The following is a 72,089-nucleotide window of genomic DNA, read 5'->3' on the forward strand; positions in this document are numbered from 1 at the left end:
CCTGATATTTGTTGGAAATATGTTGGATTTGGTTAAGTGTTGTCATTGATATCAACACTGTATCTCAGTTGGAGGCTATCCTGGGTAGTCTTGGTGATCATCTTGGTTTTGGCTATGATTCTAATCCAGTATGATCAGATCTATGGAATTGGTTTTGGATGCTTTCTGTAGATGGTTATTTATTTTCCATATTCTATTGGTTCATGATTTGGTACTTTGGTTGTTATCGCTTTTGGTATTTACTGGTACCGACTAGCTTCTAGCTTTCCCAGTTAGTTTTACTGGTAGAGATATTTGGTGTTTTGGTCAAACAATTTTGGTCTAGCTTATGGAATCGGTTTCTATCATACTGAAGGTGCATCTTGATCATATTTCGAGTGTTTTGTGTCTCTAGATTGGTTGGTGTGCTATTATGGTGGTCCTATTTGGATCCGGTTAGACTTTCTGTGTTACTTCATTAAGGGTTTCTACCAATTGGTGAAGCGTGTTGGATTTTGGTCTTAGTGGAATTTTTGGTGGATGAAATTTTTTGGTTACTTCATTTAGGTCCATGATATGTAATGTAAATCATAATATTTATTTGGTGATACCCTGTAATGTAATTTTTGTTATTATAGGTTTATGGGTTTAGCTTTTAGCCGATCTTGTCAATAAGGTTGATGATCTGTAATTATAGGTGACTTATTCATGTAATTGGTATATGGATGGTTATGTCTACATTATCAAATGAAGGTTTATGTGTGAATAAGTGATATATCATTTGATGAAGGTGTGAATAAGTGCTTAACCAGAGTTGTATCAAGCATCAAGAGATGCTACTTTCACAGTTCATTCTTTCTGGATTGTAGTTTGATGTTTTTGTAAGTTAGTGAGACTTCTTTTTGTGATGAGTAGTGAAATCTAGGCAGTTGGCCTAATTGCAAGTGGAATCCCCATTGTAATTTCACATATTGTTGTAGAAGTATTATCTGATTATGGGTAGGGTTTCCTACCATGGTTTTTCTCTTTACCAGGTTTTCCACGTCAAAATATTGGTGTTGTGTGTATTGTGCTTTCATTTTCTATTCTTCATTTTTTTGGTTTCTTTGTGCTCCAATTTAATGGTTTTGATATGCATTTTTTAATTTTTGATGGTAAACTAATTCACCATGCCCCCTCCCAGTTTACTCTCAGTATCAAATCTGTCTAACAATTGGTATCAAAGAAAGGTTCTCTTTGTAGAATCTTAACCGCTTGAGGATATCTGATGGAAACTACATCTAGTTCTACATTCAATCCCTATCGAAAGAAGAGTCCCAGATTTGATGGTAGAAATTACAAAATATGAAAAGAGAAAATGAAGATTCATCTCATATGTCTTAGAGCTGAAGTTTGGGAGATAGTGGAGAAATGGTATATACCTCATGATCCTAATTGTGGAACACCAACACATGTTGATGAACAGAAGAACGCTGAAAATGATGTCAAAGAAAAAGAAGCATTGTTAAGTGCCCTATTTGACAAAAACATATAAAATGTCATAGAGCTGGAGAATGCAAAGCTGATCTGAACAAAGCTTGAAACTCTTTATGAAGATGACCAAGCTGTGAAAATTGAAGAACTTGAAGGTTTTCGGGTAAGATATGAAACTTTGAAGATGGAAGAAGATGAGAAGATAAGTTCTTTCATGGATAGAGTAAATGAGATTGTTATGGGAATCAAATGTTGTGCCACATCAGTTAGTGAGGATGAGATACTATCAAAGGTGTTACAGAGTTCTACCTTCGACTTATAAGATGAAGGCTACTGCAATCAATGAACTCCAGACAATGTCAAGTACCCTTGTTACCAGAGATACACTACTTGGGAAATTGACTACTTTTCAGCTTGAGGAACTTGGAGATCAGAGTGCTAATAAAACTTGTTGGCCATTTGGTGGAATTGATTATGTGTTGCTTTGATGTTTTGTCATTCATGCCAACACTAGCTATTTGGATGCTTTATTGGAACCTTTCTAGTCCCAATAGGTTGAGTGGTTTCTAGTTGATCTGGATCTATCCTGATCTAGTAGGCTTTAGTATAGTTTGGTGATAGAATTGGCTTGTTCATGATACTCATACTCATATTTGGTCAATTGGTTTTGGTCTAGTGATCAAATGCTATCTTGCTTGCTTGGAAGATTAGTTTCTGGTTTCGGTGAGAGTTTCACTGACAAAGCTTTTGATGAAGATCTTTGATGAATTGCATAAGTGGTGTTGGTGCAACTTATGGTGGAGTTTAAGGATGTTTTTGGTGATCATGTTCGAGACATGGTGGATGGAGATCATTGTTGTAGCATGTGGACCTATATTGGGTCCCGATTGATATAGGTTATGGACTGACTTTAATGAAATGTGTGGATTGGACCTATTGATGTATTTTAGAGATGTCTTATGTGTTCGATATTACTTGTTTGGTCTAAGGCCGACATGGTTTGTAATTATGTAATTGGTTTATTGTCTGGTGGTTGACCTAATCGCTTATGGTCGAGGGTTTGTATATATAGACGTAAGATCTCATTGTAGATCATCATGGTTATGTTAGAGGTCATGGTCAAGGAATGTAATGTGTGAATAATGTAACATCATTAATGCAGAGGAGTTGGTCAATCATTGGAGATAAAATTGGGTTTATGTAAGAGGATTTAGTCCTTTGGTATTGAGCTTAACCGGAATTGTACTCAGGCATAGGAGTGTTGGCATTCTACACTCTTATGAGAATAGTTGATGTTGTCATTGATGGCAACAATCTGGCAACCAACTACAAAGTCACCAACAATTGGTTTCTACATGCCCGACATCACAAACTTCATACGCCGGTAGACACCGACACCGATAGGCACTTCACCGACATTCAGATTACATCGACAACAAGGCATACCGACACTCCAGCCAACAAGGGAGAAAGTTTTGTTTATATGAATTATTTTGTAATATAATTATCTTTTGTAAGCCGACATGGTATATTGCAAGAGACTCATATATGTATGAGATCTTATAGGTCATTTTATGAGAAGTGTATGAGAGAGAGATATAATGTGTGATGAAGAAATTTTGTATAAGGTGATATAATTGACAGAGAATGTTTTGGTTATTGACTGAGCCTAAACTGGTACTAAACATGGCATGAGAGATGTTTTGAACAGTACATTGTATTGGATTTGATAATCCATTTTGTAGTTAGTGTGACTCTTTATTGAGTAGTGAGCTCTAGGCTGTTGCCCTACCTGCATGTGTAGGCCCCTCATTGTAAGTAGTATTTATTCATTGGCCAGTGAGTAAATATTGTGGATCACAAATCCCACTAAGGTTTTTCCCACACCGGGTTTCCTCATTAAATATCTTGTGTTATGGTGTGTTTCTATGTTGTCTCTATTATTTTTGTTTATTGCAATAATTATTATTTACCAGTATATTGTTTTGGGATACAAAGTTATAAATAAGTTTAAATATTCTTCCAACCAGTTAGACATTGATTCACCCCCCCCCCCTCTTAGTGTCTTTGGGACTGTCATTGAATATAACAATTGGTATCAGAGACTGGTCCTCTGTTTTCAAAATCCTAACAACTTGAGGAAGATTTTGACACCAGTATAGATGGAGAACTTAAGAAAATAGTTGGAAGGATCTCTTGAAGATTTTGATGCAGAAAAATTGAAGAATATCAAACTTGAAGATGATCTGAGGATTGCACAGGAATTCATTAAAGGAATTCAGGAGAACTTTGCTATAGCACAAAATAAAATAAAAGAACTTCATGAGAAGATGCAGAATGATGATGATGAAAAAGAAACTCTTAGAGTCATTGCAAAAAAGTTGAGACAAGAAAATAGTAATATGAAGAATGAAATACAAGATATGACTATGAGGTTATGTAAAGATATTGAAGATAGGAAAAAGAATTAAGAAGACTTGACTAGGAGAATTAATGATGCTGGAAATGAAAATTTGAGACTTGGTCATGAAAATGATATGTTAAAGATAGATTTGATTCACATGCAACATGATAAAGCTGAGCTTGTGAGACAAGTTGGAATTCTTGAAAATGAGCTGGCTACTGCAAATAAACACAAAGACAAATTCAAGAAAAGTTCAGAAGAACTTGATGACATGCTTAAGAGACAAAAACTTGATTGTAGTTTGATGTTTTTGTAAGTTAGTGAGACTTCTTTTTGTGATGAGTAGTGAACTCTAGGCGGTTGGCCTGATTGCAAGTGGAATCCCCATTGTAATTTCACATATTGTTGTAGATGTATTATCTGATTGTGGGTAGGGTTTCCTACCATGGTTTTTCTCTTTACCAGGTTTTCCACGTCAAAATATTGGTGTTTTGTGTATTGTGCTTTCATTTTCTATTCTTCATTTTTTTGGTTTCTTTGTGCTCCAATTTAATGGTTTTGATATGCATTTTTTAATTTTTGATGGTAAACTGATTCACCTTGCCCCCTTCCAGTTTACTCTTAGTATCAAATCTATCTAACAATTGGTATCAAAGAAAGGTTCTCTTTGTAGAATCTTAACCACTTGAGGATATCTGATGGAAACTACATATAGTTCTACATTCAATCCCTATCAAAAGGAGAGTCCCATATTTGATGGTACAAATTACAAAATATGAAAGGAGAAAATGAAGATTCATCTCAGATGTCTTGGAGCTGAAGTTTGGGAGATAGTGGAGAAATGGTATATACCTCATGATCCTAATCGTGGAACACCAACACATGTTGATGAACAAAAGAAGGCTGAAAATGATGTCAAAGAAAAAGAAGCATTGTTAAGCGCCCTATTTGAAAAAAACATATAGAATGTCATAGAGCTGGAGAATGCAAAGCTGATCTGAACAAAGCTTGAAACTCTTTATCAAGGTGACCAAGCTATGAAAATTGAAGAACTTGAAGGTTTTCAGGTAAGATATGAAACTTTGAAGATGGAAGAAGATGAGAAGATAAGTTCTTTCATGGATAGAGTAAATGAGATTGTTATGGGAATCAAATGTTGTGCCATATCAGTTAGTGAGGATGAGATAGTGTCAAAGGTTTTTCAGAGTTCTACCTTCGACTTATAAGATGAAGGCTACTGCAATCAATGAACTCCAGACAATGTCAAGTACCCTTGTTACTAGAGATACACTACTTGGGAAATTGACTACTTTTGAGCTTGAGGAACTTGGAGATCAGAGTGCTGCTAAAACTTGTTGGCCATTTGGTGGAATTGATTATGTGTTGCTTTGATGTTTTGTCATTCATGCCAACACTAGCTATTTGGATGCTTTATCGGAACCTTTCTAGTCCCAATAGGTTGAGTGGTTTCTAGTTGATCTGGATCTGGCCTGATCTAGTAGGCTTTAGTATAGTTTGGTGATAGAATTGGCTTGTTCATGATACTCATACTTATATTTGGTCAATTGGTTTTGGTCTGGTGATCGGATGCTATCCTGCTTGCTTGGAAGATTAGTTTCTGGTTTCGGTGAGAGTTTCACCAACAGAGCTTTTGATGAAGATCTTTGATGAATTTCATAAGTGGTGTTGGTGCAACTTATGGTGGACTTTCAAGATGTTTTTGGTGATCATGTTCGAGACTTGGTGGATGGAGATCATTGTTGTAGCATGTGGACCTATATTGGGTCCCGATTGATATAGGTTATGGACTGGCTTTAATGAAATGTGTGGATTGGACCTATCGATGTATTTCAGAGATGTCTTATGTGCTGGATATTATTTGTTTCGTCTAAGGCCGACATGGTTTGTAATTATGTAATTGGTTTATTGTCTAGTGGTTGACCTAATCGCTTATGGTCGAGGGTTTGTATATATAGATGTAAGATCTCATTGTAGATCATCATGGTTATATTAGAGGTCATGGTCAAGGAATGTAATGTGCGAATAATGTAACATCATTCATGCAGAGGAGTTGGTTGATCATTGGAGATCAAATTGGGTTTATGTAAGAGGATTTAGTCCTTCGGTATTGAGCTTAACCGGAATTGTACTTAGGCATAGGAGTGTTGGCATTCTACACTCTTATGAGAATAGTTGATGTTGTCATTGATGTCAACAATCTGGCAACCAACTACAAAGTCAGCAGCATTTGGTTTCTACATGCCCGACATCACAAACTTCATACGCCGGTAGACACCGACACCGACAGGCACTTCACCGACATTTAGATTACATTGACAACAATGCATACCGACACTCCAACCAACAAGGGATAAAGTTTTATTACATGAATTATTTTGTAATATAATTATCTTTTGTAAGCCGACATGGTATATTGTAAGAGACTTATATATGTATGAGATCTTATAGGTCATTTTATGAGAAGTGTATGAGAGAGAAATATAATGTGTGATGAAGAAATTTTGTATGAGGTGATATAGTTGACAGAGAAGGTTTTGGTTATTGACTAAGCCTAAATTGGTACTGAACTTGGCATGAAAGATGTTGTTTTGAACAGTACATTATATTGGATTTGATAATCCATTTTGTAGTTAGTGTGACTCTTTATTGAGTAGTGAGCTCTAGGCTATTGCCCTGCCTACATGTGCAGACCCCTCATTGTAAGTAGTATTTATTCATTGGCCAGTGAGTAAATATTGTGGATCACAAATCCCACTAAGGTTTTTCCCACACCGGGTTTCCTCGTTAAATATCTTGTGTTATGGTGTGTTTCTATTTTGTCTCTATTATTTTTGTTTATTGCAATAATTATTATTTACCAGTATATTGTTTTGGGATACAAAGTTATAAATAAGTTTAAATATTCTTCCAACCGGTTAGACACTGATTCACACCCCCCCCCTTCTTAGTGTCTTTGGGACTATCATTGAATATAACAATTGGTATCAGAGACTGGTCCTCTATTTTCAAAATCCTAACAACTTGAGGAAGATTTTGACACCGGTATAGATGGAGAACTTAAGAAAATAGTTGGAAGGATCTCTTGAAGATTTTGATGCAAAAAAATTGAAGAATATCAAACTTGAAGATGATCTGAGGATTGCATAGGAATTCATTAAAGGAATTCAGGAGAACTTTGCTATAGCACAAAATAAAATAAAAGAACTTCATGAGAAGATGCAGAATGATGATGATGAAAAAGAAACTCTTAGAGTCATTGCAAACAAGTTGAGACAAGAAAACAGTAATATGAAGAATGAAATGCAAGATATGACTATGAGGTTATGTAAAGATATTGAAGACAGGAAGAAGAATGAAGAAGACTTGACTAGGAGAATTAATGATGCTGGAAATGAAAATTTGAGACTTGGTCATGAAAATGATATGTTAAAGACAGATTTGATTCACATGCAACATGATAAAGCTGAGCTTGTGAGACAAGTTGGAATTCTAGAAAATGAGCTGGCTACTGCATATAAACACAAAGACAAATTCAAGAAAAGTTCAAAAGAACTTGGTGACATGCTTAAGAGACAAAAACCTGATGGAGATACTAATGGACTTGGATTTGAACATGGAGAAAGTTCCAATACTGCAAACAATCAAGATCAGAACAAACCGGTAAGACAACCTAATGCTTATAAATTTAATGGGAAATGTTTTAATTGCAACAAGTATGGTCACCGAGAAAATCAGTGTAGATTTAGAAATAATCAAAATACAAACTCTCCCATCAGTCAATGTTCCAAATGCAACAAAATTTATCATAATTTAAAAAATTGTAGAATGAATGTGAAATGCTATGTTTGTGGAAGATTTGGGAATTTATCTAATCAATACAGATCACAAAATGGTCAAGGATATGGAAAGGCTATTCAGAGAAATAGTATAACTTGTTATGCTTGTAACAAGATTGGACATATTGCTAAATTCTCTAGAAGCAAGAATGCACCGACAAACAACAAAGGATCTAGTTTGAAGGGAAAAGAATAGGTAGATGAAGTAAAACAAGAATTTTCAAAAAAATGGATTAAGAAGAGTGATCAGAGAACTGATGAAATTATATCTTCATCGGTAGAACAGAGTAATCCTCCACCGATAGGAGATTCTTCATCTAACTAAGGAACAATCCTCAAGGGGTATTGCAGCAAGTTGAAGATCATGCATTCTACCCTTGGTTGATGGTGAGAAGATACATTTCTTCTTTACCAGTGGATGTGTTAAGTTTTCCCTTAACCGTCAAGCATTTAATGTTGTTTTAAAGAAATTTTTGGCTATAAAGCACTAGGAAACCCTCATTTTGAACTCACCAAGCATTCAAACGATCAAAGAGCACAAAATTGAGCAAGGCATTCTAAGGTGAAGCTGCGAAGTGATTTTCAAGAATTCATAATTTTGATTTAGAGGTATTTATCTCTAAAATGGCTTCCTCATCTTCTGTTCCAAAGTTTATTTCGAACCCTACCATCGTGGAAAATGCTAAACACCCTAGACCCATATTCAAGATTATCCCCGAGATTGCGATACAAGATGATTTTGTAGGAGCTTTTTCAAAAATCCCTAAGGGTGTAGCATTTGCAGAAGACCCTAGAATTTACATACATTGCAACATAGAAAACCTAGGGACTGAGGAGTTGAAGAAAATGTTTAATGAGGTCATTTCTGATGAAAATGGAGTAATCAAACCCAAACATAAGATTGTGGAAAATTTAGATTTTGTAAAGATTCCAAACATTCCTGAATTTCCTAAGGAAGTTGTCAGACTTGTATTGATAAGAGTTCATGGAGAATTTATGTGGTTAGAATCAGTTTGCAAGATAACTAGGGAAGCAATTAAGGCAGTTATTGGTTTACCTTCAACTGGTAGTAGGTCAGATAAAACCAAGAAGATACCTAACATAGGAGTTATGGACTTAACCGAAGCAACATTTGATAATAGGTCACTTAGAGTAAATGATGTTAAGGACATAAATGTAAGATTTGTGAGTATGGTACTAGGTTACAAGGCTACTCATGCAAATAGACTAAATTTTGTTTCTAGCCTATGTATTCACAATGCATATGAAATGGTAAACAATAGTGCTAAGATTGATGTGTGTGAATGGATTAAAGATGAATTAATTGACAACCTAAAAAAGATTAAGGGAGACAAGAAAGGTACTTTCCATTTTGGAAACCTTCTGGTATGTCTAATGTTGTACTTTACCAAGGAGATACCCATCATAGGTCACAAGGATTTTGGTTATGACATCCCGGTAGGAAAATAAATACAATATGCTTTCACTAGTATGGGCACTGATAGTGTTAAGAACATTATAGACTATTTCAAAACATTCCAATCTAAAATGAGAGCAAGAGAGAGACTACCACAAAGCATAGTTGATAAATATGACAAGGAAATCTGCTTTGTTATTAAGAGAGATGAAACTTGGATGGAACCAACAAGTCCTAGAACTATTTGGGTTATGGAGATGGGATATGAGGTAGAACTACATATGCTAAAGCTCTACTTGATGCACCAAGCGAGCCGTCTGAGGAATTCTTTGGTAATGTAGAAACTATTGAAAGCAAAGTATCTATGCAGAAAATGACTAAGGGAAGAGAAAAATTCATTAGGGATGCCTCCAAGAAGGTAAAGGAAATCAAAGAAAATCTCATGAACATCAGTGGTATATCGGCAAGTGAACTTGAAGGACTACAACCTAAAGCACATGTTTCACCGGTTGTAACATCTTCCGACGCTGACATTGGTAAGGCTGTTGAGTTTAAAAGAGTAGAAAGGAAGAGAAAACCCTTACCAGTATCCTCTCCTTCACTTAAGAAAACCAAGACACTAAGAAAGAAACAATAGGTAGTTAGGGAATTGAAGAAGAAGCTTACACCTAAGAAGAAATAGACACTGGTTACCCTCACATTGAATGATTTACTAAATGGGATAATAGAGGAAGGTAATTTGTCTAATGTAAGAAAATTGTATAACACTTCAAATGATATTGATAGAAACACCATTGAGTAAAGCATTAGATTACACTTGGATATATACAAGAAAGTTTTGATAGAAGTGATTGATGAGCTACCAAATGATCTCTACATGAGATTAGAAGCAAAAAGGCTATCAGTGATGAAATTGGATAAGAAATTGAAAGTTGAAGCACTATTGGTTGTTCATCCAGTAAACTCCAAGGAAGAAATAGATGAAATTATCTCTGAAGCTAACCAATCTGTATTTTTTAGTGGACACCAGCAAGTAAGCCTGATGGTTGGAAGGGTAAAAGAGATTGCAGATGAGACTGCAGATAAATGGGATATATTCTTTGTAGAGAAGGAGAAGTAAGAGGAAAAGAGAAGACCTAAAAAGACATTCAAAGTATATCAGAAAGATAAGGACAAGGGTAAAGGAAAAGTTGGTGGTATTCCAAACATAAAGGTTACAGATAACCTTCCACTGCCTCCTTTGGATACACCACTGGTACACTCAAAAGATCCACCAGTTACTAATACTGAAGATATAACACATGATAATACTAACCCTGAGTCTGAGATACTCTTTATAATGAATGTGGATACTCAAGAGGTAAACATTGTTGTGGATAAAGATAATTCAGAGGTTAAGGTAGATAGTGTTGATAATAGCAAGATTTCAGAGAAACCGACACAAACTGTTGACTCTCAGGAAAATGAGATACCGACTCAAACAAAGCAGCTAACAATAGAACTTTCAAAGAAACAAACAGAGGCAGAGGTTCATGTTGAAACTGAAAAAATGACATTTACTAAGACACTGAAACAATCTGAGAAACCATTAAAGGTTGAGGTGCAAATATAGACAGATCCACCAGAGGAAAATTAAAGCAAAATGGATGCATCTGATGGAAATAAAGATGAGATACCAAAGGTGATTGGTCAGACATCTGTTGAGATGAAATCTACAGCTGAACCAAGTACATCTACAGCTGAACCAAGTACATCTACAGGTGAATTCAGACCTGCCAACATCACAGAGGTACTTTTGGATTATATAAAGAGGATAACTGATTGCAATGCATTGGCTTTTAAGGCAATTGGTTACACTTTACCTATTCTTAATATGATTGCACCAAATTGTAACATAGATCACATTAAGGATTCTTTAGGTAAATTGGACACATTGTCCAAATTCATTTCTGATAATGTTATAACTATAGACAAGGTGAATGAGGATATCATAAAGGAGAGAGTTGAAAAAGAGTAAAACACATTCTTTGAAAACACAATAAAGAAATGTACTGATCATGTGGATAAACTTCTACTGGTACTCAATTCTAAAATTTTGGAGTATAAGGAGCTATATAGGGAAGCATGTAAACCTCATTGTTTGACTGAGGATGTTGATAAGGAGATCAAGAAGACACAAAAAGAAATTGATGACATTGCAGATAATATTATAGGTTCATCCGAACTTATATCATTTTTTGAGAAGGAAATGGCAGTCTTTGAGGAGAAATTAGAAAAACTTGAGAAAGAGAAGGCAAGGATAAGATCTAATGTCAGGGAACTAAAAGATAAACTTGGTTTGAGGCTGCATAATCTGATTACTCAGAGAACTGAATTGTCTAAGGCAACAATACAAGGAGAACAATCACCGGAGCAACAGATGCACTATCTCACCGATATGATCCAGCAGATTGAGGCAACTTTAGATGACAACAACAAATTTATGCAGAGTTTGAATATGATTTTGGCGGACATCTTTCAGATTGTAACCAATCGGTTACAAACCTCAAGGTAGCATTTTTGTACTCTTTTGATGACATCCTTTATCATTGATGTCAAAGGGGGAGTAATGGAGAGAAAAATGCATGTATAGAGGAGATCACTTTCTCAGGGGGAGCACATCTCTTTTTGGATTTCAATTTTTGGATAACAGTTTTGATTCTCTCATGAGTGTTGCCATTAATGCCAAAGGGGGAGATTGTTGGCATTCTACACTCTTATGAGAATAGTTGATGTTGTCATTGATGGAAACCATCTGGCAACCAACTAGAAAGTCACTGACAATTGGTTTCTACATGCTCGACATCACAAACTTCATACACCAACAGACACCAGCACCGGTAGGCACTTCATCGACGTTTAGATTACATCGGCAACAATGCATACCAGCACTCTAGCCGCCATGGGATGAAGTTTTGTTTATATTGTAATATAATTATCTTTTGTAAGCCGACATAGTATATTGTAAAAGACTCATATATGTATGAGTTCTTATAGGTCATTTTATGAGAAGTAGACGAGAGAGAGATTTAATGTGTGATGAGGCAATTTTGTATAAGGTGACATAGTTGATAGTGAAGGTTTTGGTTATTGACTGACCTTAAACCAATATTGAACCTGGCATGAGAGATGTTGTTTTGAGTAGTACATTGTATTCGATTTGATAATCCATTTTATAGTCAGTGTGACTCATTATTGAGCAGTGAGCTCTAAGCTGTTGGCCTCCCTGCATGTGCAGGCCCCTCATTGTAAGTAGTATTTATTCATTAGCTAGTGAGTAAATATTGTGGGTCACAAATCGCACCAAGGTTTTTCCACCATCGGTTTTCCTTGTTAAATATCTTATGTTATGGTGTGTTTCTATGTTGTATCTATTATTTCTATTTATTACAATAATTCTTATTTACCAGTACACTGTTTTGGAATGTGAAGTTATAAATAAGTTTAATTATTCTGCAACCAGTTAGACACTAATTCACCCCCCCTCTCAATGTCTTTGGGACTGTCATTGAATCTCACAAGGAGATGCTATCTTTTGTAGTTCAACAATTCTCCAGATTGTAGTCTAGATTTATATGTAGTCAGTGAGGCTCCTTTTATGATGAACAGTGTGCTCTAGGTTGTTGGCCTTCCTGCAAGTGCGGGCCCCTTAATTGTAATTCACATACTTACTACATAAGTATTATCTAACTGTAGATCCACTTTAGTTCCTTCCTTCTACACACACACTATCCAGGTATCAATCCTCTCAACTGGTCTAGCAAGAATCACGCATCTCTGCACATAGATACACACACAACATTTGTCAACAACCTTAGTATTAAACACCACATCAACCTTATAGGAAACCGATAGGTTAGTAGCATAAACCCTAAACCCTAAACACTTAGGTTGAGAAATTTAGTCGGTTCAATCCTAACCATTGAACACTTTACAATTGAATACAACAATCTTGAACAAATCTCAAGACATTCTCCATCGTTCGTTCTTTGCCGCTTCTTGGAGGTGATAACCCATCACGCATTCTCCACCATTTGTAAAGACTTCACACATTCCCGAGGTAGATAGGATCAATCTCCTTCATGAAAGATCCTTCACATGCATGAGGTTGACGTGGCAACACAATCTGATCTCCATTACAATGCTAACTCATCACACAATGCCATCAGTTGAAACACACAAGCTCAAAACACTTCAACCAGAAACCCTAAAGCTGAGACTACCAACCGGTAGTTATGCCATATGAACCCTAGATGCAAAACATTCCATATACCGGTTCTCACTCCGACATACCGGTTCCGGTTCACAACATCATACCGGTTCACTTGGACAAGCATACCGCTTCACTTTTCACATATGTCAGTTCACAACATCATACTAGTTCTCTTTGTCAGTTGCTTAGCTTCAATAATCCTATTCATTCTTCATCATGTTACCGGTTCACTCTTCAAAATATTACCGGTTCTCTTTCAGTATATTGACATCAGTGATAACACAATATCATCATGTCAACATATTTTGCACATATGCCAACAATCTCCCCCTTTGACATTGATGGCAATATACAAAGATCTCTCTCTTTCTGCATCACATCTTATCCTTAATACTGCATATATCTTTTCACTTGACATCTTCTCCCCCTTTGACAACAATGCCAAAGTGGAGACACAAGCTTCCCTGTTCCACTATGCTGCTCCCCTTGAGGAGTAGCATCCTTCAACACATCAATCCTAAAAAGATATAGCAAAGTAAGATCGGACTGATGTGGAGCACAAACCTTTAGATTACCTCTTGAAGGGGCAACACCCCTAACTCACCTCTCAGATAGGTAAAAGTGGCCTTCAGTAGAGTCTTGGTGAATATGTCTGCTAACTATTCCTTACTGGAAACATGTTCCAATACCACCTCTTTGTTCTGAACCTTTTCCCTCAAGAAATGATACTTGAGTTCAAAGTGCTTGGTTCTAGTATGTAAAACCAGATTCTTGGATATGTTAATTGCACTTGTATTGTCACAGAATATACTTACCAATTCAGATGCAGGAACTTTGAAGCCATTCAATACATGCTTCATCCAAATAGTCTGGGTACAGTTCATAAAAGCTACAACATACTCTGCTTCTATTATAGACTGAGAGATACAACTCTACTTTTTACTCATCCATGAGACCAGTCTACCACTGAGAAAGAATGCGCCACCAATTGTGCTCTTCCGGCCATCTACATTACCAACCCAATCAGCATCTATGAGCACTTTCAGGTTGAACTCATTATTGTATGGATACCATAACCCATAGTCAATAGGTCCCTTCAGATATCTAATAATTCGCTTGACTGCTACCAAGTGGGATTCTCTTGGGCTTTGCTGAAACTGAGCGGTAATACCCACTGCATGTGCAATGTCTTGTCTTCTATGCACTACATAATGTAACTTACCAATCATTAATCGGTATTCCTTCACATTTACCAATATCGAGTCGTCCCCTTTTTATAGTTTACAACTGGTCACCATTGGTGTACCAACCGGTTTACTATCTTCCATGCCAAAAGTCTTCAACACTTCTTTGACATACTTGGACTGAGTAATAAAGATTCCATTTTTCATTTGCTAAATCTGCAGTCCAATGAAGAACTTAATTTCCCCTATGAGTGACATTTCAAACTCCTTTTTCATCTCATCTACAAAGTCATGACTCATCTTCTCATCTCCACCAAAGATTATGTCATCAACAAATACTTCGCACATCAAAATCTGATCTCCTTCTGATTTCAAGTAGATATTGCTATCTTCACTTGTTCTTTCAAATCCAATCTTCACAAGATAGGAATGCAAGCGTTCATACCATGCTCTTGGTGCTTGCTTCAATCCATATAAGGATTTATGTAGCCTACACACCATGTCACTATCTTCTGATATGGAAAACCCATCTAGTTTCTCTGTATACACCTCCTCTTCAAGTATTCCATTTAAAAATGAAGATTTTACATCCATTTGGTATACCTTGAATCCTTTAAAAGCTACATATGCAAGAAGCATACGAACTCCTTCCAATGTTGCTACTAGAGCAAAGGTTTCTCCATAGTTTTTTCCTTCTTCTTGGGCATATCCTTTATACACTAGTCTAGCCTTCTTCCTTACCACTATGCCATCCTCATTCAACTTATTTTTGAAGACCCATTTGGTTCCAATGACATTTTTATGCTTTGATCTGGGTACCAGAGACCATGTGCCATTCTTCTCTATCTGGTCAAGTTCCTCCTCCATTGCCTTGATCCAGTCTTCAACTTTATGTGCCTCTTTGAATGATTTAGGCTCAAATTTAGAGATCATACATGAGCTTTCTTTGACCTTTCTTCCTGTAAGAATTCTTGCATCTTTGTCTCCTATGATCTGCTTTGGATCACGATTTAGTTTGACATACCTAGGTATGTTCTTAATAGCTTCCTCTTGCTTTTCTTTATCATCCTCATCTTCATCAGCATCTACCAGTGTAGGAGCACAATTGCTAGTACTGGGCTGATTTGCAACTGGTTCCTAGAAGGTTACTACCAGTTCATCTCCTACATGCTCTCTACTAGTTTCCTCTGATTTCTCAGAGTTTTCATTGACCCTAACATCGATGCTTTGAATTCTCTGAGTCCTATTGTTGAAACATTTGAGAGCTTTTCTCTTAGTGGAATACCCTAGGAATATTCCCTCATCACATTTTGCATCAAACTTTCTCTAATGTTCACTCCTCTTGATATAACATTTACTACCAAACACTTTGAAGTAGCTTACCACAGGTGTCTTACTAGCCCAATACTCATAAGGAGTCTTATCCTTTCCTTTCTTAATGAGAACCCGATTCATTGTGTAGACTGCAATGCTCACCGCTTCTCTCCAAAAGGTGTGAGTGACCTTTCCTTGGATCAACATAGTTCTAGCCACTTCAACCATAGTTCAGTTGTTTCTCTCTGCTAGGCCATTCTGTTGTGGATTCCAGGGGGCAGATAGTTGCCTCTTGATGACATTCTCTTCAAAATATTTATTGAATTCACTGGAAGTGAATTCCCCTCCTTGATCAGTTCTAAGGCATTTGATTCTTCTACCACTTTCCTTTTCTACCAGTGCTCTGAAAGCTTTGAACTTTCCAAAGGCTTCAGACTTGTCCTTCAAGAATGTGACCCACATCATTCTTGAGCAATCATCAATAAGAATCATAAAATACCTATCTCCCTGCACACTCCTAGTTTTCATAGGACCACATAAATCAGTATGCACAAGATCAAGTAAGTTGTCAGCAGTGAAAGATTTACCTTTGAAGGTCGAGGAAGATATTTTCCCCAGTTGACATTCTCTGCACAAAGGATTTTCCAGTTTTCTCAACATCGACAGTCCTCTAACTGCCTTGATCTTATTGGCCTTCACTATGTTATCAAAGTTTACATGGTAGAGTCTCCTATGCCATATCCAACTATCATCAAACTTAGCCATAAGACATGTACTTATATTTGCATTCAGCTAAAATAAGTTACCTTTGGTTTCCATACTGGTGGCCATCAGTTCACCATTCTTTCCTTTGATTTTGCACACTCCATTTTTGAATTCCAAAGTGAGTCCATTGCCATTCAGTTGGGAAACACTCAATAGATTGTATTTGAGACCTTCCACCCAATACACATTATTAGCACTGCTCTTTCCATTTAGAGAGATGGACCCTCCGCCTTTGATCATACATGGTGCATCATTACCAAAGCGTACCACCCCACCATCATACTCTTCCAGAGATATAAAATTTCTCCAATCACCAATCATATGGTGAGAACAACCACTATCAATAATCCACTCATTGGAATTATCAAAGTGGGAGACAAGAGCCTTTTTGTCTGACACATCCTCCTTGACTACAACAAACACAATATCTTCATTTTCTTCATCTTCTGATTCCTCATCTGTGACACCTTCATTAACCGCTACAAAAAAGTTTCTTCAGTTTCCTCCTTTGAATTTCTTGAACTTTTCCGGTTTGTCCTTGTTGTCACCATTAGGACAGTTTATAGCGATGTGTCCTATTTGGTTACAAGAGAAGCATTTCAAAGGAATCTTACCTCTGTATTTGTCGGTTCCCTTAGGAAGTCTCTTGGCAAGAAGAGCTTCAAATTCCATCAGAATCTCCTCATCATCCATTTCTCTCCTCTGTCTTGGTTCACCATTGGTGCTTGCTTCTTTTCCTTTTCTGGAAGGTGCAACAAATGCTCTTAAAGTTGATTCAGTGTTTTGAATACTACCATCAAAACTATTTAGCTCTTAGGCTATCAATTTTGCAATGATGGAGTCTAGGGATACCTTAGTCTTGTCTATTGATCTCAACTCCTGAATAGCAGCAACCCTTATAGCATAGACCAGTGATAGGGATCTCAAAACTTTGATAACAATAGTGGAATCTTCCATTTTACCACCTGCACTCTTGATATCTCCAACAACAGTTTTGATTCTTATTCCATATTATTGAATGGTCTCACCTTCAACCATCCGCATGTCTTCAAGCTTCACTCTAAGGCTTTCTTCCTTAGCTTGTTTTACATGTTCATCACCGCCATAAATATTCTCAAGAGTATCCCATACTTCTTTGGGATTTTCTTTATCTTGGACATCAATAAACTCAATGTCAGATAAACTACTGATTAGGGCTTCCATGACTTTCCTATTCTCCTGAATCTCTCTCTTTTGGTCATTGGTGAGAGTACCGGTAGGGATAACATATACATTCTCAACATAGCTCTAATGTTGAGCACCCATGCTTCTGATATATATCTTCATTCTGTCATTCTATATTTTAAAGTTATCTATTTTTGGACCTTCCCTCTTCATCATTACAATAGGATCTTTCCCTCAAGCGGTTAAGCTTACAACACAGAGGACCTAGAGGGTGCTTTGATACCAATTGATAACTCAATGATGAATAGTGTATACCAAACCGGTACTGAGAGGGGGCATGAATCAGTACATGCACAAATTTTTTTCCTGAACTGATTTGATTGCAGACTGTAAACTACTGGCAATCCCTAACATAGGTCTGAACCAGATTATTACCGGTTAAACACAATGCAACTATGAAAGACATGAACCGGTCAATATTCTTAGCTTTCCATACAACCTACTCCCTCATTTCCACTTTATCCTTATGCATAAACAGATAATCTATCATCAGAGATATAATAACTTGCTAGATCAACATGATTCACCGCTTGACAAAAAACAACAAAGCATCACATGAAAAGGACATTACACATGACACACATATTTTTCACATGGAAACCCAACTGGGAAAAACCATGGTGGGGATGAATACCCACAAGCTGTTTTGAACTCTTTATAAGTCTGCTCTATTAGAATCCTAGTCCAATTAAGGACAGTTACAATAGGTTCTGTTAGGAACCGATCCTATTAGGGATCACCCGGTTAAGGGATGGCTAGAATACCCAATTAAGGGTTAAACCCTGTTAGAGGTTACCTTGTTAAAGGATTTTATGAACTCAATGGCTTTAAGTCACCCTGTTAAAGGATTTATAGCAAGTTGGTTAAAGCTACCCTGTTAAGGGATTTTCCAACTGTTGAAGTGATTAGAGATCAATAGGTATTACAATGATCTAGTAATAGCACTGAATGCCAATGTAGATCCACTTTAGTTCCTTCCTTCTACACACACACTATGCAGGTATCAATCCTCTCAACTGGTCTGGCAAGAATCGCGTATCTCTACACATAGATACACACACAACATTTGCCAACAACCTCAACATTAAACACCATATCGACCTTGTAGGAAACAGATAGGTCGGTAGCATAAACCCTAAACCCTAAACATTTAGGCTGAGAAATTTAGTCGGTTCAATCCTGACCATTGAACACTTTGCATTTGAATACAATGGTCTTGAATAGATCTCAAGACATTCTCCATCGTTCATTCTTCGTCACTTCTTGGAGGTGATAACCCATCACGCGTTCTCCACCATTTGCAGAGACTTTGTACATTGTTGAGGTAGATAGGATCAATCTCCTTCATGCAAGATCCTTCACGTGCATGAGATTGACGTGGCAACACGATCTGATCTCCATTACAATGCTAACTCATCACATAATGCCATCAGTTGAAACACAAAGGCTCGAAACACTTCAACTGGAAACCCTGAAGCCGAGACTACCAACCGGTAGTTATACCATATGAACCCTAGATACAAAACATTCCACATACCAATTCTCGTTCTGACATATCGGTTCTGGTTCACAACATCATACCGGTTCACTTGGACAAGCATACTGCTCCACTTTTTCACATATGCCAGTTCACAACATCATACTGGTTCTCTTTGTCAATTGCTTAACTTCAATAATCATGTTCATTCTTCATCATGTTACCGGTTCACACTTCAGCATATTATCGATTCTCTTTCAGCATATTGGCATCAATGACAACACAATATCATCATGTCAACATATTCTGCACATATGCCAACAAAACTATCTTCTTTTGAGCTTGAAGAATTTGGACCTTTTGGAGCTGTAAAGTCTGAACCTGCTTTTCATGCATCTACATCTACAATCGGTAAGCAAGACTGGAAAGCTTTGTATGCAAAGAAATTGGAGGATATGAAGAGAGAAGATGATGAGTTTGAGCAACTTGAAGCACTATTGGCTAGAAGAGTACCTAAAGGACCGGTAGGAAGTAAGTATGAAGGAAAAGCACCTTTTAAATATTTTGCATGTAATAAGATTGGTCATTTTGCATCTAGATGTCCTGAAAGGAATTCAAGATTTGAAGAAAGAGTTAGAAGATAATTTAAGCCTAATCCTGGATATCAGAACAAGTATAAGTACAAGAAAATAGAGACAAATCATGCTACATAGCGGATGAGGAAGGCATTACTGATTTTGATGATGAACCGATAGAAGAATTTGCTAATGGATCCGGAAATGGGAAGGAATGGGTGTTCCTAGCTATCAAGGAAGATGATTTGGCATTGGAAGAGAATGTACCTAAAGAGAAGGCACTTGCTTCTAAAATTAAAGACAAAGATGAATGGATAATTGACAACAGTTTTTCACATCATATGACTGGAGATAAAGGGAAGTTTATATCTTTGCAAGAATTTGATGGTGGTCAAGTTAGATTTGGAGATGACAAAGCATGTATGATCAAGGGAAAAGGAACTATATCATTGGATGGTAAGAACAATACTAACAATGTTTATTATGTTGAAGGTTTAAAGTATGATACTTTGAGTGTAGGACAATTGGTTTGTAAAGGATATTCTCAGAAGGAAGGAATTGTTAATGGAGAAACTTTTGCACCTGTAGCTAGGATTGAAGCTATAAGATTATTTCTTGCCTGTGCTACTTATAACAACTACAAGGTTTATCAGATGGATGTTAAATGTGCATTTTTGAATGGGGATCTTAATGAGGAAGTTTATATTGATAAAATTGATGGTTTTTCACTAACAAATGATACAAATATGGTTTGCAAATTAAGGAAAGCTTTATATGGATTGAAACAAGCACCTAGAGCTTGTTATGCAAGATTGGATAAATATGTTTTGAAGCTTGGTTTTACTAAGGGCAGTGCTAGCAATAATTTATATTATAAGATCATTGATGATGATATACTGATTATTCAAGTATTTGTTGATGACATTATTTTTGCAGGTGAAGATAAGTTATGCATATAATTTTCTAAAAATATGGAGAAAGAATTTGAGATGTCTATGATTGGTGAAATAAAAAAATTCTTAGGTTTGCATATTACTCAAACTAACAAAGGTATTTTCATCTGTCAAACTAAATATGCTAAGGAATTGTTGAATAAATTTGGTATGGGAGATTCTAAACTGGTAAGTACTCCTATGGTTACAAGTGTGAAATTGACAAGAAAAGATGTTTTTGCACCGGTAAATCCTACAAGATACAAATCTATGATTAGAGGTCTACTTTATTTGACTCATACTAGGCCTGACATTATGAATTATGTTTGTATTATTTCATGATTTTAGAGTGATCCTAGAGAAAATTATGAGATAACAGTGAAAAGGATTTTTAGATACCTACAAGGTACATTAGAATATGGCTTGTGGTACCCTAAGGATGATAACTTCACTTTATGTGCATATATAGATATTGATTGGGCTGGAGATGTTGATGACCAGAAAAGCACTTTCGGTGGAGCTTTCTTTCTTGGAAAGAAGTTGGTTTCATGGATCAACAAGAAACAATCATGTACTTCTTTATCTACTATTGAAGTTGAGTATGTTGTTGTTGCTACTAACTATACACAATTTTTATGGATGAAGCAGATGTTGAAGGATATAAAGGTGGATTGTGATGCATCGGTAGTTATTCACTATGATATCTCTACTGCTATTGATATATCAAAGAATCTGGTATTTCATTCTAGAACTAAGCACATATCTATCTAGTATCTTTTTGAAGGAGAAGGTGGAAGCAAATGAAGTTAGACTGGTTTATGTGAACACTAAAGAGCAGATTGCAGATATTTTTACTAAACCTTTGCCCAAGGAATCATTTGAGTACCTGAGAAACAAATTGGAATTTTTTGCCCCTCCGGTAGAGACTTGATTGATGCAGTTTGGCAATTGTCTGACATGCAGTATCAGAGATACTATTCATTCTGGCACTAATGTGGGATGCTACTGCTCGGGGGGAGTAGTCAGCTTTGGGATTCAATGGTTTATGTTTTTGCTTTGATATTTTTGTCATATTTGTGGCATTGATTTCAAAGGGGGAGTGATATTGATGTGAAAAAGAAAAGTAAAGGGAGAGATATTGTCATTCAGAGCTGTATTTGGGAGATTGTTGGTTGTCTTCCATTGGGGGAGACTTGTTTGGCAATTCTTGGTACTTAGATGTTTTTCACATCTAGTGTTGCCATCAATGCCAAAGGGGGAGATTGTTGGCCATTTGGTGGAATTGATTATGTGTTGCATTGATGTTTTGTCATTAATTCCAACACTAGCTGTTTGGATGCTTTACCGACACCCTTCTAGTCCTAGTAGGTTGAGTGGTTTCTAGTTGATCTAGATCCAACATGATCTGGCAGGCTCCAGTATAGTTTGGTGATGGAATTGGCTTGTTCATGATACTCATACTCATATATGGTTAGTTAGTTTTGGTCTGGTGATCATATGCTATCCTTCTTTCTTGGAAGCTTAGTTTATGGTTCCAATGAGGGTTTCACTGGCAGAGCTTTTGATGAAGATCTTTAATGAATTACATAAGTGGTGTTAGTGCAGCTTCTGGTGGATTTTCAGGATGTTGTTGGTGATCATGTTAGATACTTGGTGGATGGAGATCATTGTTGTAGTGTGTGGTCCTATATTGGGTCTCGGTTGATCTAGGCTATGGACCAAATTTAATGAAACGTGTGGATTGGACCTATCGATGTATTTTCAAGATGTCTTATGTGTTGGATATTATTTATTTGGTCTAAGTCTGTCATGGTTTATAACTATGTAATTGGTTTATTGTGTGGTGGTCGACCTGATTGCTTATGGTCGAGGGTTTGTATATATAGATGTAAGATCTCATTGTAGATCATTATGGTTATGTTAGAGGTCATGGCAAAGGAATGTAATGTGCGAATAATGTAATATCATTCTGGTAGAGGAGTTGGTTGATCATTGGAGATCAAATTGGGTTTATGTAAGAGGATTTAGTCCTCTGGTATTGAGCTTAACTATAATTGTACTCAGGCATAGGAGATGCTATCTTTTGTAGTTCAACACTTCTCCGGATTGTAGTCTAGATTTATATGTAGTCAATGATGCTCCTTTTGTGATTAACAGTGTGCTCTAGGTTGTTGGCCTTCCTACAGGTGCATGCCCCTCAATTGTAATTCACATACTTACTATAGAAGTATTATCTGACTATGGGTAAGCTTCCCACCATGGGTTTTCCCTTTACCGGGTTTTCCACGTACAAATCTTGGTGTTAAGTGGATGAATTTTATTCTGTGATTATTGTTTATGCTTAATTGGTTTAACTACTATTCCGGTATTAATATTTTGGGTTCTGGTATTAAAGTTTAAATTGATAATGGTTCCAGTAATCTGTGACAACTAATTCACCCCCCCCTCTTAGTTGTCTTTGGGTTATTTGAACTGTCTAACAAAACTGAGACTGCAATTAAAGCATCTATCTTTGGTAAGAAAAAGATAGATTGGAAGGAGATGTATATTAAAGATATAGAGGACATTGAAAGAGAAGAAAGAGAACTTGAAGAGCTGAAAGCCCTGATTGCTAGAAGAATTCATAAAGGACCAACTACAAGTAAGTATGAAGGAAAATTCCCTTTTAAATATTTATCATGCAATAAGATTGGTCATTTTGCTTCTAGATGCCTTGAAAGAGCTGCTAGGAATCATGAAATATTTGTAAAGAGTTATAAGCCTAATTTGGAATATCAAAACAGACCTAGATTCAAAAGGATTAAGGATAAATCATGCTATTATGTTGGTGATGATGATTTTGGTATTAGTGATGATGATGATGATGATGATGATGATGATGATGATGATGATGATGATGAAATTGTTAGTGGAATCGGTAATGGAGCTTCCTCCGGTAAGGAATGGGTTTTTATTTCTATCAAGGATGATTCTCTAAAACCTATCATTGAAACAACTCATACAGAGGAAAAGGCTTTAGCTGCTAAAATTGAAGAAAATGATAAATGGGTTATAGGCAGTGGATGCTTACATCACATGATTGGTGACAAGAGAAAATTTATACCACTTCAAGAATTTAATGACGGATTAGTCATATTTGGAGACAACAAGGCATCTAGGATCAAAGGCAAGGGAACAATAGCATTGGATGGTAAGAATAACACTGATAATGTTTATTATGTTGAAGGCTTAAAGTATAATCTTTTGAGTGTGGGTTAGATGGTGGATAGAGGTTTTCATTTACAATTCAAGGATGGGAAATGTAAGATCATCAATAGATCTAGATTGGAAATTGCTTCCAGAACTTAGACCAATGGAAACATCTTTCATTTGAACTCTAGTGAGAAAGCTTTCTTGATTTCTCAGATTGATGAAAGCTAGTTATGGCATAAGAGGATGTGTCATGTAAATTTTGATTGCATAGTGAAGATTAGTTCAACATAGGCTGTCAAAGATTTGCCCAAAATTGTCAAACCTCATAATCCGGTATGTAGAGAATGTCAAATGGGTAAGAAAGTCAAAACTTCTTTTAGAAGCATACATGATAAATCTAATGAGATTCTTGATCTTACTCATATTGATGTGTGTGGACCAACAAGGACTAAAAGTTTTCAAGGTGATAGATACTTTATGTTACTTATTGATGATTATTCTAGAATGATGTGGGTAGCATTTTTGAAAGAAAAATATGAAGCTTTTGAGAAATTCAAAATCTTTAAAGCTTTGGTTGAGACTTTGACATGACTGAAGATAAAGTGTTTGAGATCAGATCAAGGCGGTGAGTTTACATCCAGTGAATTCAATAACTTTTGTGAGAAGAATGGAATCATAAGACTACTTTCTACACCTAGGACTCTACAGTAGAATGGATTGGTGGAAAGGAAGAACATAACCATATTGGATGCGGCAAGGACTATGATGACATAAGCTAAATTGTTTGATATTTATTGGAGGGAATTTCTCAATACATCTATATACACTTTCAACAGAGTACACATAAAAGGTGATACTAGTAAGACTCCTTATGAATTATGGTTTGATTATACTCCTACTGTCATATATTTCAAAAAATTTGGAAGTAAATGTTACACTAGAAGAGATGATGCGTTGGGAAAATTTGATCCTAGAAGTGATGAAGGAATATTTTTGGGTTATTCTACCAAGAGAAAAGCATATAGATGTTATAAAAAAATATTGAATAGGATAACGAAGAGCATAAATGTCAAGGTGGATAAACATGGTAGTAATCGGATCATATCATATGACTGTGGATCGGAAGATGAATTTATTAGACCTGAATTGGTAAAGCATGAAACTTCTCAGAACAGTGAATCTGTCACTCTGGTAACATCAGAAAACTCACCTATGACAAATGAACAACAAAGAGAGCTAGTAAATCAAGAAAATTTAAAGACTCCCAGGTATGTGAAACTAAATCATTTTGAAGATCAGATCATTGGAGATAAAAGCAAAGGTGTGATGACTAGGAGAAGGCTAGCTACCGAAGAGGTATGTTTGATTTCTCAAATTGAACCCAAATCATTTATTGAAGCAAGTAAAGATGAAAATTGGATAAAAGCTATGGAAGAAGAATTAGATTAGATTGAAAAGAATAAGACATGGGAACTAGTTCCTAGACCTAAAGACAAGAACATTATTGGATCTAAATGGGTTTACAAGAATAAATTGAATGAGGAAGGTCAAATTGTGAGGAACAAGGCTAGATTGGTTTGAAAAGGTTATTCACAGGAAGAAGGAGTTGATTATGGTGAGACTTATGCCCCGGTTGCAATAATTGAAGCGGTAAGACCTTTTCTTGCTAATGATGCACATAAAAACTACAAGGTATATCAGATGGATGTCAAATGCGCATTTATGAATGGAGATCTTGAAGAGGAAGTCTACATTGATCAACCTGAAGGATTTTCTTTATCAGAAGACAAGGACATGGTTTGCAGATTGAAGAAAGCTTTATATGGACTAAAACAAGCCCCTAGAGCATGGTATGCTAGATTGGACAAATATCTTTCTAAGATTGGTTTTAGAAAAGGTAATGTTGATAGTAACCTATATTACAAAATTGAGCATGATGAAATACTGATCATTGAATTCTTTGTGGATGATATCATTTCTGGAGGAGGAGATAGTCTACCCATGAAATTTGTTGATTATATGAAGAATGAATTTGAAATGTCTATGATTGGTGAGATAAAAATTTTCTTAGGTTTGTAGATTACTCAGACTGATAAAGGTAATTTCATTTGTCAAACTAAGTATGTGAAGAAGTTACTTAAGAAATTTGGACTTGATAATTCCAAACATGTTGATACTCCTATGATAACTAGTTGCAAATTGTCAAAGGATGATGAATCCCCTAAAGTGAATCCAAGTAGATACAAATGAACAATTGGTGGATTGTTGTACTTAACTCAGACTAGACCTAATATTATGAATTCTATTTGTATTGCCTCTATATTTCAGTCAGATCCTAGAGAAACTCATGATATTGTTGTTAAGAGGATATTCAGGTATTTAGCAAGTAGAACAGACCTTGGGTTATGGTATCCAAAGAATGATGACTTTAGATTATGTGCATTAATAGATTCTGATTGGGTAGGGGATGTGGATGATAGGAAGAGCACTACTAGTGGTGCATTCTTTCTTGGGAAGAAGTTGGTTTTATGGCTTAGCAAGAAACAATCATGTACTTCATTATCTATTGCTGGTGTGGAATATGTAGTTGTTGCTACCAACTGTACTCGGATTTTATGGATGAAACAAATGCTAAAAGATATAAGGGTAAGTTATACTGAGCCTATTGTTATTCACTATGATAATACTGCTTCTATTGTTATGTTAAAGAATCTTGCATTTCATTCCAAATCAAAAATCATTTCTATAAGGTACAATTTCTTGAAGGAAAAGGTTGAAGCAAAGAAAGTCAGGTTAGTTTATGTGCCTACTAAGGAGTAGATTGCAGATATTCTAACTAAACCATTTCCTAAAGATACTTTTAAATATCTCAGAGATCAATTGGGGGTTACCAACCCTTTGGAAGAGACTTAGAGATGCAGGAATACATCAATACGGTAAGCTTATCAGATATTTTCTTTGATCCGGGTTGATGAGATGATGCTACTACTCAGGGGGGGTAGTTAGTTGTTTGGTTTAGTATTTTTGACTTGGTATCCATCCTTTTTCATTGATGTCAAAGGGGGAGAGGTGGTATTCATGTGAAAATCAGTCATATCTTTGAGGGAGATTGTTGGCATTCCTTGGCACTCAGATGTTTTTTACATTAAGTGTTGCCATCAATGCCAAAGGGGGAGATTGTTGGAAATATGTTGGATTTGGTTAAGTGTTTTCATTGATGTCAACACTATATCTCGATTGGAGGTTATCCTAGTTGGACCTATCTTGATTAGTCTTGGTGATCATCTTGGTTTTGGCTATGATTCTGATCCGGTATGATCAAATCTCTGGAATCAGTTTTGGATGATTTCTCTAGATGGTTATTTGTTTGCCATATTTTTTTGGTTCATGATTTGGTACTTTTGCTAATATTGGTTTTGGTATTTACTAGTACTTGCTAGCTTCTATCTTTCTCGGTTAGCTTTACCGGTAAGAGATATTTGGTGTTTTGGTCAGACGATTTTGGTCCAACTTATGGAATCAGTTTCTATCAGGCTGAAGGTGCATCTTGATCATATTCTGACTGTTTGGTGACTCTACATTCGCTGGCATTCTATTATGGTGGTCCTATTTGGATTCGGTTAGACTTTCTGTGTTACTTTACTAAAGGTTTCTACCAGCTGGTGAAGCCTGTTGGATTTTGGTCTTAGTAGAATTTCCAGTGGATGGAATTGTTTGGTTACTTGATTTAGGTCCATGCTATGTAATGTAAATCATATTATTGATTTGGTGATACCATATAATGTAATTTTTGTTATTATAGGTTTATGGGTTTAAGGTTTAGCCAACCTTGTCAATAAGGTTGATGATCTGTATTTATAGGTGACTTATTCATGTAATTGGTATATGGATGGTTATGTCTACATTATCAGAGGAAGTTTTATGTGCTAACAAGTGATATATCATTTTGTGAGGGTTTTTGTATTGTAAGGTGGACATTTGTGCTTAACCAAAACTGTATCAAGCATTAGGAGATGCTATTTTCATAGTTCATTCTTTCCGTATTATAGTCTGATGTTTTTGTAAGTCAGTGAGACTTCTTTTTGTGATGAGCAGTGAGCTCTAGATAGTTGGCTTGATTGCAACTGCAATCCCCATTGTAATTTTACATACTGCTACAGAAGTATTATCTAATTGTGGGTAGGGTTTCCCACCATGGTTTTTCCCTTTACTAGGTTTTCCACGTCAAAATATTGGTGTTGTGTGTACTGTGCTTTCATGTTTTATTCTTCACCGTGTTGGTTTCTTTATGCTTCGGTTTAATGGTTTTGATATGCATTAGTTCTAATTTTTTATGGCAAACTGTTTCACCCCCCCACCTCTCAGTTTTCTCTTGGTATCAGATCTATCTAACAATATTATGTAAGTTGTGTGTTTAGTTGCAAGATTTTAAGCTAGCTCAAAGAAAACTCATGATCAAGTAGTGAAGAGCATTTTTAGATATCCAAAAGAAACTCAACGCTTTGGCTTAGGGTACAAGAAGGATGGAGATTTGATATTGAAAGAATATACAGATGATGATTGGGTTAGAAATATTTTGTGACAGGAAAAATACTAGTAGCGGTGCATTATTTTAGGGAGACATATTAGTTTCATGGATGAGTAAGAAACAAGAATTAGTGTCATTATCCATTGCAGAAGCTAATTATATTGTTGGAACATCTTGTTATACTTAAAGTTTTATGGGTGAAGTAGACTCTTAAGGATATCAAAGTGGTATATGATGAAGATATTCCTATTATGTGTGATAATACCAGTGCTATAAACATTTTCAAGAGTCCATTTTTGCATTCAAGAACTAAACATATCTCAATCTATTATCCTTTCTTAAGAGAGAAGGTTGTAGAGAAAGAAGTTAGACTGGAATACATTTGTACAACAGAGCAGGTAGAATACATTTTTACTAGGGCTTTGGTGATGGATACTTTTGAGTATCTCAAGCAGAAGTTAGGGTTTATTGCCCCTCCTTTTCTAGCTAGATGAATTTTTTGGTGGTGCATCTTTCCAAGGGGAGACTTGGTGCTTATCCTTTTCTCGTGGATTGATATTGTTTCTACTCTTATAGGGAGTAGTGGTGTGAGTTGGTCAGTATGGTTTTCAACACCCTTTGTTAGTATTGTCAAAGGGGAAGAGAGTTGTAAAATTAGAGAGAGTTGTGAGATTGAGGAGAGAGTTGTGATGTATATAAGGATTATATTGGTGTTGTCATTAATCACAAAGGAGGGGACTATTGGAGATTGTTGAAATTTGTTGATAGTATAAGCTTGTATGGTTGTCATTTATGTAAAACTTGGTTATCCAAATGGATGCTATTTTGGATATTCTTTTGGTTGTTTTGGAATTTTATTTTATGTTGCAATTAATATTTTTGGTGTTGGTTGTGTCATCTAGTATTCAAGGTGGTCCAAAAAGATTTTGGTGCCCTTTAGGTATGTTGCTAATTGTGTTGTAGTTTAGTAGATCATATTATTTTGTTTGGATATGTGTTGGAATATGTGTTGAGATCTTTTCTTGGGTCTCACCATGGTGTGTGAAGATCCACATTGAGTATTTTACATTGAAAGAGGTTATGTGGCTGACTGATGGTTATTTCTACATGTTATGACTTTGGAGTATATGTTAGAATATGTGGATTGTTGGTTCAATCATGGAAGGATGTATTGCAATATTTTTTGGTTCTCTCTTTCTCTTGGAGTGGATTAATTTAAGTATTTTAGGTCTAAGTGGCTTATTTTGTGTAATATTGTTTATTTTATTTTGGTTAACCCTTCATTAGGATTTCAATGTTGTATCTCATATTTAAGATGTGCGGATGGATTAATTTTTGTGTGATTGAGAAGTAAATTGTGTGAGAAGTATATGTGAATTATTTGTAAGAAGATTTTAGTTTGTGGTGATGCAATAGTCGGTTTGAGAAGAACTTCAAAGGTGATATATTTTGCAAGACATTGTATTGTGACAATGGAGATTATCAAATGTTTTTTCCATGATGTTGGTCACTTGATTCATTAATTTTTTCAATGATAATTTCATGTTTAGGAGAATCCTTCTTAATTTTCATTCAGTTATTTCATTAATTGTTGATTGGTAGTGAGCCTTTAGGCATTAGTTTGTATCTTGTCATGTAGATGTGATCGTCAGTTGAGCAAGTCCTCTTTCTATCTTTCCTAAGGTTGTGCACCTTAGTTTGACAAGTCCTTTAGGTGTTGGTGCATCTTTTCAGTAAGACTAAAACATTGTAAACATTGTTCTTCATATTGTTAGTCAGATTCTCTTAGTGGTTTTTCCCTATTTGGGTCTTCCATGTAAATCTAGTGTTCATATGTTTGAATGGTTAATGCTTATGTGTTGATGATCAATGTGTTATTCCTAAGTAAGTTCATGTTATTTATTAATAATTTGTTTTGATGTTTCCGATTGATTCACCCCTATCTCAATCCTATAAGGTGTTCAATAAAATCTACACACAAAATCTTCCAAATCACTATTTTAAATCATCTTCAAATAATTGATGGTTTAGATGTTATAAGAGTCTGAAAGTGAAGATATGATGTTAAGATTTAGGTGCCATCAACCTTATAAATCCTTTAATTTTTTTTTCCTAATTTAATTTTTAATTTACCCATAGGAGGTTAAATCATTTATCCAATGGTGGTGAAAGAGACCATATAAAAGAAAATTTATGGTTACCAATTGTCACTAAGGAAAAAGACAAAATAGCTAGGCGTTTAATTTGGAATCCCCAATTTTTGGGGGTTATGAATAACTATCATAAGATACTAAGACAGCAATGACAACATCTATGACAATATTTATGATATAATCTTTACATAAGTTCCCATGCATGATATATGTCTTATGATACTTATAAGAGTATCTATAAGTTACTATATTTTGGTGGATTTGACTAATTCCAAGGAGGTAGGCATGATTTTTTCAAGGTGGGTTTTGATGCAAGTTGTTTGGTGAAACTACAATGATGTTCATCCTCACAAAGTCCTATAAATTGGTGCTTTAAGATAAATTTATTCATTCACTCTATTTTTAGGGCAATGGAGTGCTATTAGATTTTACAGAGGTTTGTAGAGAAGTGTTTTTGTGTTGTAATATTCATTAGATTAGTAATATACTTGTCTTTCTTTGTGGTGGAGTTTTTTTCTCAAAAGGGTTAGTCCACATTAATCAAGTGTTTCATGTGTTATGTTTTTCTTCTTGTTGTTTTGATATTAACATTATTAAGGGTCAATCTTTAGTTTCATATTTAAAATAACTTCAATTTAAGTTTATATTGAAATGTTTCTTCACCTTGTTCTAGAAAAATTGGTTTTAGAGCTAACAGTTATGTTGAGGGAGGGACTCCTTTCTCTAATAGTGGGTTACACTTTTTTGCCAACTTTGACTCTGCAATATTCATTTTCAGAAAAAACTTTAGATTCAAACACCTATTACTTCTAAACCATAAGGAATTTGTAGATGATGTGAACTAGTGATTTGTGTCGTTTTGTATATAGGCTCTAAAAATATTTTTTTGATAATTTTTGGAAATCAATTTGCTTCCATTTTTCTATCTCCCTCGAAAACTAGTTTAAAAAAAAAAAAAAAATTTAAAGAGTGACACTCATTTTGTATAGCATAACTTTTTTTCTATAATAGATATGAACATGATTCTTTCAAATTTGGTTTTGTAACATCCATATCTAGTATTTTCAATTAGTTTTGTAACATTATCTTCAATATTTCATATTTTATTAAGATTTGAAGTTGAGTTAATTGTAATTTTGACATATGTCCTTTTGATATTACATAACTTGTATATGTAATGAAAATTAATTATTATTTTTTTGTTGGAAAGATAACTTCAATGCCTAGTGCATAAATATTTTTCAGAATTTTTTGGGTGACATTTAGAACTTTTACATAAGCATTGAACAAAGAAGTTCACATTCGGTGAAAACCCTACATTCGTAAGAAATAAAATAATTATTTATTAATGAAACTAAATATATTAAAAATTATACTATTTGGAAAGCTTATAATAAGGGCTAAATACTTTAAAAAACCAAAATTCTAAATGAATTCATTTGACCCCCCAAAAGCCAATGTAAAATTGATTTTTTATCAACATTTGATAGATGCAAAGGCGACTCTATTACAAGTATGATTTAGAAGTAGAGAGGTTCTATCCAAGAAACTTTGATCTAAGAGCCTTTGATCTAACTCTCTTCAATTAATTATTTCAGATGGGACCTCTTAAATCTTAAATCATTATATTTTCTAAAAAATGTATCATTTCAGCAAAAATCGTGATGTAGGAAAAAGTGGGAACCAACATTGTGAGTTCAACAAATACAGTAGGAGCTTTTTCTTTGTGGGTTTTTGTAGATTTGAGAAAGATTGTATAACATTTCCTCTACCTCTTGTTAGGATATTGAGAATTTTAAAAGCATTGGTTACGAGATGTGGAGGTTGATATTAGAAGATCTCCTTGAAGAGAGAGATTAGTGGTTCTATGTTTCTAAAGAAAAGAAACCAACTAAGCCTCTATTTTCAAATGGCTAATGAAAGAAAATGACAAGAAGGCATGAGGAACCATTTGATAGTGTCTCATAAACTGTGTACTCTTAAATGTCTATATGGAAGACATTGCATACAAGTCATGAAGGAAAATATGTGAAATATACCAAACTAAGAGTTTTTTTAATAAGTTGTATTTAAAAAGACAATTATATTCTAAAAAATGAAAGAGGGTGATTATATTGCTTAACATATAGAATGCATGTGACATTTGATAAGTCTAGTTGTAGGTTGGTAAGGGGAATATTTGTAATTGCTAAAGGATCTCGGATAGGCACTTTATTTAAGCTACATGCTTCTACTCTTTATAATTTATCTTTTCTAACTAGGTCTGAAAATACATTTATGTTTGGGCACAATAGATTGGGTCACATTGGTGAAAATGTCTTAAGAACATTATAGATAAGATCAGGGGATTTTTGATTATTCCATTAGTAAGAGTGATTTCTATGAGCACTACGTGTTTGGTAAACAAAATAGATTTTCATTTCTTAAAGGAGTTAATAAAACTAAGAACTTTTAGAGATTATTCATTTAGATGTATGTGGTTCAATGGATGCTAACTCTTTGAATAGATCCCAGTATTATGTTTCCTTCTTGATTATGTCTTGAGATATACTTGGATTTATTTTATGCATTCAAAATCTGAAGTTTTTAAGTAAGTTTAAGGAACTTAAGGCATTGGTTAAAAATAAATCATATTATAAGATAAAAGTATTGAGATTTGATAATGAGAGTGAATATTGTTTTAAGAAATTTGATTAATTTTGCAAACATGGAGGAATTGTTAGGTAGAAGACTACACCTTACACTCCCCAACAAAATGTGATAGAAAAAAGAATAAACTGTATATTAATAGAAAGAGATAGGAGCATGTTAATTAGTGTTAAGCTAGATAAATGCTTCTGGGTAGAAGTTATTGGCATTGCTTGTTATTTAATTAATAGTTCTCCTTATAAAGATAATGTTGATAAAACATCTTATGAAATGTGGATGGGAAAAAAGCCTCCAGTTTCACATTTAAGGGTCTGTGGTTGTGAGGATTTTGTTCATGTGCCTCAAGAGAAGTAATCTAAATTAGATCTGAAATCTAAAAAATACATCTTTGTAGGATTTGGTGATAATTGAAAAGGTCATAGGCTTTGGAATCCTCTAACTCATAAAATGGACTTTTCTAGAGATGTGAATTTTAGGGAATTTAGAGTTGACTCGAGTGAAGAACAACCAAAAGAAAAGTCAAAGACAATGCATTTTAAAACTAAGTAGGAAGATGCACATGTGGAAGAGTGGAGAGATGGACCAGAAGATGGAGAAGAAGAAGAGAGCTCAAGTGAAAGTTTTGAAGATTAAATATGTGACAAAAGAAGTTGAACATAATGAAGAGGATGAAGAAGAACATCTTACACCACCTTTGAAAAGGTCCACAAGACAAAAAAAATCTAGTTGATAGGTATATCCCACTGGATTTTTTTGTAAGTTTTTTATATTAAGTGTAGCATTGTAAATTATAGCCTTGCACAATTTCATTTGTACCTAGGCCTCACTTTCACATTTTAACCTCCTATGTCGTGATATTATTTTTATTCTATTCACACCCACCTAGATTCAACATGTTTTACACCTAAGTGGGATCCTATTCAAATATATATCTTGATTAGAAGGACTAGGATGCCCTCGGAGTCATGGTCCTCCCAAAAGGGTCCCAAATTCGGACCATGCAATAGTAACATCTTGAAGGAAAAAAAAACATTCTTGGTGTTTGCACGCCTTGAAATTTCAAACATATATTGTGTAATTACGTATAAAAGAAATCCGAACACCCTCATTTTTGAACCTCTATCAATCTCTCAAGCTAGAATTCAATTAAAATATAGCAAATTCAAGTGAGCAAGTAATCAAGCATCATCAAGGTGGTGAAGGAGAGGTCAAAGTTCATATTTCAAGCATTCACAATGGCATCCATGATAAAGCATTTATGGAGACATCCTACATGACATTATTAACCTTGTTACAAAGCCTTCAATGCAAGATTCATCAGGGTATCACGTTCCAATTCCAACATTTAAAATTGAGTTCTAGTCTTATCCTCAAAAGATAAGCATTTACTTCATCATTTACATTATATTTCAATTCAAGGGTTAATCCAAACTCGAGGTTTAACCAAAGGAAAACCCCTATCAACAACAACATTTTCCTTCTTTTTTTGTTTGCAGGTGACAAATCCAAGAGCCATACATGGAGATTTCCTTCTTTCAAAGTTGGTTTATTCTTCATGACAATTATACTATTACTTTATTTTGGTTATTAAGTCCTTCAATCTTGATATGGTATGTTTGGCTAGAAAGAAACAATGATATTTTTTTTACAAGGTCACCCCGATTGAAAGCTTGATTTTAAAGATAGAAATTGACATATCATAAATTACTATGTCATACTCTACATGAGTCTATTCTAGTTAGGAAAGTATTCTCTTCTTGGGATAGTTTTATATTAAAGAATTGGAGCTTGTTATCTCATCCTCCTAGCTTTGGTGATTTTCCTATCATTAAGAAGATTAATAAAAGATGATTATGTACTTATAAACCTCCACCTCCTTCAATTCTTAAATTGAAACTTGATGGTGCTTCAAGGGGGAATCTGAGGATCTTGAATTCGAGGGTTGTCTTGTGAAATGACAATGGGGAAATCGTGGCCTCATCATGCAACATTATTCCCTTGGGTAGAAACAATTAAGAAAAAAATAATTTCTCTCAATGTGAGACTCCAGTTATAATGCAATCAGAGTAGGAAGATCCAATGAAGGACATCCCAACCTTGCAACCTAACACATAAACCATGCAAAACATACTAGTAACAAGATGCCCGAAACAACAAAAAGAACAACCGGTAATAACACATAATACATAATTGGTAAAACATTATGAATAAATCTTATAATAGTTTGAAGAATTACATATGCCACATGCTAGACTGCAGCTCGGGATTACAAAAAAACTCTTACAACTTAGATATATGATCCGCAGACCATCCTTTCAACAAAACATCATCCGGTAACAACTTCCACTATTTTGCACTAATCCGGACCTCAACCATCCTGACTTCAATCTCCCTAGACCATAAATCATCGGTTCAACCTTCAATAAACACTATTCTGCACTAATGCAGACCTCAGTCAACTCGGAATTTAGTCTCCCTGGACCAGAAATAATTGGTTCAGCCTCCGGTAATAGTCTACACTATTCTGCACTAATTTAGACTTTGGCCATCCTGACTTCCACCTCCCTAGATCAAAATCTCTCCGCAACCTATATCTTGGTCGATCTCGAACTCCTTTTTTCTATCCTCTAACTACTATCTCTCAAATGACTCACAAACCACCCTTTATACCATCCACAAATAATAATAACTTGATCAAGTCGGCCCAAAGACCAACTGGTTCATAATGAAATGTGCTAACCGTAACATGTCAACTCAAATCACCAAGAACAACTTCCAAAGCATGAAACAATGCATGGAGCTCTGGAAATAACTACCAAGGACCAAAGCAACATCTCTAATGATCCGCAAGTCATGGAGATCAACCGTAACCCAATCCAACTTTGCTCAACACATTGATAGAATAATCAGTAAGAACATATCAACCGAGATAATACCAGAATCCACATCTCACCAGAAACAAAGACAAATGCTATGAAATTCAAACATGATAAAGATCACAAACACAAGGGAATAAATCCAGAATCACACCACTAAACTCTCAAACAAGAAGAAATGCCATGATCTCCAAGCAACTCCACTGAAAACTACTCAACCAGTAAGAACTAGACTGGTGCTCTTGCAATAGACTCTCGGGGTTAATTGAAAAGTGAGTCCCATAACTTGATCTAGTTCAACGATCTGAACAAGTCCACAAATCACCTCAACTTCCTCTCCAACCAACCAGTACACAATCAACACTCTCTCCAACAACACATTCACAAACCTGCTCTGATATCACTTAATGCAGTCAAGGTAGGGAGATCCAATGAAGGATAGCCCAACCTTGCAGCCTAACACATAAACCATGCAAAACATATCGGTAACTAGTAACAAGGTGCCAGAAACAACAGAAAGAACAACCGGTAACAACACAGAATACATAACTGGTAAAAAGTATGAATAAATCTTATAACAGTCTAAAGAATTACATATGCCACATGTTGGACCGCAACCCAGGATTAAAAAAAAATTCTTACAACTTAGGTCTACCATCATTTCAACAAATCATTATCTGATAACAACTTCCACTGTTCTACACTGATCTGAACCTCAACCATCCCGACTTCAATCTCCCTAGACCAGAAATCATCGGTTCAGCCTCCGATAATAGTCTACACTATTCTGCACTAATCCTGACCTTAGTTCACTCAGAATTCAGTCTCCTCAAACTAGAAATCATCAGTTTGGCCTCCGGTAATAGTCTACACTATTCTGCACTAATCCGGACTTTGACCATCTTGACTTTCGTCTCCCCGAATCAGAATCTCTCTGAAACCTACATCTTGCTCAATCTCGAACTCCTATTTTCTATCCTCTAACTTCTATCTCTCAAATGATTCACAAACCACCCTTTATACCATCTGCAAATAATAATAACTTGATCAAGTCAACCCAAAGATTAACCAGTTCATAATGAAACATGCTAACGGTAACATGTCAACTCAAATCACTAAGAACAACTTCCAAATCATGAAACTATACATGGACCTCTAGAAGTATCAACCAAGGCCTAAAAAAACATCTCCAATGATCTACAAGTCACGAAGATCAACTGCAACTCGATCCAACTTCGCTCAATACACTGCTAGAATAACCAGCAAGAGCATATCAACCGGGCCAATACCAAAATCCACATCTCACCAGAAACAAAGGAAAATGCTATGAAACTCGAACATGATAAATATCATGAACACAAGGGAATAAATCTAGAATCACAATGCTAAACTCTCAAACAAGAAGAAATGCCAGATCTCCAAGCAATTCCACTGAAAAATTGCTCAACCGGTACGAACTAGACTGGTGCTCCTGCATCAAGTTAGCTCTAAAAAATGTGTTAGTAATATAAAAATTGATGAAGATTCTTTGGTGGTGATTGATATTTTAGCAAAGAAGGATTCCTCAAACTTAGTCATGATTTACCATTTTGAGTAGGTAAAACAACTTCTAGATAGATTTTTAACATGTGAAATTATCCATTGTTATAGAGAGTTTAACACTTTGGAAAATGTATTATTGTGTGCACGGTTCATTGGAATCATTTGAAAGGGATATGTTATGATGTATCTGGGTCCTCTTTATCTTCTAGAGTGGACTGCAATGGTTATTATTGGTTCGAGTGGCCAAATTTATACATAATATTATTCATCCTTTTCATGGTCGACCTAGTTAAGAGTTTGAATGATTAATCTTGTATATACAGGAGTGTAGATATATGAGTGATGGTATGAAAGTAGAGTGAATTGACAAGAAGCAAATATTGGTGGTTTGCAAGAAAATTTGATATTAAGGTTGTGTGAAAGATAGTTGTGAAGAGATTTGATGATAGTATCTTATGTATGATAGAGTTTAAAATCATATATGTTTTTGAATATGGGAAAATAGGGTTTGATGGGCCCCTGAAACCCATTACAGCCAAAAGATCAAAATATTTACATTAAAGCACAACAAAACAAAAAAGACAACAAACTAAGGAAATACAGCTGATGAACAAAACACCAGCAAACAAGAGACAACAACTCAAAAACCAAAAAGGACCATCAGAATCCCAGGTTTAGGTTAATTTTTGAAGAATTTTCGCCGCTTCCAGCTCCAACTGTTCCGTATTATTAGTTTCTCACTTGATATCCTCAATTTCCTTACTGTGGCTTTGCATCTTTTTAGTGCTTTCCCTCGTTCTTCTCCCAGACCCTATATCCTTATCATCTTGGGTGTCATCCTTAACATCAATAATGCCCGCCGTTGTTTTATCCCCATGGTAGTTCTCCAGCTTATTGATGAGGGGCCTTCATGCTGGCCGAGGTAGCCTTAATAATCTTATGGCTTTGCTCACCTATTTTTTTGAGCATGTTCTCAACTCCATCAAGTCTCTTTATAGTGGCACCTTCTCTTTTTTCCAAGCTAAGAAAGCTATTGTGGTTAGTGTTGATAATCTCGACTACGTTATCAATAGCTTTGGTGAGCTCACTGAGACAATCAGGGAGGGAATTGAACTTTCCTGAGCCTAAAGCTTGTAAAGTCTCAATTTTCCCATCTTCCTGGGCCTACTTGGTTTTAATTCCTACAATTTCCTTATGCATCTAGAGGAGCACCTGTTTGAAGCTATACATGCCATTATTGATGCAAAAATCAATATCCAAGTGATGCTCTTCCTGGGTCTTATCACCAACGGTATCAAGATTCACTTCTAGTCAAATCTCCCTGACATCAGAGCTTTGAACTTCTTTCATGGCTGTATCCTCCCCCATCAGACCCTTATCCTTAGAGTCAGTCATGAGAGGTGATTAGTCCTTGGTGCCCACCTACTTATTTTTAGGAGTCTTTTTTTTCTCTTCTAGCTCACAAGGGTTTGGACCTCCTCACTTCTAGTATCCATGTCATTGTTAGTCCCATAATCCTCCTCATACTAGCTACCCTCGTCCTCCCCTCTTTGCTTATTTTTGGTTGAACCTTTGTTCTATTTCCCCTACTCTTTTTTTTCTATTTTTTCTACTCGACCCAACAATTTGGGGGTCGTCCTCTATCTCTGCTTCTGTTTCATAGCCTTTGCCTTCCTCATCATCAAAGTCTTCAAAATCCTCATCTGATTTAGAGACCTCGACTATATTCAACTGGATAGTTGTGTTCTTGATGTAATTATATAGAATCACCATCAAAACTTCGTGCATTGTAGGGTTGATGTTGGGGTTGGATATGGCATCCTTGATCCCAGCATTAAGGCCACAAAAAAGATAATATGGAATTTTTTTTATATTTATACCTAAAATGATTAAGACAAAGTGGTAGTTGTAAACCCCAGTGTATCTATCATCAAGCATGATAAATTCCATTATAGCAAGGAAAACCCTTTGCCAAATTAATTAATTACCTTTGGCGAGAAGTAGGTATGGCTGCCCTTCACCAGTCTAGCCTTCTCCTACTCATCCTTCGGAAATTTCTTCACAACAGCATCTAAAATATTTCTGTCCCTGTAAAACTTGATGCCCTCCATTGAAAGACCCATTTCCTCCGCAATCATAGTTTCAATCACCTTGACCTTCCTATTTCCAATGGTTAAAGTGCCTTCCTTCTAGCCCTTCTTGAAGATTCTCATAATTTTGGGTCGTTTCTCCTGCATGCATTCTATGAAATCCGTCATCTTGGTAGCTTGAAGAATTGCCCAAACTTATGGATAACTCTTCCATTTATCAATGGTGGTAGCCTCCGCTCTCTTTCATTTTCCACCCATAATTCTATTGATGTCAATAGTTTGTAATTCCCACCTGATTCCTTTCTTCACGACAGACTTTCTGTGATAAACTGCTCAAAATCTGTAGGATTTTTTGATGCTATTGTTCAAGAGGGATAAAAATTCCCATAAAGCATGTAAAGTGCACCTGCAATGATTACTGTACCTCCTTCTCGGCTTCCTACAAAACCACCTCCTACTGCCACGACATCTCCTTACACCTCGGGAAATGATTTCAAATATGACCTTGCTTACCATGAAATCTTTCATAAGTTAAGATATCACATGTCACACACGGTAGCTCCCCTTCACCATTCCAGGTAATAATTATCTCGCTCCGTACCGCCTCATTAGTAGCCCAATTAGTGCTCCGATTAGCCTCTTTGTAAACATGGAAAATTTGGCATTTTTTAAACCCTTGAAGGAACTCCCTGTCAGACTCAATGATATTTTTGATAGTCCATGATGGTTGATGTTTACTGAGAAGGTAGTTAATAATGTTTTTAGAGTTGCCTTCCAACCATAGCATTTTTTACTCCTAAATTATAGGTTAATTTAATTTATTGAAGGGCACCCATAGCTTCTGCCATATGATTGGTCTGAATTCCTAAGGGATAGGAAACCACCCCAGTGCAAAAGCTAGCCCCATTTCGGATAACACCATCGCAAGCAACAGGTCATAGGTTTCCTTTTGCCACCCCATCAAAGTTGGCCTTAAACCAATCATTAGGGCAGAAGGACTAGCAACACAATCTTCTATTGATTTAGTTAGTGTTAGAGCCCAAAATTTTTGGGATATTCCATCTTTTGATAACTTAAAAGTCCTCCTTATTGCTACAAAAATGCACCCCTGTGGCCATCACATTCTCAACATAGTTATTTTTTATCTTGACCCACACCACTTTAGAGGTGTTACTATCATTCTGGAATATTCTATTATTTCTCTCTTTCCATATCCCTAGAGGATATGGGAAAAAGAGAACTTCCATAGATTTCTTATGGTGATGTTATTGGTTGAATAATGCCAGCTTCTGAAATAATCCTGCATATCCTCCAGGAAAACCCAATTCAACCCCCACATTTGAAAAAACATTCTCCAAATAGGAGTGGTAAAAACATAGTGTAAGAAAATGTGGTTCATAGATTCCTCATTATTAAGATAGAGATAGCATATGTTTGGGAAACAAAAGCCCCTCTTTCTCAAATTATCAGTAGTTAGAATCTTATTTTGCAAGAGGATCTGAAAAAAAATATTGATTTTAGGAATCAAACCTAGATACCAAGCCCTAGCCCAACAAGGAGTAGGATCTTGGGATTGTGCTAGTAAAAGGACAGCTGAAGAGATCGAATAATTCCATAAGGAAGTCCCACACCACACCATGTGGTCTTCCCTTCTAGTATTTAAGACAACATGGTTGATCATTAAATTTACCTACTTGAGTTTGGGATCAATAGATCTGAGGTCCACCCAATTTTGATCTTTCCAATAATCAGCCACTTTGGCACCTATCTTCTCCTTACAATTCTGGATAAGCATATGAGAGGCCTTCTTATTAAGAGGGGCTCCACCAATCCAAGCATCTTCCAAAAAGTACACCTTCCTGCCATCACCTATGGCCCAGACATTGTTGAGACTAGCAATACCCTTACCTTGGATAACATTATTCCAAATGAAAGAACCACTTAGTATCTGATCTGAGACCAGGAAATCCTCAATGGTGGGAACTTTCCTTAAGTACTTGGCCTTCAAGATATCATTCCATTCTCCTTTTCCTTGATAAGTTCTACCAATTTGTTTGGCACACTAGTACATTCGGGTCAAAATTTCGATGGCAAATCGTCGGAATGCCGACACAATTTCATCGCACTACCGACAAAAAAAGCCATTGAAAAATTTGTGTCGGAAGTTCCGACTATCCTTGTGGTCATCGCAATTTTTGACATCACCTCCAACCTTTCCGACGGCTGCCATGGATGCTCATACCTCGAAAGAATGCCATTGCAAGCCTATTGTTGGAATTCCGACTCCAAAGGGTAAAATTCTGACAGAGGAGTGCCGTCGGATGGACACCATCCTCATCGGAACTCTCCTGGAGGCCATCATAATTATGACGTCCTCCATGAGAGTTTTGACGAGGATGGTGTCCATCTGACGGCACTCCTCTGTTGGAATTTTACCCTTTGGAGTCAGAATTCCGACGATAGGTCGATTTTTCGGAAAAAAAAATTTCATAGAAAAAGATTGACATTGTTATCTCTCTTCTGTCTCTCTTCTCTATCCCTATCTACTATCTCTCTTCTCTCTCCCCTCTCTAGGTCTCTTTCTCCATCTCTCTCTTATTCTCTCCCTCTCTACTTCTCTTTCTCTACCCTCTCCAGGTCATTATCTCTTCCTCTCACCCTCTCTCTCTCTCTCTCACCTCTATAGGTCTCACCTTCCATTCCTCCATCATTAAGCATGTTGTCAAGTTGCAAGATATTTCCCAAAGTACTTGGTTGCTAGGGTTGATTTGCTTAAGTGTTGGAGTCAGAGTTAGATGAGACCTACATGATTAAGCTATATTAAGTGATCAAATCACCAAGATCTCGATTGTAAACATGACTAGGTTCTAGGGTTTTAGGGTAGCATAGGTCAAGATTGAGGTATGGTGGTCAAGAATTACCTTCCAATGACAAAAGACATCCAAATGATGAAGAATGAAGGAAATGAACTCATAGAAGTTTGGAGGAGATAATTTGACTAAGTTAAAATTTTGTTTAAGTCATGGTCATGATACTAGCTTGCTCATCAAGAGCAATTTGTGCGAATGAACCCTAGAAATGTGTCCATGCTAGAGAAGCAAGAATTCCAATAAAACCTAAGGCAATGCTAGTAAGGGGTCAAAATTAAAGAATTAGGGCACAAAAAAAAAAATTTGGCTAAGTCGAGATGTTTCTCAAGGATGACCTAAATCATGGAGTGTAAATCAATCATGAAACATGAGAATGGATAGGTCTTGACCCAAGCAACGTAAGTCCCCCTTGTGATTCCAGCAGATATCACATCACAATCATTGAGTCTATCTACAATATAAATTCAAGACCTGACTATTGGAATCTTGGAGTCATCCCATTTGATCACGTAGTTTAGCACTTGGGAGGATTTTGTTCAAGAGAGGATAGAATACATAGTATTTTATTTTGTGTTGCATAGTGCATACAAAACACATCAACATAAACCATTGAAAGGTTTGGTTAAAGCCTTCGAATCACAATCTCTACGAGAAGCTATCAAGAGTGCCCAGAATTTGGAAACTTTAGTATCCAAGAACATAATTCATAAGGCACTACTTTTAGAGAAACCAAAGAAGCCTATCAATGTAATATTTTATTTACCTTGGATATGTTTTATCCTAAGTGTGATATTCCACTATTAAAAAGCTTAAATAGGTAATATTTTTACTTAGGTAGAATAAGATAATGAGTTGCACATTCTCCTTCTTTGATTGAGATTCTACTTTTTCCTTGTCACAAATTTGGAAACTTGGATAAGCAATTTCTTTTTTTGGTTTTCTACCTCTTCATGATCCTCATGGATTTGGAATCTTGGAAGCTATATATTGTAGGTTTTTCCTCGATTAACATATCAAATGAAACTATTGCGAGCTTTCATATCTTAACATACCAAGGGCTTAAGTTTGGGGACGACAAGGGGATGACGAAGGGGGTAGGGTGGGATGCAAATATATATACAACTTAAAAAATTAATTATAAAGGGATGTGTATAGAATAAGGATAACAACTATAAATAAAACTTTGCCACACTGTGTAAATTTTACAATAAACATTAAAAATATGTCAATGATTGCATTGAAATTTGAACATTAACAATGGTGGTAGACTTTTGGAACTTTGGGAACAAACTAAGAATAAGTATAAGAATTGCAGATGAAACTTTGGCATACTAAGTGTTTAAACTAGTCAACATAAAAAAAATGGAAACGATTGCATTAACAATAAGAATGGTGGGTAGAGGTTTGGGGTCAATGGGTAGTGCCCCTTGTGGGGGGTTTGGGGCAAAGCCCCCATCAAGGTTAGGGGGCATTTCCAAACCTTTAATATGGATGACATTTTCACAATAATTTCACCATTTTTGTTTAGAATTGGAGTTTCTAATTGGGGGCCATGGGAGACTCATAGGCATCCTCAAGATGGTCAAGAGACTCCTTGGAGTCCCTAGGATGTCCCTAAGTGGTGCGGCAAGGGGATGTTTCCCCTAAGTATTGCATCCTGAAAAAATAGGAATTTTGGAGGGGGGAAGGGGTCCCCATGTTTCAATGGTTTCAAAAGATTCTAAGTTTTTTTTTTATCTTGTCATAAAAAAATATACTCCTCTTGCATCCTTCGATGATTTGAAAATTGAAAACAATTTGACAAGAAAAAACTAACTTCTAAAGTTTAGACTTAGTTTTCTTTTTTTATCCAAGTCACTACAACATTTCAATGATCAAAGTAGCTTTTTTTTGGTGGTTTTGAAGCATCCAAAAGGCTTGAGAAATTCAATATTATCTTTCATTCCACCAAAATTGGAGATCAAGAAGCATGCTCACAAACAAGGATTTGTTTGTAACTTAAGGCAATCGACTAGTTTTTAGGGCATTTTTAGGTCTAAAGAACCTACCATTGTGTCAAAAAGGCCCATAAGACCCCATTTTCATCTAAAACTTGTCTCTTTTTGTCGTAGAAGCATTTAAGGAAAAAAGAATCACACAACCAATGATATGCCTATACCATACATATTTGAGTTAAAATAAAAATAAAAAATTGACAAGGTTTGGAGACCATTGAACAATTTGGGAGATTGCTAGTACATACACTCAATTTATAAAGTCTCAATTTGATGTACTGAATCTTCAAGAGGCCTATACAAAAGCATTTTGTAATTGCAAACTAAGATAAATTTCCATTTTTGGCAGTTTTCATCATGGATTATGGCATTAAATTCCGACATTCTATTGTCAAGATAAATTCAGAGAACCATTTGTACTCGAAACAAGGGATAGTGAAAAATTACATTATGTAGGATCTCCTACCCTATCTCATTGAATTCATTCCTACACCAAGTGACTATGAACAAAAGCGTAGGTATTTAACAACAATGACATGGTCCATGGACTAGTGATCCTCCTCTTGATACTCCATCTACAAATGAGAACATCTCTTATACACGTTGCTACTTTAGAATTAAAAGTTGCTTCTTCTAGAACTTTCCATGATTCTTTGCAATAGGATTATATGTCTTCTAGATTCACCCCACTAGGACACATTCATATCAAGCATCTTTACTTTTTTGAAAAGTAGACCATATTTCAGATCTAGATGACACCATAATGACTTTGATTTCCTCTTGCAAGATATTCCTCCATCATGTATTGCTTCATCGAAGTTCAAATTTGCTTCTTCAAGGGCTCTCGATGATTCTCTATATAGGATTCTTCATGTCTATGTGATCCACTTCATTGGGAGGCCTACTTAAACATTTCACATCTATTTGTGGACTCTCACCTTTCAAATATTGATGAAACAATTGAGAATATTTGTCTTTTCATTGATGACAATGCCCATCGAGTTACATCATCTCCCATTGTAAATTCACTTGTTCTATCCCCACCATATCATGCAACATGACACATTCTATTTCACATTAATTAAGGTCTCACACTTCAATGATTGTAGTCCCTGAATCTTCTATGGAACAATCACATCTTAACATCAACATCAAGACACATGAGTCGCTTCAAAAACCATACATCTGAATTCCTTTCTACATTCCACTTGAATGGGAATTCAACAATTTGACAACTCAAGATTTTCATATTGTGAAAGGAAGGTGCATCATTTGTTGCAAATGAACCTACAACAACATTCACCATTCAACATTTTGCATTGCTTTTCTCTCTTTTTTGTGGAGGCACCAACTTTAGGGGATGGGGTGGGTCTATATTATCCTTCACATATGTCACTTGGGATGGACTTTTGTCCTATGGATTTTCTAGTCTCTACTTCGAGAGGGTACACTCTCTTTATAATTTGGGGTTATTTCATATTTTACATGGATACCTAACCTTTTGACCCATTTCTTCTTACCTCAATTGCACTTAAGGGGGTGTTCCAATGTACCATTTTATTCACCAAGTGGATATGTTTTATCGTAAGTATGATATTGCATTTGTTTGTTTAGTTTACTTAAGTAATTTCTTTTAACTTGAGATAATGACTTGCACATTCTCCTTCTTTCATAGGATTATGTTTTTTTCCTTATCCTCAAAAATTTGGAAACTTGGATAAACAATTCCTTGTCTTTTGGTTTTCTATCTCATCCTCATCTTCATCCTCATGGATTAAAAATCTTGGATATCGAGTGAAGATACTGTGAACTTTTTCATTTTCTCTCTTATGAAATCAACTATGTTATGCTATTTTGATTTTATTATCATTTATATTTAACAATTTTAAAAATGTTATCACTTACATTAATTTCTAGGTTAATATTTATTTTGTATATTCCAATAGAATTGAATACCATACCCAAACAATATCTAGTATGAACTAGTTAGTTACAGGCTAGGTTCCAAGCGTACTTGGTAACACAATTTTTGAGCTTGTGTTTGTTTATGATTTAATGATTGATGCATCTAGCTTTGCTATGCATCTACTTTGAATACAATGAGAGGGTGATTTTGTCTAAGCCAAGAGACCCTACTATCTAATATCACCCAAGAAAGATATTGATATTTTACCTTGGAAATATAAGCCTTTTGTAAGTATAATTCAATGAATTGTGATAATAACTTAAAATGAAGTGAATTAAAATTTGATTGAGTTCCCCATTGTATTTTAACAAATCACCTAGGAAGATGTTCGTTCCTAACAATTTCCAATTCTCTTTCCAAAAGGATGAAAAAGAAGAGAAAAGAACTAATTAATGTTGGGACAGAATTTAGAAGACTTATGTTTTGTGTCTGAAAGCTACTAGCCTAGAGAGCATGGAAACAATCTAAAGTCATGGAAGAGAGTTTCAGTTCTATCTCCAAAAATTATGTCCAGTACTCTTGTATTGAATTTTTAAATCCTTCTAAGTTTAAATGTTCACGAGGAAACTCTAAAATTTTAATAAAATACATAAATGAAAACCAATTTTGTTTTCGTCGGAATACTTTTGAAAATCACATCACCTCAGTAATTGAACTGTAACAATAAGATTGCATACAAAGTGCAGGTTTGCTATGAAACATGTTAAAAGGGTTAAAATGTTTCAATTAATACAAACACTGGAACTATTAAACAACAATAGCTTGTTGATAATCAAGATTTTGGACTATACCCACATTTTACACCTTTTCATACAGTTACAAAGAACATAGAAAACATGTACGTGGAACTACAGATTCCAACATATGTAAAAATACAACAATCTAAATAAGAATGGGAAGCATGTGGAGAATGGTTAAGACATGCATAAATAAAAGGAAAACAAAAATCTCTCAATGTGTATCACAAACAAATCAAGGAAAAAAGCTTTTAGGCAGGGGACCGATATGATCATAAAAATTTCAAAACTTCCAAAGTATAGAGCATTTGAGATTTTACAAAGAATGTGCTAATTCAGCTTTATTCATGATGAGGCATATTCACAACTTTTGTAGTTGCACCATGGTGTTGTTTGTGTTCGCTCTGTTGGACACTGCAATTAAGATTCATTATACGTACATTATTCAATAAGATTAACTGTGCAACATAATGAAATATTGAAAAGTGTGTTATCTTATTGAGCTTCGCTTTGTTTCGAGAATAGTTTAATATTCTCTACTTAAAAAGGCCAACCACGTGAAGGTGGAAGCTCATTTGGCCCCTCCCCCCCCCCCCCAACATCACTCTAAATTCCCCGTTAACATCTAACATTCATTCATTCTTTCATCCATTATTAAAATATAACATTCATTCATTATCACATAACGTTCATTAACACATAAAATTCATTAACTTTCATTAACACGCAACATTCATCAATAATCATCAACACATATCATTCATGAACATTCATTAGCACATAATTACATTCATTAACACATAAAAATCAGTCATTATCAAATAAGGTAGATTACAATCATTTCTTTCTTTGTTTTTTTTTGAAGCTATGTAAAGTCTAAGTGGAGCATCATCTTCTTCATCATTTCCCCCATCTTTGGATGTTCTGCCCTCTTCTCGTGCTCTTGATGATTGCATAGTCCTATACAAAGGATGAGGATGCTGAAACAAAGGGGGGTCCTCTGCAATAACAAAGAATTGTGTTAAACTCAAAACATTTTTTTATTATTGTTACAAGTATTTCATTAATTTAAAGAGCACAACCATTACACTCTTTACTTGATGGGGCCACATCATCTTCCACATCATTCTGTCTAGCCTCAACCTCGACATGCTGAACACCCTCTAGATCCTCTGGAGTTGAAATACGAAACGTTACATTAATCAATACACCAATTGCAATTAAATTTGTTTAAGGGAATAACAATGGTCATCTTTAGATTGGGGAACATCACGTTCCTGATGTTGTCTACCCAGATCATGCTCCACTTGGTCACCACTGACTACATGCTCTAAAATATTAACAATAAAGGTTACATTAATTACTACACTAATTTTCAATTTAAGATGTTTAATTGTATTAATAATTACATAAAAAAATTTGAATAGCAAATGAATACCTCCACTACTAGGATGCACATCTGGACCTTCATGTACAGTTTCTGTTCCACAATTATCATGCTGCATTCCAATGTCACATGTAGTGTTATCATTGCTTGCTTATTTAAAAAAAATATAGTCACGTTATGTTGAAACTTAACATCAAATAGATTATTGGTTAAGTATTCAATTTGAAATAATTTTCATTTAGCTTATTTACCATTGTGATAGATGCATCAGAATCTCGTGTTTGCCCACTCAATTCTCGTAGTCGTTCAGCCACGGCTATATAGCCTTACTGGTAGCCAGTTCTCTTGTCATCTTCTGTGGGTGCTCTATTGAATTCAGAGCCCTGCATTTTTGCTTAGTATTGTGAATTTTGCTTGTATTGTTTGATTAAAAAAAACTTGTTTACAATTTATAAACATTTTGATGTGATACTTAATTTACTGATTCTTACAATTTGTGTGGCAAGTTTCATATAACCACCAGAGCTGAGTTTGTGTTGCCCATGCTTTTCTTGTCTTGCCTTGGTTGCCTTTGACGTGTCAATCAATCTATGAAAAGTTTGAAATATGTTAGATTATATAAATATAATGAATAATTAGTACATATTCACATTCTTAATAGTATCACATACTTTCTTCTGGCATCTAGTGGTGTATTTCCTTTTTTCCTTTCAATTCTCTCCTTTGCATCCAAAATCAGGTCCTTCCACTCCCTCTCTGGAATCATGGGGGGAGGCTCATACTTTACGTTCTTCTCTAAATGTGTCCTGTATTGGTCCCTCACATACTTTAGATATGTGCCAACTTTTTCTAGGAGCTTAGTCTTGTCGAATGTGTCATTTCCAAACAACCCTACCATATGGTTTGTGAGTTCATCTTTTAAATTTTTTTCTTGGTCATTCCACCTTTAAAGCAAAAACAAACCTGTTAGATTTAGAAAGAAACTGAAGCTACGTTTGATATAGTTCAAGAAATGGATAAAAGGAAAACTATTCTAGCAATGATATGAAATCAAAATAGTGGATAAGGGTTAGTTCACGTATGATGTTCCACCTTTTACGTATGGTGGGCCCAAATATCTGCAATGTAATGTCATTAAGATTTTTATAAAAAATATCATTTCCTGCAAAAAAAAACATGGGATCATTAGTCCAAAATGAGTGATCAGTAAGTAAATTACAATTAGACTATATATAATAATAATTTTAAAGTACCTAGAACCTTCTATATCTTCAAGGGAATCAATTCTTCATCGCTCACCACCAATGTGGCCTACAACATTCCCGTACTAGCAATACGGGAAGATCCAGGAAATGATGGTATGTTATCACTAGTAGTTGTCTCTGGCGCATCCTCATGTGCATCTCCTGCCATAGTAAATGAATCCACTATGAGATGCCTCCGAGAAAGAACACTTCAAGGGTAATAAACACATAATGAAAGAGAGAGAAAAAGAGGGATCTACCACCAGTGGGCAGGCCAACATGAGTCGATGCAACAGACGATGTTTGCATGCTATGTGTTGCCGCCATTGCAGTTGACAATACAGTTGGGGCCGACCTCGGACCCATGTCAGCACCTAAAGAGTAATACATTAAATATATAAAACATTAAAAAAGCAAGTTCACAAGTCCAAAGGAGTGGTTTTAATATATAGAACATGGTCATCACCTGAACTACCCGCAATACCCTGATCATTGCCACTAGGATGATGAGCCCTTATAAATTTCTCCAAAAACAACACATACATATTTTAGTTAATGACATAAAAGAGAAAAAAATATAAACCATTATTGAACTTTTGTTATGATTAAAGCTTTCATTACTGCTTACTTGCAAGTTTTCCACTGTTCGCAACAATAGTTGCACCCTCTTTGTTATCTCATCAGTCCGAGGGCTTATGGTTACCAAATCAACAATCTCTTTGCTAATTTTTCTAATATTCATTTGTACCACTTGTATAGGGTTTGCGCTAAGTGCAATTTCATCAGCGCATAACACTGTTGAGCGCCCCACATCCCTATGGAGGTGCTGAGGTACTGCAAGTTCCTTTCCCTTATCCCGAACATCCATCTGTGACAAGAATATAATTAACACTATCAAAATTACTTCAAAACACTCAAGAAAAGATCATAATGTAATAGTTTGCTTCTATCTAATTTGTACAGTTACAATGAGGTTTACCTGCTCCATAGAAGTGTCGGGACCTACACCCCTATCTGTGCTATGTGGTGGATCCATGTGGCCCTGTGACAAAGAAAAAATATAAAAAATGTTAGTGAAATGAAACCAATAGACTTAGCAAAAAAACTTAATAATACAATGGTTTATTGGATTCATTAATTGGAAGTTGGCTTAAATGGTATATATATAGTACGTACCACCCCCATGATAGTAACTTTGTTTGTATCTATACAATTCAAATTGTAATTGATTAGTAGCTCTTCCCCTGCACTTATTGATTTTATCGCACATACAAACACACAATTTCCCTCACGTGCCTCAAATATGCAACTGGGTTGCTTATTAGTTGACCCAGGTCGTGTACTATTTATTAAACCTGCAATATTCCCTGTTGCTTTTGGCCTTCCATCAATGTATATAGCCACTCATTTACTTTGATCATTATCTTTTTGTTGTATATAATTGGCTGACAGTGCATACCTACACATACTTTTTTTATATCGAACAATCTGCATCCAATCATTATAATTGTAACAAGGTCCAACAAACTCCATCAATTCAGCAACTTTGTTGTAACAAACCTTTATGTTGTCCATGGAAAATAGGCCCAAACCATGTAACGACGAAGGTGCTATGCGATATATCCTCTCATTAACACAAAAATCAGTGTTTATTGGAGGAAGTTCCTTGGGTACACATTGTTTCAGTAGATGTTTGTACCTCAAGGGCACCTCAATGTTGCCTTTGGTCTCATCATCATAAGAACATGACCCCCCTTGAGCAAGAAAAAATTCCATGCATTTATTGAATTTTCTTCTAATATTTTGACCTCTAGTTGATCTCCCTATTTGAGATCTACTACATGTCTCACTTTCCTCTTCTATTCTTGCATTTCCCTCACTTGAGGAAGACACATCTGACAAATACCTATTTGGTGATACCTGTGCACCATCAAATGAGAGAGTTAGTTGGTAATGAGAGAGATATTTTGCAAATGAGGGTAATATTGATGAAGAAGTCGGCCATAAAGTTGATGTTGAGATTAAAATTTGAGTAAGTCCAACTAGGGCCTCAAGTGTTGATAGTTGTATTAGATTTGCTACTAATGTTGAGGTTTGAAAAATTAAGGAAGTTTGTTTTTCTTGTAATTTTTAAAAAATATATTATTTATATAAGGTGTATTGACTTATACCTGTCGATCCATGAGACTGTGCAAGATCCTCGTCAAAGGGGTTCAGGTTCCTGCACCAACAATTGAGCATCATAAGCATTGCATTTGTAATTTGATAAACAATAAATACTGTAGTATCATAAGCATCATAAGCATCACATATGTATCATCATATATGTAATTGAGCATCATAAGAATCACATATGTATCATCATAAACATGTAATCCATCACATACGTATCATAAATCACTATCCATCAAATAGCTAATAAATAGTCCACATTCCATAAATAAACACAAAGTTCAAAAAATGTCACATGTATCATCATAAGCAAGTAATCCATCACATATGTATTTTAAATTACCATCTATCACATAGCTAGAGGTGCATCATGATTAATTAAGTAATGGCATTAGAATTCAAAACATATGAATTATTTATGTAACCATATAAGTCAAATCAATTTCTATCAAGATATCAATATTAAATAGATAATATAATAATCGCATCTCATACATTTCATTCATGTCATTGATCTTCTTCTTCATCCAACTCATCATCGTGACCATCATCATCATCATCATCATCATCATCATCATCATCATCATCATCATCATCATCATCATCATCATCATCATCATCATCATCATCATCATCATCAACATCATCATTGTCATCGTCGTCATTGTGTTCATCATTGTCATCATCATCACCATCACCGTCACCATCACCATCACCATCACCATCACCATCACCATCACCATCATCATCATTAGCTTCGTCTTCATGTACATTTCCGTCAGGAACATCATCGACTAACTGTCGATCATGATCATCATCTATATCATCTTCTACTTCTTTGGTATCTTCTTCTTCCATCACATTATACATTATCGGCCTTCCTCTTGGATCATGTCTAACAACAAATGACCAACCTGGTTTATGTGGAACCTCCATGTAAAATACCTACTCACATTGACTTGGAAGAACATAGGGCTCATCCCCAACTCGTTCAAATGACCTTGTTTTAACCATTGTAAATCCATTATCATGTTCGATAACAGTTCTATCAGGATCATTTATATTCAGTCATAGCCTATACCATTTGACGACGAACAGAACTAATTTGAAGGAATTAAAGTCACACTCAAGTATATCATCCAAAATTCCATAGTATTGATTTTGAGACTCTTGAGGATGTATGTCGTTTCTAGATGAAATACTGGTCACCTCAAAGACTACAGTTATCCTAGAATCATAAGTCTTCTTCATGTCATCCAACTGTTTGATGCAAAATTTATGACCATTGCAGCACATAGCCTTGTGGTGTTTGACCTGCAATATGTCTAACATATTAAAATTATTGCATCATGAGTTGATAAACATATGGGTGATTAATAAAATTATGCGTACCTGTTGATCTCTTAAACCATATGCTAAATCAATTTCCCTTTGTGTAACATTGGAATCTCCATTACGATGAGCTTCTTTAACCAATGAAGCGACACCATCCCATGTTAATGTGCGACCAGAATGTTGACATCATTCAATCCACGCCATCATCCAATCAAGATTGTTTGCAATATACAAATGTAGCCCATCCCACTCCCGACCAACTGTACAAATAATTAATAGACCACTTACAACTGATTTATTTAGAAGATGAAGAATTAATTTACTACAATAACATCTTATAATTACCTCTCACTTTCTTCAATCTACCTTTCCCCATCAAGTGCTCCCCTTCGAATTTATTAATGGGGTTGGGATCCCAAATGCAATCTATGTGGATTTTTGCTCCAAACTTAGGAAGATATTCAGCAATGTACACCATAGTTTGGTATACCATATATCCCTCCACCATAGAACCCTCAGGATGTGCTCTTTGTCGAACCAAAGCCTTCAAAAATTTCAAGTGCCTCTCAACCATCCACATTGACCTAGTGTGTACAGGTCCACATAATTCGATCTCCTTAACTTGGTGTATGAGGTAGTGTTCTTGTGCATTGAAAAAAGTTGAAGGTAGACACTTTTGCATTTCACACATTAGATGAGGGATTTTTCTCTTCCAATATTTTATATCTTCCTTGTGGATTTCTTTAGATGACAACCACCTAAAAGAGATTGAAGACGCAAAAATATATAAACGAGACTTTACAAAATAATATACAATATATTGCATAACAAATAAAACAAATGGCAAATATAATAGCTATACAACAAATTGAACAAACATCACTACTTACCTCATGTATTTTCCAAGATCATATATGACTTTGTTGATATTATTGTCGAAGTGGTCTGGGAGAGATAGAGGTAGAACGTACTGCAACAATTATAAAATGATCTTTTCATTGTTTTCTAACATAATACAATGAAAAGTACATGCACAGTATACAAATATATAGTAAATACACAAGAACGTGAATTACCTTAATGAAGGTATGCCAATCATGCATTTTCATCCCTGGCCCAAATTCACTCTTCTTTGATATGAGATTGTTTATGTTAGTAGCAAATCCTGTGGGAAATCGAATTTTTTGTATGACTTCTTTTATAGAATTTCTTTGTTGCTCCGTTAATAACCAAGGAAGGGCATTTATATTAATCTGATCTCCATTGCTATTTGATTGAATGACATTTTTCATTGCATGATTTGATTCCACAATGTCACTACAAATTTTGACAATTTTTTCTTTGTCACGCCTTCCATCCAATATTTTCCATAATGTCTCGATTAGATTCTTTCCAATATGCATTGTATCAAACAAATGCACAATTTGTAGCTGCTCGTAGTAAGGCAACCTACTGAATTGTCTGGGATAACTTTTTAGTCCCTTTCGAAGGTGGCCATCCATGCCTTGACGACCTTCAGTATCATCAATTAACAAAACACGATAGAAAAATTCAAATTCCAAACATAAACCATTAGATGGAATGACATTACCTTGATGATTAATTCTATTATATTCCAACTTCCATAAGTGAGGAGTCATTCTTCATGGCTTTGATGTAGTCTCTTCTTTCCCATTGAAAAGATGTTTTTCAGTATTCCGGTACTTATGATTTTTGTGAAGTCCCTATACTCATCAAACACCTGCTTTCCTAAACTTTTTGAATGACGGGATTTCATCTTTGGACCACAAACTGGACATGCAAATTTTCCCTTTGTTTGAAGACCTACAAGATAATGTATAATTCTATTAAATCTGTTAATTTTTATAATTATAATTATCATGCGCAACTTGAACACTATAACGTACCACAAAAATGTGTTGGCCCTGGGGTATCATGTATTGTCCATACAAGCATTGCATGGAATTGAAATTGTCTTTGTCCTATGGGTCTAGAGATGTCATGCATGGTCACACCATTCCATAACTCCAGCAACTCGTCGATAAGAGGCTCAATATATACATTCATATCTTTAACTTGGTACTTGCCTACTGGAATGAACAAAAACATTACATAATTATTATGACCATTTTACTACAATATTTATAATTAAATGTAGATGACTATTAAATGATAAAATACCTAGAACAATCATTGCCAACATTATGTGCTCCCTCTTTATTGACATCCATGGAGGAATATTATTGTTGATAACAAAAATAGGCCACACCGAGTAAACAGATCTCAACTCTCCAAATGGATTGACACCGTCCGCTGCCAATGAAAGCCTGAGATTATGAGGTTCTTCTTTAAAGTGTGGCCACTTTTCCTCTATGTCCATAAATGTTGAACCCTCCACAGGCATTCGAATAATGTCATCTTGACTTCTATTGCGTGCATGGTAATCCATAAATTGTGCCAAGCTAGTGCACCTGAATAATCATTGCATACGTGGAATAATGGGAATATAACGAAGAACCTTGCGAGGCACCTTTTTTGTTATTGGATCTGTTCGATATCTACTGATATGACATTTAGGGAATTCTATTCCAAATTCATGTTGTTTATGATATATAATATGATCATTAGGACAAGCATCTATTGTTTGATACTCCATTCCAATATCTTTCATAATGGCAGATAATTTTTGGTATGAGCGAGGTAGAATATTTGATGGTGGTAAGAAAAACTCACCTATCAATCTATAGCCAAAAAAAAAAGTTTGAGGTATTAATATAAAGAATATTAATGGTGCATGATTCACCATTTATTAACTGTAATGACATGTATGACACACCTTAACATACGTGAGATTGTTATGTTGGATAAACCATTCATAACCTTCAAGTTCACCAACAACAATACAGTAGAGAGAAGAGTTGTTTGGGAGCCTTTGTAAAGGGGCTCATATGCCTTCTCAAGAAGAGGTAAATCATGAACATCAAGGTCATCCTGATCATCACGATCAGTTGTGCTAGTACTAAATGTGTCATGGATCAATGTATTTGTAACATCATCTTCAATTGTGTTTTCTAGTGCATGATCATCATCTTCCATGGGATCATTATCTTCAGCTTCGATATTCACACCTCCATGTTCCTCCACTTTGAAAACCATATTCTTCGGGTTGTGTTGGTCCATATCATGTGCCCTAGGGTGCTCGACCTATATAAAAATGATCAACATAAATAAACCATGATCATGATCTCATTATCAAGTGATTTCTTATGTATATAAATTGTTAAAATGATATAATGAACAAGTTACTAGTGGATGATAATCATGTCCCCCTTCAATGTGACCATGCTGCTTATAATGTTTCTTAGCTGTTTTGATTAGAAGTCTTCTAGTCTTTAAGCCCTTACAAATTTTGCAGGGACAATAACATTTCCCATCACCTTTTCTTTTCAAGTTAGACCATAATCTAGCAATTGTCTCCTTATTTTGTTCTTCACTAATATTATCTGACATGGTCTTCCTTCATAGGCAAAAAAATCAAGCTATGGAAACTTCAGTGCAAAAGCTTCACAAAAATTGCAAATCGAACCAAAACCATTTAACTCTTCTTTTTCATCTTAAAACATTGAACTTAATAGAGAACGTATTTAATGTAGCTGATTGTGTGAATTTCTGAGCATTGTGTCTGCAAATTCTTACTAAAAGTTTGCCTGTTGCAGACTTTCTGAGAGACATTTTTGAGTATTCTAAGCCTTGGTTCTTGTATTTTCACTGGTGATAAGTTGGAAACTTTATGGCAGACCTATAGCCAATCGATCTAATTTTGACAAGTTATACACCAAGCAAATAGGCATCTAGAACTAGCATTGTTTGCAGGTCACCCCTACCCTATGCCATGAGTATATGACTACCCAAAACTCCAGTTTAAGCATCAATCCTGGAAATGATCGGTATATGACTACCCAGAACTCCAGTTTAAGCATTAAGTTACATCATTATTGACCTTAATTTGGGATGCTATGTATGAGATTGGAACCTTTTGTAAGGTGTGATCAATGTGCTATCATAAATGCAAAGCCAAAACCATTTTGATGAGATCATGATCCCACTAATACTATTTTGCCTTGTTAATTTTGCACCCACAAAAATGATAGAACTAGATATAATATGCCATCAATGCCCATATACCGACAATGCTCAAGATGAGCCACTTAAAGGTAGAGTTTAACCACTTTCCATATAGGTAGATTATCTCTAACCTCATTTTCCCTATAGGTAATTGATTAGGTTCATTTTAGAGTCTTATTTCCAAATATGTACCTCTATGTTAGATTTTTGCTTTATTATTTGCCTATTTATGCTTAATCTTGTCAATTTTGCATAATTTTACTTAGTTCTTGCATCTTCAATGAAATTATATCTAATCATATCCAATCACATCAAAATGGAACAATTAATCATATTGCTGGTCTCTCCTAGAGGAATTAAATTGAACCAAATTGATTATTCCCCAATAAATTATTTTGAAATGGTGAATGTATAAGTTTGTAGTTTACTTTCCAGCTGAATTTAGCTGAATTTACCCTATATTTAGGTGAATCTACCCTTGTATCATTCCTTGATCTAGTATGTCATTCCACCAATCAATAATTTTTCCATATTCTTGGGAGAATACACTATCCCTTAGGTGAATATTCTATATCCTCAAATGAATCCTCCTTGTCATCATCCTAAGTCCTCTTTTTGTTAAGTCTTATCCCTTCATCTTTAGGAAAATCCACCTATCCTTATGTGAATCTACTTTCTCTTAGGTGAATCTATTTCACATAAATCATTTATCTTATCCATCTTTCTTATGCAAATGGTGAATTTTTCCTATCCTTAGATGACTACACTCCCATTTAGGTTAATCTATCTAGTTTTAGTCTCCTTCCATTATTTTGTCCAAATTTGTATCCTCTAGTTTACATGAATCTAATTGTTCTTAGGAAAATCAACCCTATCATTCTAAGGAAAATTCATGTTGTCATCATCCTTAATCATCTACCTTTCAAGTGTATAGTCCATCCATCCTTGGGAGAATCTAACATATTATTGGGAAAATCCACTCCCTCTTAGGTGAATCCACCTTTTCCACCTTCTAATTAATCTATTATTTGTTCTAAGAAGGACACAAAAGTGGATAGAAAACAATAGAGGAGATAGTACTCAAACAAGTACTAAGGAATTGCATTAGTGACATGTCACAAATGTGAGTTATACATGTTCCAAATTAATTGATTCTCATGAGGAAAATAAGGTATCTACAATAAATAGCCACCCAAGAAACCCATTTTCTTTAGGCAATTCTTGAGACACTTGATTTAGATATGATCTTTTAAATGGTGTTAAAAAGAGTAATTAATCACCAACCAACCACACTCTTCATTTGTATATCTAAGAATTAGTTTGGTCAAACCTTGATTGTAACAAGCATAACCAAATCCTCCATGATAAAGTTAACAACAAATATATTATTGCATAACCAAATCTTTGTGGTGGGTGTGTTCAACAAATATATTATTGTGTGAATTGCTTTTGTCCAAAATGTAGGAATTTGATCTACATATCCATGAAGGCATGATTAGGTCTCTATACAACACTGTTTTGTTGATGCATATATGTAGTGGTTAGTTGTTTTCTTTTAGTTGTGGATAAACCATTTTGAGTGAAATTCTCATTTACTTGAGCATTTTTCATTTAGAGAACAACTGGATGACCATTCAACAAGGGGTTTAAACTCTTTGAACTTCACAAATGCTTGAGCTTTTCTTGTCAAGCAATGTACCCACATCTTAAAGACATCAAATTATGAAAGATGATAGTCCCAAATCTACAAATGACTGTCACAATATAGTGAATAAGGGAAATCCATAGATACATTAATGAGTAGCCCTAGATCAATACAAAGAGAGAACATGCATGCTAAGGGAGCATTGAACAAGCCTTTTTCAGGATAATATAATGGTAGTAAAAGAAATCAATAAGGAGAATAAGTTCATCAAGAACAATTCTTAGCCACAAAGATCTAAGGTAATCTTAGAGGAGCCGATAATAAGTGAGTTCAAGAAGACACACTCAAGCCTTCATCACATTCCATAAAAAGAAAATCATTATTCGATATAATTGGAAGGAAATGATATATTGCAAAGATTACTATAAAGGTCTAAAATAGTAAAAGAGATGAGACTAATCTTTTATTTCTACTTACAATAGTGAATTGGTTGAGATATACTCATAGACAAAGTGAATGACATGTATGAGAACAACCTCAATAAAGGTAAAAAGGACAATAAATAGTAGTGATAGATGACAATGCATTGAATGTGCCAAGAAAAAGATAGTGGAAGCCATGGAGAAATCACCATCAAAACAAAGCCATTAAATAAAACTATGTTGGTGCAGCTTGAGAAGCACAGTAGAACAATAAAAAAAGAACACTACTTGTTCCTTGAAAAGCATGTAGTCGCAATGATTGAAAATGAAAATGACAACATAGAGGGCATGAATGTTTGGAGTATTTCCATTCTTAAGAATCTCATGATAGTCCATTATTAGGATAGGTGAAGTGCACTATTAAAGTGTCTTAAAAAGCTAATATAGCCATAAGTGATAGTGCCAATGCTTTGAGTTCAAATCCTCATGAAATATAGTCATGTTTATCTCAATGCAACATTTTCCAGCATCCTCCCTGCATGTGCCAAAATAGGGAACAAGGTATGGACATCCATCAAAGCATAATCGAAGGGGTTTTTTTGTCAGAAATTAGTTGCAAATGCTCCAATAACGAAAATCATAAAATGAGGTAGCATACACATGACATGTGAACTATATGACGGAATACCTCAAAGAGATGTCATTTCATGGAATTTTAAGATCGCAGGATATGCACAAAATGGATTAATTCGCAAAAAAAAACCAGTTGCCCTTGATTGTGAAAAAAAATTAGTTGCCCTTCATTGAAAAACAAAGAGTTCCTTTGATTGCAAAAAAAACCTTACCTTGCTTGTCCAGAGATCGCTCCGGTGGGGGGGTCAGGGAGGCAAGATGTGGGTCGCTGTTTGCTTTGGTTTGCTTTCAAAATGAAAATGCATTGTGTTTTTTTTTTTAATAAAATGCCCGAGGTCGTCGGAATTTCGATGAACACAGGCATTTTAAAAAAAAAAATCAAATTTTCACACAATGTTCCTTGTCCATTGGAAACCTCCGTCAGAATTTGACCCCAAATGTATTAGTGGCAAGAAGAGTTTTATTCAAAGTTCTGATATTTCTTAAGCCCAGACCCCCCTTCTTTTTGGGTTTACACACATTTTTGAGGCTATGAGAGTCATTTTATTCTTCTCCTCAACTCGAGACCATAGAAAGGCTTCCTGGATTTTCTCAATGACATCAGCAAATTTGCCAAGGATTTTAAGAAAGCTTAAAGTATACACCAAAAGACTCTAGATAGAAGATTTTAAGAGCTGGACTTTTCTAGCTTAACTAAGAAGGGTCCATTTCCAGCCAGCCAACTTTCTACTAAATCTATCAACAAGACTATTCTAGAACAACTTCGAGGATTTCAATCTCAAGGGGAGGCCAAGGTAGATAGTAGGAGGCTTACCAATTTGGCATCCAAGGATCTAGACCATTCTGATTTGTCTATCCTTCAGGGTGTTGAAGAAGAAAACAAATATTTTCTCCCAATTGATGGTTTGACCCGATGCCATACTATAAGTATTGAGAAGGTTCTTCAGATTGGATGCTTCTTTGATAGTGGATGATCCCATTAAAATGGTATCATTAACAAATTGTTGATGAGTACAAGCTCTAAAACCCGAAGAGGGCGATATACCATAGAGGAGTCCCAAAGAAACAAAGTTTCTGATAAATATACCCAGACATTCAGCCAAAATAATTAAGAGTATAGGGGATATGGGACCCCCCTACTTGATACCCCTAGAAGTTTTAAAAAATGGGGAAGGCACCCCAATGACAATGATAGAAAAAGAAGGGGTCGGGATGAGTTGATCAATCTGTTGGAATATGTGCAGATTGTGATGACATGATGATATTGTATGTTGTCATTGATGTCAATATGCTGAAGTATGAACTGGTATATTGAAGTAAGCAAACAGGCAAGAGAACCGACATGTTGATGTGAACCGGTATATGTGAAAAAGTGAAGCGGTATGTTGGAATGTGAACCGGTATATGGAAAGATTTATATCAGGGTTTCATTTGGTATGACTATTGGTTGGTAGTCTTGGCTTTAGGGTTTCCGGTTGATGCATTTCAAGTCCGTGTGATTTGACTGACAACATCCTGTGATGGGTTAGCATTGAAAGGGAGATTAGATCATGTTGCCAAGTTAGCCTTGTGCACATGAAGGATTTACTTGAGGATTTTGCATGAAGAAGATTGATCCTATCTACCTCAGGAATGTGTGAAGTCTTAGTAAACGGTGGAGAGCGCGTGATGGGTTATCAGCTTCCAAAAGTGGCAAAGAACGAACAATGGAGAACGTCTTGAGATCTATTCAAGACTATTTTATTCAATACAATGTGTTTGAATGGTTAGGATTGGACTGACTGTATTCATAACCTAAATTTTTATAGTTTAGGGTTTATGCTACCGACCTATCTGTTTCCTATAAGGTCGATGATGATTTGCATTGTGAAGTTGTTGGCAAATGTTATGTGTGTATCCAAGTGAAGAGATACTTGATTCTTTCCAGACTGGAGAAGTGTGTTGATACCTCTAGAGTGTGATTGCAGAAGCAAAGGAACTAAAGTGGATCTGCCTTGGCATTGAGTGTTGTTATCAGATCAGTGTATTACCTATTGACTTCTAACCATTTCAGTAGTTGGAAAATCCCTTAACCAGGTAGCTTTAACAAGCTTTGTGTAAATCCTTTTACAAGGTGACTCAAATCAATGAGTTCTTCAAATCCTCTTGCGAGATAACCTTTAACAGGGTTCTAACCTTTAACTGAGTATTTATCCATCCCTTAATTGGGTGATCCCTACAAGGATCAGTTGCTAGCAGAACTTATTGTAAATTCCTTAACTAGACTAGGCTCCTAACAGAGTGGACTTCAGAAGAGTTCAAAGAACAACTTGTGGGTATTCATCCCCACCCTGGTTTTTCCCAGTTGGGTTTCCACGTGAAAAAATCAGTGTGTCATGTGTGATAATTTTTCATGTGATGATTAGTGTGTTTTGTTAAGTGGTAATGCATGTTGATCTAGTGGTCTTTATATTTCTGATGTATTACTTGTTTATGCATATGGGTGAAGTGGAAAGGAGAGATTAGGTTTTGTGAAGATCTAAGTGTTACCAGTTTATGTGTTTCACAGTCTCATTGTGTTTTATCGGTAGTGCCCTGTTTTAAATCAATGACACTGTTTACCAGTTTGTGTAGTCTTTACAGTCAAAGTGGTTTAGAGAAACTTTTGTCTATACTGATTCACCCCCTCTTGTATCTGTTGAGTACTTACTGTTCATCATTATTCATCAATTGGTATCAAAGCATCCTCCAGGTCCTCTGTGTTGTAAGCTTAACCACTTGAGGAAAAGATCCTATTCTAATGGTGAAGAGGGAAGGTCCTAATTTCAACAGAGATAACTTTAAGATATGGAAAGACAGAATGAAGATATACATTAAAAGCATGGGTGCTCAACATTGGAGTTATGTTGAGAATACTTATGTTGTCCCTACCAGTACTCTCATCGATGATCAAAGAAGAGAAATTCAGGAGAATGAGCAAGTAATGGAAGCTCTTACCAGTAGTCTATCTAATGTTGAGTTTATAGATGTTGAAGAAAAAGACAATCCCAAAGATGTATGGGATACTCTGGAGTCTATCTATGGTGGTGATGAGCATGTGAAGCAAGCTAAGGAGAAAGCCTTAGAGGAAAGTTTGAAGACATGCAGATGGTTGAAGGAGAGACCATTCAACAATATGGGATAAGGATTAAATTTGTTGTTGGAGACATCAAGAGTGCAGGAGGTACAATGGATGATTCCACCATTGTTAGCAAAGTTTTGAGAACCTTATTACCGGTCTATGAAATAAGGGTTTCTATGATTCAGAAGTTGAGATCTATTGACATGACAAAGGTGTCCCTAGATTCTGTCATTGCTAAGTTGACCGCATATGAGCTAAATAGTTATGATGGCAGTGTTCAGAAGACTGATTCAACCTTTAAAGCATCTATTGCACTATCCAGAAAGGGTAAAGAAGCTACTACCAGCTGTGAACCTAGACAAAGCAAAGATATGAACGATGAGGAGATCTTGATGGAATTTGAAGCTCTTCTGGCCAAGAGAATTCCTAAGGGAACTGACAAATATATAGGTAAGGTCCCTTTGAAATTCTTTTCTTGCAATAGGATAGGACACATTGCTGTAAACTATCCTAATGGTGATAATAAGGACAAACCAGAGAGGTTCAAAAAGTTCAAAGGAGGAAATAGGAGAAACTATCTTGTTGCAGTTGATGAAGGTGTCACTGATGATGAATCAGAAGATGAAGAAAGTGAAGACATAGTATTTGTAGCTATCAAGGAAGATGTGTTAGACAAGAAGGCTCTTGTCTCCCACTTTGATAATACTAATGAATGGATTATAGATAGTGGTTGTTCTCATGACATGATTGGTGACTAGAGAAAGTTTCTATCTCTGGAACAATATGATGGAGGTGTAGTCCGATTTGGTAATGATGCACCTTGTATGGTAAAAGGAAAAGGGTTCATCTCTCTAAATGGAAAAAGCAGTGCCAATAATGTGTATCGGGTAGAAGGTCTCAGGCATAACCTTCTGAGTGTTGCTCAGTTGAATGATAATGGACTCAGTCTGGAATTCAAAGATGGAGTGTGCAAAATAAAAGGAAAGAGTGGTGAACTGATGGCCATCGGTATGCAGACCAAAGGTAACTTATTTCAGTTGAATGCAAATATCAGTCAATGTCTAATGGCTAAGTTTGATGACAGTTGGATATGGCATAGGAGACTTTGCCATGTAAATTTTGATAATATTGTGAAGGCCAGTAAGATCAAGGCAGTTAGAGGATTGCCTATACTAAACAAACTAGAGAATCCTCTGTGCAGAGAATGTCAACTAGGGAAAATGTCTTCCTCAACCTTCAAAGGTGAATCTTTCACAACAAAAAATTTACTTGATCTTGTGCATACTAATTTGTGTGGTCCTATGAAAACTAGGAGTGTTTAGGGAGATATGTCCTTTATGATTCTTACTGATGATTGCTCAAGAATGATGTGGGTCACACTCTTGAAAGACAATTCTGAAGATTTTGGAAAGTTCAAATCCTTCAGAGCACTAGTTGAAAAGGAAAGTGGTAAGAGGATCAAATGCCTTAGAACCGATCAAGGAGGTGAGTTCACCTCTGGAGAATTCAATAAGTACTGTGAAAAGAATGGCATCAAGAGGCAATTGTCTACCCCCTAGACTCCACAATAGAATGGCCTAGCAGAAAGGAATAACCAGACTATAGTTGAAGCAGCCAGAATGATGCTAATTCAAGGGAAGGTTGCTCACACTTTTTGGAGAGAAGTGGTGAGCACTGCAGTCTACACTATGAACCGGGTACTCATCAAGAAAGGTAAGGATAAAAAACCTTATGAGTATTGGACCAGTAAGACTCCTGTAGTAAGCTACTTTAGAGTGTTTGGTAGCAAGTGTTATATCAAGAGGTGTGAACACCAGAGCAAGTTTGATGCAAAATGTGATGAGGGAATATTCCTAGGGTATTCCACCAAGAGAAAAGCTCTTAAGTGTTTTAATAATAGGACTCAGATAATTATTGAAAGTATCAATGTTAGAGTTGATGAAACCTCTAAGAAACCTGAGGAAATCGACAGTGAGCAAGTGGTAGATGAACCGGTTGTAACCTTCTAGGAACCAGTTGCAAAATAGCCTAGTACCAGTAGCGGTGCTCCTACACCAATAGATGTTGATGCTGATGAAGATGAGGATGAAGAGGAAAAGAAAGAGGAAACAACTAAGATCATTCCTAGGTATGCAAAGCCGAATCATGATCCAAAGCATATCATAGGAGATAAGGATGCAGGAATTCTTACAAGAAGAAAGGTGAGAGAAAATTCTTGTATGATCTCTGAATTTGAGCCTAAAACATTTAAAGAGGCACATAAAGATGAAGACTGGATCAAGGCTATGGAAGAGGAACTTGACTAGATAGAAAAGAATGGTACATGGTCTATGGTACCTAGACCTAAGTACAAAAATGTTATTGGCACCAAATGGGTTTTTAGAAACAAGCACTTTGAGCTCAAGTATCATTTCTTGAGGGAGAAAGTTCAGAACAAAGAGGTTGTATTGGAACATGTTTCCAGTAAGGAGCAGTTAGCAGACATATTCACCAAGCCTCTACCAAAGGCTACATTTACCTATTTAAGAGGTGAATTAGGGGTGCTACCCCTTCAAGAGGTGAACTAAAGGTATGTGCTCCACATCAGTCAGGTATTGCATTGTCAAACCTTTTCAGGATTGGTGTGTTGAAGGATGCTACTCCTCAAGGGGAGCAACATAGTGGAACATGGATGTCTATGCTTCCACTTTGGCATTGTTGTCAAAGGGGGAGAAGATGTGAAGCAGAGAAGATATTTGCATTATTAAGGAGAAGATGTGAAGCAGAGAGATATCTTTGTATATTGCCATCAATGCCAAAGGGGGAGATTGTTGGCATATGTACAGAGTGTGATGACATGATGATATTGTATGTTGTCATTGATGTCAATATGCTAAAGTATGAACCAGTATATTGAAGTAAGAAAACTGGTAAGAGAACCGGTATGTTGATGTGAACCAATATATGGAAATTTTTGTATCGGGGTTTCATTTGGTATGACTACTAGTTGGTAGTCTCAGCTTCAGGGTTTCTGGTTGATGCATTTCAAGTCTGTGTGATTCGACCGATGACATCCTGTGATGGGTTAGCATTGAAATGGAGATCAGATCGTGTTGCCATGCCAACCTTGTGCGCATGAAGGATTTCCTTGAGGATCTTGCATGAAGAAGATTGATCCTATATACCTCGGGAATGTGTGAAGTCTTAGTAAATGGTGGAGAGTGCGTGATGGGTTAGCAGCTTCCAGAAGCGACAAAGAACAAATGATGGAGAACGTCTTGAGATTTGTTCAAGATGATTTTATTCAATGCAATGTGTTTGAACGGTCACGATTGGACCGAATGTATTGATAACCTAAATGTTTAGAGTTTAGGGTTTATGCTACTGACCTATCTATTTCCTATAAGGTCAATGATGATTTGCATTATGAATTTGTTGGCAAATCTTATGTGTGTATCCAAGTGAAGAGATACTTGATTATTGCCAGACTAGAGAAGTGTGTTGATACCTGCAGAGTGTGATTGCAGAAGCAAAGGAACTAAAGTGGGTCTGCCTTGGCATTGAGTGTTGTTATCAGATCAGTGTATTGCCTGTTGACTTCTAACCATTTCAGCAATTGGCAAATCCCTTAACCCGGTAGCTTTAACAGGCTTTGTGTAAATCCTTTAACAGGGTTCTAACCTTTAACCGAGTATTTATCCATCCCTTAATCGGGTGATCCCTAGCAGGATCAGTTCCTAGCAGAACCTATTGTAAAGTCCTTAACCAGACTAGGCTCCTAACAGAGCGGACTTTAGAAGAGTTCAAAGAACAACTTGTGGGTATTCATCCCCACCCTGGTTTTTCCTAGTTGGGTTTCCACGTGAAAAATAAGTGTCATGTGTGATGCTTTTTCATGTGATGATTAGTGTTTTATGTTAAGTGGTAATGCATGCTGATCTAATGGTCTTTATATTTCTGATGGATTACTTGTTTATGCATATGGGTGAAGTGGAAAGGAAAGATTAGTTTTTGTGAAGATCTAAGTGTTATCGGTTTATGTGTTTCACAGTCTCACTGTGTTTTATCGGTAGTGCCCGATTTTAGATCGGTGACACTGTTTACCAGTTTGTGCAATCTTTGCAGTCAAAGTGGTTTAGAGAAATTTTTGTCTATACTGATTCACCCCTCCCTCTCAGTATCTTTTGAGTACTTAATGTTCATCATTATTCATCAAAATCAACTTAATAAACCTCACTCCAAAACCAAAAGCTCCAAGCACCTTACCCAAGAAAATCCAGTCCACACGGTCATAGGCTTTAGACAAATCTAGCTTCATAAGAAATCCTTTCTTTTTTGAATCCACCAGTGAATGATTGTTTTCATGGATAGCAATGATAGAGTCAAGGATTTGTCTACCAAGAAAAAAACCACTTTGTTGGGGTGAAATGATTAGAGGAAGAATCCTTAGCAGCCTGCTAGTAACCACCTTAGAAATAATTTTATAAAAAGAGTTGCATAAGATTATCGGTCCAAAATTATCCATAGAGTCTGCCCTCGGGCATTTGGGTATCATAACCAAGAAGGTTGCATTAAGTTCCTTTAAGATCATTCTAGCCCCAAAAAACTCCTGCACACCTTTAAGCACATCATCTTTGAGGATGTCCCAAAAGGTTTGAAAGAAGAATAATGGAAATCCATCTGGGCCTGGGGCTTTGTTCTCGTCAAAAGAAAAGACTGTCTTTTTAACTTACTCCTTAGAAGGGATGTACACCAAGGCCTTGTTCTGATCCTCACTAATAGTAGAAGGGATATTCTCTAGGATGGCATTCTAAGACTAACCATCCAGACCAAAGTCCATCAAGAGAAGTGAAGTAAAGAAGTTCTTGGCTTCCTTCCCGATCTCATCATCCTTCCTCGTTTAAGTTCTCCCAATTTTCAGCTTCAAGATTCTATTAGCAGCCTTGTGTTTCATTGTGATCATATGGAAGAATCTAGTATTTCTATCCCCATCTTTAAGACATAGGGATCTAGACCTTTGTTTCCAGAATTCTTCCTCTCTTCTAATAATCTTGTGGTACTTCACCAACACTTCATTTTCCTCCATGATTGAGACTTTATTGTATCCGCTCATTTGGATTTTATCCTCCAATTCATTGAGTTCCAGCTAGGTTTTGGTCTTTGCAACAAACAGATCTCCGAAAACCTCCTTATTCCATTTTTTAATATTGTCCTTCACATTTTTAATTTTTTCTCAATTCTATACATAGCAGTACCTTTGACATCAATAGACCACCACTTCTCAATGACCTACACAAGGTTAGGGTGGTCTAGCCACATCCTTTCAAATCTTAACAGGAAATTTATTTTAACAATGGTGTTATCAACAACAAAAATCATAGGGAAATGATCAAAACCTATTCTAGAGCTAGCAGAGAGGGAGAATTGATAATGGTTAAACCACTCATTAGAAATGAGGGCTCTGTCAAGTCTGACTTGAATAAGATCATCTCTCGTCCTCCTATTTGTCTAGGTAAACTTGGCTCCTTGGAGCTCAATATCATGCAGACCCTGATCCATTCTGCTTTCTAGCTGTGAGGGGACACCTCAAAATTTCTCATTGTCTTGGAGGGGGGTGTTGAAATCCCCCATAACAATCCACATATCTTCCTTGTAAAGGACTCTAATAGCTTCCAGCTTTTTCCAAAATTTGCTTCTACCAAATCTATTATTAGGGGCATAAATATTGGTTAGTAGTAAAGAGGTGCCATCCCCAATGTGATGAAACCTAATAAAAGCCAAATTGCTATCCTGCTTGATCGGCTCCCCAGAAACTCGCCTTAGGTTCCAGAATATAGCAATGCCCCCAGAAGCACCATCAGAGATTTCACCAAAAACTTTCCCATCCTTAAAAAGCTTAATCTTTTCTACTTTCTCTTTAGTCATTTTAGTTTCTTGGATAATAACAATGTCCGTTTATGCTCTCTAACTAAATTTCTAGGAACATCCTGTTTATGTGGACTATTCAGTCCACGTATATTCCATGAAATTATTTTCATTTTCTTACTAGGGAACATACCTCATGGATGGTCATTTGAGTACCATCTGCTATATTCTTGGTTGCCTCTTGATCTCTGATCTGGTTTGCTTTTTTTCTTCCAGGAGGAGATGAGTTGAAACCCATGTTAGCTTTGGTCTGATTTCTTATCTTAACTGAATTAGCTTGAGGGATAGATTTAGGCCCTTTTTTACCCACTCTCTTTCGCTCTACAACTTCATTTGTATTGTAATCTTCCTCTTGAATGTTCTGGGTGGTTATCTTTTGCTCAAAATCTTCAACCTCAGTCCACTTAGCATTAAGAAGTGAGGTCAATGGTGATTGCTGGATGGTAAATTTTACCATCTCTATAGATTGTTGTGATCCTGATAACGAGATTCCTTCAAGGATCAAACACTTCTGGGTTTCTTCATAATCGCTACTGAGGTCGTCTCTACTGGTGTTTTCAGTAATGTGATTCGAATCTTCTTCCTCATTGTCCTGTAACACCACCTTTATTTCTCCTTCTTCTGGATTATCACTTCTTTGATCCTCCTGATTAGTATCTTGTTGTCCTCTATTGTCTTTACCTATTTGATCCATTTTGCCTTCATCAATCAAAGGTATTTCTGGGTTTTTCATATTAACATCCATTTGTTGCTCTATCATGTTAGGGATGATGACACTCTGGGCCTCTTTGATTCTTTTCTCTTTTTCAGAGCCCTTAGGTTGCTTAATAGGGTTTTTTGCTTTCCATTGCATTGCCTTTTCTTTCTTTTCTTTTTCTTTGACAACCTGAAGAGGGCATTTCCTTGCTATATGTCCCTATTTTTTGCGATGAAAACAAGCGAAAGGGACACTTTCATATTCCAAAGGTTGGTTCCATTTTCCCAATCTAGAGTTGATTTCAATGGATAAGGGCATATTTGTGCCTTGCATAACTCCCACCCAGATCCTGACAAAGGTAAGTCTTCTTCTAGCCATTGTTATAGGGTCCATAGAGAGGAGTTCATCGAAAGAGCTAGCAATTCCTTTAAACACATATTCCACCCATAATTCTAAGGGAAGGACCAACAGTCTAACCCAAATTGGAGCCTGAACAAAGAAGGATTCATTTAGGGCCATCTTAGGTGCCCATTTTTGCAGAGCTAGCATTGCTTTATCGATCAACCAAGGGCCATCATAGAGCACTCTTGACATATCTTTCTTGCAAGAGAAGGCCAAAGACAATGCCCCTTTGGACATAGCAGTGATCTCAACTTGACCTTTAAGCACCCATTTTCATTTAGCAAAAGCCCTGACAATATCAATATTTGGCCTAAGGCTCAAAAATTTTCCAACCAATGTCATTTCCATAAGGTTAATGTTATGAACAATAATAGGGTGTGGAATGTCAATAGCGAATCTTCCCTTTTCTGGGTCTGAGACATTACAAAATGGAGGGAGCGAGGACTTTCCACTCAGTTTGACACCGAATAGAGAATTCCAAGACCAACCATTGTCCCTTCAAACATATTCCTGCCTAGGAGTGTCTCCAACATGTGAATCACCATTTTCTCCATTAGGATCAATAGGCTTGTCGCCTGCTTGTGGGTCCCCATCTATTGGTTCCTTTCCACTCAGCTCAGAGGAATCCGGGCAATCTCGGGAATCATCCTTTCCATTCTCCCCCTGGTTTGCCTATCCATTGCAGGGTTTCCCACCCTGCCATAAATCCAAATGCAGCGCTTCTCCCTTCTCTCGATTCTCATGCTACGTGAATCAAATATGTTAGTCATGATCTTGGTCATTTGACTCAGTGGTTCAAGGATAATCTAATGATTAGGAGGTCTTGTTTCTTTCAATTCATCTATTCTTTTTTGTACCAAAAGATAATGAGTCTTTAGGTAGCTTTTTGTATCTTGCCCTAAGATAGCATGTTTCAACTTTGTAAGTCATTTGTATCTTTCCCTAAGGTTGTGCCCTTTAGTTCTACAAGTCCTCTTGGGAGCAGTAAGTTTCGAAAGCAATATTATAATAAATTATATTCATATTGTGAGTCTGATTCTCACTGTGGTTTTTCTCTTCTTGGTTTTTCCATGTGGATTCGGTGTTCATGTGTTTTTTGTACTTTATGCTTTCATAATCCATTACTACTAAGATTGTATGGTTATGGTTTAAAGTTTGAAGATCAAAATTAAGCAATTGTGAGGTTTAGACTAATTCACCCTCGTCTTAGTCTTGTGGTGTGTTCAACATAACCTAAAGAATAAAAGTAATTTTTGACACATGTGTCCATAATTAAAAACAATAAATGGGACATTTGGCTTCGTTTGATATTGCACCCAATTAAAATGCTCTTATTTCTCCATAAAAAACAAAATATCTCCAATATTATAAAAAAAACTTTACATGACATTGATTTCTAAGATTTGTTTTTTTTAAATCCATACAATTAATGGACCTCAAAAAATATCAATTATAACGCTATAATGTTGAATATGAATATGAAAAGAAATGCCATCTTAGAATCCAAAACCCAAGACCCTTCCCCAAACAAGAGAAATCAAAATAAAACCACTTGTGCAACAAATGAATGGTT

Source organism: Cryptomeria japonica, chromosome 6 (assembly GCF_030272615.1).
Source record: "Cryptomeria japonica chromosome 6, Sugi_1.0, whole genome shotgun sequence".
Classification (NCBI taxonomy): domain Eukaryota; kingdom Viridiplantae; phylum Streptophyta; class Pinopsida; order Cupressales; family Cupressaceae; genus Cryptomeria; species Cryptomeria japonica.